This window comes from Motacilla alba, chromosome 2, assembly GCF_015832195.1.
Source record: "Motacilla alba alba isolate MOTALB_02 chromosome 2, Motacilla_alba_V1.0_pri, whole genome shotgun sequence".
NCBI classification, from domain to species: Eukaryota; Metazoa; Chordata; class Aves; order Passeriformes; family Motacillidae; genus Motacilla; species Motacilla alba.
In genome coordinates, this window is record NC_052017.1 from 15,360,491 (window position 1) to 15,432,579 (window position 72,089).

Below are 72,089 nucleotides of genomic sequence, written 5' to 3' on the forward strand. Positions count from 1 at the left end.
ACCTCCTGGAAAGCATGTCCTGTGCTGTTTTCCATGCAAAGTCTGAGGCAGCAACTATGCTCTGAGCCTGCCAGCTGGCTTACACACCACAAGCAAGGTACGGCAGGCAGGAAAAGGCTTATCTGCAACTCCCTGCATCCTGGTGATGTCTGGATCAGGGTGAGGTGCCAGGGGAATTGGAGATACTGTGGAGGCTTTCAGCCTCTACAGGACTGGACAAAGCTGAAAATTGTTTCTTTGGGATCTGACAGTTGAATTGAAACACTTGAGGTGGAACTGAGGTGTTCATAGTGAATTTAGCCTTTAACAAGCCCAAATCCTAGACCAGAGAAAATGCAGGTCAATGTAGCTTCTGACTGAAGTATCATCTGAAAATATGCAGAGTTTTGTTGTGATTCCATAAACAGTCTGTGACACCATGAGCACTTTTTGTCTGTCTTTTCCAATTAAACACTTAAGAGTTTCCCAAGGTAAATATTAATGCTTCAGAAAGGAAATACTAACATGCACAAAATCCTTTCCAACTTTTCTGCTTAAATAGCTATCATTTTTTAGTGAGGTCACAGCATCCAGTTTTCTATAATAAAAAATAAGCAGGATAAGTAGTTTTACTCCTGTCAAAACTTGAATGCAATTTTATGTTTTCCTTTGACTTACCCTATAAATATTTTTACTACAACATTCAAAGTTTATGAGATCTCTAAGACTTGTAAAGAGGTTGAGTAACTGGAAACCAAAGGCTAATACCTACCACAGGGACTTGGGGGTTTTTCTTAAGCAAGCTATTTATTAATGTTAACAAAGGGTATTTTACTGATGATCTGTTTACAAAACTGAGTATTATTTTACCTTTCCATTCCAGTGTAAACAAATCCATGAGGAGGGACAAAGACAGACCGACACCACAATGCCTGACAATGCTGATCTTTTCCCAGGTTACAATTTTCTGGCATTACCCTTTGAGCTGAGCTTCTGCGCAGAGTTGAATCTCTGCTGAGTCCAAGCGTAGCTTGGGAGCTGCAAAAGTCAGCCTCACTGAACCAGAGGAAAAAACAGAGTTAGCCACTGGTTGTGGATGCCTTTGACAAGCTGTGTCCTTTTCCCTGTTCATGAGTCACTCACCAGGAGACTTTATCTTCCCTAATGCATTTGCTATCCATAATTATGGTTGCAACAGTTATCCACCCTTATAGGAAAGCGTGGCCATGCCTGGACATGCCTAGGAGGAGCTGTGTCACAGGCCAGGAGGTGGGAGATGATCTGCCCATATCCACCATGGCCACAGGAGAACATGTGTGTTTCAGCTCATCTTCTGGCACAGCTGAGGAGAGCTCTGTGTCGCTGCTTACTTGCTGGTCACTATTTCTGCTCCTAAGCCATGATTTACTGACTGAAGTCCAAAAGGTTTGCACAAGCAGGCAACCCAGCCTTTTGTGCAAACATTTGTGTGTGGCCATTAAGCGGCTAAATTGAGTAGTACTTTGTTGAGCCCAACAAAGTAAGAAGTGAAAATATTCACAAACTTTGGCTAAGTCCAGAGCCTGCCAGATCCTGCCTCTGGCTGTCCTGCCTCCCAACCACCTTCAGCATCTTGGGAAGACACCATGCAGATGCACTCCTGAGGACAGCCCAGAACCACAGCTGCTCCAGACTGTTTTTAATCCTCCTTTTTTACGGATTAAGGAATCAAGACTTAATAGGGATTAAACCTTTCCCAGCCGTAAAGCCCAGCACTGGATTTGTCACACAGTTACAGCTCCCTGCCTACCTACGCAGCTCCTGGGTAGACGGGGAGCTAAACATGATCAAGCACTTAAAAAAGAAGATGAGGTTCTTAACTGACCAAAACCCAGAACTGCCTCTGTTTATATGTATATATGTGCAGTCAGCTCTTTTTGTAGGCATGTACCTTTGGGGTTTGTTATCATCCTCTGTTATGCATCTTCTCAGCTGAAGGTTTACTTCATCTGTATACAATACATGCATCTGAGAGCTCCACTTTCATGCACTGTTGCATGCTCAGTTTATGCTGTACAGGCCTAAATGATGTAGGTGGATATTTCCTCATCCGCACAGCCTCCCAGAAGAACACCACAAGTACCTTGCGTAGATGTGTTGGCCTTTAATGGACCACAGACCTCCAACTTAATCTGAAATCAGCTGTTTATCCTTCCTAAGGATCTCACTACCTGAGCTGCACAGCAATCATAACCAGGCTTTCTATTTTTCTGACTGGAGAGCCCTGCATTGCTTTGCAGATGCTCTTTGGAAAAAAAAAAGAATTGGAAGGGATTTCAAGAGGTAATTTGAAGGCTTGTGCAGTGCCCAGATCAAGTGAAAATGGATCTTCCATGACACACCTGGATTAAATCACTTTATAAAACTGCCCAGTACTGGGATTTTGCCCCTTGGAGACAGTCTTTTGCCACCCAGATTACAGGAAAGAGATTGAATTGTTCAATTCTTGGTTGCTAAAGCTTCTTGGGTCTTTTAATTAAGGATCATGTGAATCCAATCATGCAAATCAAAGGGCTGCCCTTTCAACCTTGGGAGCCTAGATATGAGATTGAAAATGGGCCCTGATATTCCAAAATTCAAGAGAAGATTAAAACTGTGTATTTTAATAGTCAAATATCATGGTATTTCAATTCACACTGGTTCTGTTTCAGTGAATGGCCAGTGGGAAAAGACAGCCAGAGCTACTTTAAAATGGTCTTTGTCACCAAGGAAAGTGTTTGGGACTCAGCCTTCATGCCATGCTCTGATTTGCTCAGTGCAAATGCCACAACTGTAATAAGGGTAATGATTAATAAGAGCACAGTGATGCCTGCATGTTTGTGGTCATGCAGCGGGTAGATTTTGGCAGCAGCTTCCTGGAGGTTTTGATTCCATGGCAAACAGGAGCCAGAGGAGGAAAGGCAGCAGACCTTGATCCAGAATGTTTTTTCTTAGTGTGGCTTCCCATCCCAAGAGGAGTCTTTAACAGGGATGAGATCCCGAGCCCTCTGCATGTGCCAGTCTTCCTCCAGAAGCTGTATAGTATAATAGCTCATAGTTTATAACAGCTGCTTGAAAATAGGTTTAGGAGTAAGAGAAAGTTATCCCAGCCAGTGATAAAATGCCGATTCCCTCCTTTCTTTTGGCTTGGTAGTTCTCCTTCTCTTCCGATGTTTGCTTCAGGACAGGAGAACACTTCAAAAACACTTCCCAATTTGTACAATCCTTGACAAGGGAGCAGAGCACTTTGTTGTTAGGTGGCAGCGTTCAGCCAGCAATTAATTGCCCTCACCACACTTGCCCTTCCTCAGCAAGCTGTCCTCTTGCTCTGGGTGGTGTGAGCCCAGTGCAGATCTTTGGCACACAAAGATGATTTGAACTCCAAAAGGCGATGATAAGGTGGGAGGAGGAGCTGTATTGCCACTGGGCTGGGTGGTGTGAGCTGAGGGTAAAAGGGCAGCCTCTGGTGAGCAGTCTTGCCCTCCGTGATCTGTGTCGAATAGGAGCGCTATCATTGCGTTACGTTTTCGTCTGGTATTTGAATCAGCATGAAAGCACATTATAATACTAATGTGATTCTGTGGTAATTGTTCTGCTACAATAAACATGCCTGACATGAAACACACTGAACTTTCTGGTTTCTCTGGTGCCCATTTCTTGAAGGGAATCATAACGAGGTGAGAGAGCAAAAATTGGGAAATAATTCCGGAAAGAAAATTATCAAGATGATCCGGGTGACTGATAATTATGGGATTTGATATCACAGGGAAATTAACATTATAAAGATTGGCCAAGCAGAAGAAAAAAAGCTCTCTGCTCTTTCCAAAATATGCAAGCATTTCAGTGCACACTACTCTCTGCATTTGGATGGCACTACTCTCTGCATTATTGGTGCTCCTGTTTGTAGGCTGCCTGGGGTTTGCATGCCTGCCCCCAGATTCCAAATACTTCCCCACCATGATCTTCCTCAATTCACAGTCAGCAGTGCCCTTTCCACTGACTGCCATAAGGTGTGCAGTATGATTTTGGTGACTTTCCTGCAGACAGGACTGAACATGCCAGTTTTGGGAGAGGGCAACCAACTCCAGGCTCTCAAAAAATGTCCATGTAGGGCTATTGCATCGGCTGTGAATTCACTGGTTTTTTCTGTGTTTGCCAAGGAGCCTGCCACCATTTAAACAGAGGTGACATCTGGTCACAATGACCAAGATGACCAGGTACAAAGAGAAGCTGACAGGTATGAAGCAATGTGGTGGGGCAAGAGTGGGAGACCTGCCAAAAGAAAAATGGCAAAGTGCCCATAAACTGAAAACAAATATGTTCCCTGTAAAGGGAAGCTACTCCTGGTCAGGAATAATTATTGTCTGCAAAGCAGGCCTTAAAAGAGGAGAGTTTGTTTTAGGGTATCTAAAATACTCCATCTTCCTATTATCCAGTGTAGTACTGCTGTCAGAATCTCCTTGTCTTTTGAACAGGGTCACTGAGTTTGTCCTGAACCTACTGACTTTCCTCTCTTATGATGTATTTTTAGAAGTCCAATATGTGCCTGTTTTTCTCTGCATTTTAAATCCAAAAGACTCAGATGATTTACCTCAAACATTCCAAAAGAAAAAATAAATCTCCTGTGGCTTCACATTACATATGAAGTGTTTCAAGCCCAACATAGATTTGGGGGTTTATGTTTGGTGGCAAAGTTAGAAAGTATTTCAGTTCAAATATAGAATACAGTGCTTCTGTAACCTCAACTCCAAACTCTGCTAATCCAAGTTTAGTTCCTGATGGACTCCATCCACAAAGTGAGCTAAATACCTAGCTGTTGCCTAAGTACTACTTTAGGTGCCAAAGTCCAAAGTTTGGAGTTTCAAAGCTCTCAATCTGCACATCACAAATATTGAAGAGCAAAGTGCTCTGCATGCATAAATATAATTTGTCTGGGCATGCATCCCTGAGCATCCCAGTTTCTGCTTCTCAGATTGTGTCCTTCATGTACAGCAAAGGAGATAACCTTGCCCTGAAGGAGGCTTTGGATGCCATGTTGCCCTCCCTTGACATCCATTCATGCCATTCTCTAGAGTCAAATACTGTCTTGCCTATTTAGTCTAAACCAGGTGTCTCTAAGAAAGGCCTACCCAGGAAATGTTTCTGAGCATTTTCACAAGAAGCGTCTGAAATGGGTTCAAGTCCCTTCAAGTTGGTTTGGAGTTTGAGCCAAGGTGTCTGGCACAGCTGACAAGTGCTGACACAACTGGGGAACCAGCACAGAGGATGCAGGGAGGAAGTGGGAGGTAATAGGATAAAGGAAGAGGATAAAGGAATAATTTCTCTCTTTTTTATATCATGCGTATTTTTATGGTAAAACACTGGCCTTTCAGCATCATTGTATCACATTCTGAGGTATCCTGCATTATAGATATTGTAATTTAATGAGGAAGAAATAAGCCAGATTCATCTGAAGGAGGATCTTCAATCTGGAGAGGAAGTGAAAACATGGATTCCTTTATACTCAGTAGAAGTGTTGAAACTCAGTGAGAGATCCAAGAAAAAGAAATTAGGGTAGACTTGTTTGTTATTTTGCCTACATCTGCATATTTCCTGTGCAACCAAAATAACAAAATTAATTTAATTTCATGGATTTTAGAGTTTCCTTGGATCCCTTTAACCTTCCTTGCCTGTGTTTGAGCAGCAGCTTCTGATTTCAGATTGTCCATAAGACTCGTGCTCCAGCAAAGGGGATGTTTAAGCTACTGTCTTTACCGGTGGGGAGAAGAGCAAAGCCAGTGTGTGGATGCATAGCTTTACAAGAGCTCTTTCTACCAGGCTGAGCATTATCTATATGCACAGGTGATCATGCACCCCCTGCTCACCAGGCAGCAGCTTTGCCTCCTCTCTGGCACATTTCCAAGTTGCAGGAAGTCTAGCGTTGGTTTGCAGAACTGACACTATTTTACCCCACTCTCTAAGGTCTCCAGGCCTCTCACTGACACTCACTGAGAATTTGACACCAGTTTGAAGAGTGAGTCAAAAAAGTTAGTGCTTGAATTGTAATAATATTCACTGAACTCCTGTCATAGTAAAAAAATAATCTATTAGGGTATATTCCTGCCAGGTTATTAGTATTCATATAACTCAGGCAAAGACTCCAACAGCAAATAGAATAATAATAATATCTAGAATATGAGTTTGGCTTCCATTTGCAATTGACATGCAATAAAAGTCAAGTCCTGCTTCCCCTGAACTCAATGTGAAAATCCTAATTAACTTCAGAAAAGAGTAAAATGGAACCCAAAGAGTTAACAGTTGTAGGATATAAACCAGAAATGAAATAAACTCTTAACCAAAACATTATGTCTTACAGCCAGAGAAACCTCTCTGGAGTTGTACAGTTCAAAATAGGAGCAGAATTTCAGCCTCTAACATTCACTGATACCGTTTCAGATGCAAATTTTGTGATCTCTTCAGTGCCAGACACAACACATTCCAGTATGCATAACATTTTAGTTACTTATCTTCTGTGAGTTGCAGGGCATAATATTTTTCACTGTTTAGAAATAACTCAGCTCTGAGTCACCACTGAAAAACCCTGTTCTAAATTGGATTTCCCCTACGAACCTGGACTGTCTCAATTTGAATAGTCCAAAGAAACCACAAAGCCTGCTTTACAGCCCATAGTTTGTGTCTACTGGGAGGAAAGAACAGATCAAGGCCGTGCAAAGGTGGGGGTATCCTGGGGTCCCCTGGCCTGGCAGAGAGAACTGCACTGCATGGGAAGTGGCTGGAAATACATCTGTGTTCTCAAAGCCATCACTGTCGTCCCTGCCTCCTGCTAAGCAGCAGTGCATTCCCAGACCAAGACCCTTGTCATTGATTTCAAGGCAGTCAGACTCCCACTGACTTCCAAAAAGCTCTTACTTTATCTCCCACCATGCCTGTGCTCAGCCCTGCAGCGTGACACCTTATCCAGCCGGCACCGACAAGAGCGAGAAGGTTTGGGATACAAACCTGTGTTTCCTGGGTGCTGCACAGCCTAGTCCTTCAGCTAAAGGACCCACACACAGGACTTATGCTAGCAAAGGACTTCACAGCTTTCTTTACTTACTTTCTCATTCTGAGGGGAGCATGCAGCAAAGCCTTGGCCACAAACCATCCTATTCATGTTCTTTTAAATGCAGAATATTTCTATCAGTATGAGTAATTTTCTCCATCTTAACTTTTGTGGCCACTAATCAAAAAATCCATGGGTTCAGATTTCACACCTTCACCACCACTTTCAAAACACTACCTTTGCAGGCAGACTGGAAAGAACTCAGGGAAGGCTTTCTACTGGTGCTGCCTTCTGTGATTCTTCAGGACGCTGGGCAGGTTGAGGCTGCACTTGCTAAGGCAGAACTGAGACCAGATTCCCATTAACACATGCATCATACAACTCCTGCAAAGCCTGGGAATAAATGAATCCTCCATGACACAGCCCTTTCCCTGCCTATCATTTTACTTCAACTCTCTTGAAGCAAAGAACTTCTTCCTAGTGTTCCTAATGAGGCTACCAGGCAGAGAATTGTAAATTCTTGATGTTCTACTGTGGGAAAAGAACAGCAAATGTATTTGAGGGGAAGCTAGGAGGGAAGAAAAGGAAAACATTCTTACTGATTTTCACCAAGGCAAACCAAATTCAATTTGACTGGTTTCAGAACTCAGCAGATTGTATAGCATAACCATAAATAATACACCAGTAGAATGATTAAAAGAGAAGTATCAGGTTATGTCCGCCCAACCTGAAATTTTTGTTTTTAATAAACATTGTCTAAAATTTCAAAATATATTTACAAATCTCATTTGGCAACTGAATAGGCTGTACTGTTACTGGCTAACTTAAGCAAGTAAAAGTGAAGGTCTGCTTTTCAGAATTAGAGATACATGATTGGACTGTTTCCATTTGGGTGGTGATTTACCATTATGCCATTGCTTCCTTCAGCACTCCATGAGTATTGCTTCTTTTGAGAAGACAGTCTTGCACAATAATAATTTAATACTTCACAGTTTTTTTCAGACTGTCAAGCCCTTTGAAATGAAATTTTAATGTTTTTAAAATTTTGAATTAATAATCCATACTTTCTCTTGAAAAAACATATATTCAATCCTGAAAAAACCCTTTATTGTGAGAATATTGCATAGTTTTTAGTAATTTTCAGCAGATCAAATAAGCAGTCCTGATTATTAAGAATGTAACTATGCTAACGACAGCTTGCACTGTTGGAAGTCCTAGCTTGGACTGAATTAAAACTTCTGAAAATTACATTCTGTTGAGCATTAACAGAAAGATTTTGTACAACTGTGCTGCAGAGCACAGCGAAAAAGCATTTAGTAAATCTGTACTACATCAAATTCTGTTCTTCCTCTAACTACCCCTACAGTAACAGGGTAGCAGTATTCCAGGTGGGGTTTCACCAGAGCAGAGTAGAGAGGGAGACTCACCTCTCGTGGCCTTGTGAATTGAATAACAATTCTTTTGATACAGCTGGATATTGTTGGCTTTCTGGGCTGCAAGGACACATTGATGGGACTTAGTGTTTTACCCACCAACACCCCCAAATCCTTCTCCACAGAGCTCCTTTCAATCCACTCATTGCCCTGCCTGTGTCCATGTTTAGGATTGTCCTGATTCAGGTTCCCATAAATACATTTCTCCAAGCTGTTAAGGTACACAAGCTCGGCTGTTCTGGAGGTGGGAGGAGATGAGCCTTGCAAGTTAACCACCTGTCCCAGACTCCTCGTCCTTACCTGTGTGCATATGTCAGTAGTGGACTCATCTCTGTCTTGTTTGTTTCTTTCAAGGCCTTTCCCCTCAGTCCACCCTTTTCCATTTTCCTTGCCATCCTGGCCTGCCACTTCTTTGTGAGTTGTCATCTCCCTTTTCTGTCATTCACTGTTTGAATGTCTCCTCAGGTGGGTCAGCCTATTGGCAAAGGTGTTTTTCCCTGCTTGGTCAGGTGGATCTCAACTCTTCCTAGCAGTCCTCAGTTCTCAGTCCCATGGCTGTGAAAGCCAAATCATTGTTCCCAATCTGTGCAACCAGGTGCTGACCTCCATGGTTTGCTAAGCCCTCCTCAAGCCCTTCACCCTCTGTGGCAGGATTAAGAAGAAACTCACCTGGTCCTTGGGCCCTTGGCCCTTACCCTAGTCACTCTTGTTATGCTTCACATAACCATTCAGGCCAAAAGAAAAAGGTGAAACAAATGAGTCTATTTTCTGAAGTTGTTCATATTTCAAAGGAGGTGAAAGGGAAACAGAGACAGGAACGTGGATTTCATTTTCTTTTCTGTACTCAAAGATTTGACATTTGAAGACTCTTCTATTAGGTTTGCAAATTTTCTGTTCTTGCAGCCCTCAAGGAAAAAAGAAAAAGAAATGTGAATCCACAATTTAAACAAAAAACATTCCCTGCCATTAGCATTTCTTTGATGGTCCTTTGGTTTATTGTTGTGCATTAACTTCTGTATAATCACATAATTGCTACAACATTCATATAAATAATGCATTTGGAAAATAAGGTAAAGAGAGTGTCACGTTCTATTCTCTAGTGATTTTAGTGAGACCTTCGGGCTTGATTTTAGTGCTAAAGCTGCTTTTGTCTCAGGATAGCTAAAGCTTGTTAACAAAGTATACAGGGAAAATAAAAGCACTTTCATTTTATCATGAGATAAATTGGATGGGTCAGCCATAAGCCTTTCAGCTGAATTTGCTCCATGGCGAAACTAATGTGTCTTTTCTGTATTGGTACCTCAGGAGAGCTGATGTGCATTGGCTATCATTATCAGGAAAGACAAACAGCATTTGTAGCTACCACTCCTTCCCCAGGTCCTCTTGGGTTTTCCTACTATAAAAGTTTCTGGTAAAAGCTTCTATGAAGTCACAGAACAGAATTGCCCATGTCTGCCAGCTGGTTTTTGCACTACCTGAAAATATTTCTTAAGTAAAATCCTCTCTTCTCTCTCCTTTACAAACAGGATAGTTACAGTTTTACTTACCATTTAAAAAAGCCAAACCCTTCAGCATTTGGCACCGTTTCAGCTACAAAATCTACAGCCAGTTTTGAAAACTGCAACTTATGATGAGCTAATTTAACAGTTAGAAAAAGGTTGTATCATTTTGAAAGAGACAGATACAGCTGGAAAGGAGACAACTGAATTGTGCTCTGTAAGCACTGGGATTTTGCCCATGTATTTGTGCCTGGATTTTACTGGGTTTTTGTAAACAGGAATTTCAAAGACTTTTCTTCCAGATTTGGTGTGTTTGGACATGTGTTCTGTTTTAGTCAGTTTTAGAGCATAAGCTCACAGAGACACATAGGAAGGAAGGTGTATAAAAGAGGACAAGATTTCAAGTCCATAGGTATGTGAGGTCTTTACTTTTTTTATTATCTTTGCACACCTATCAGTCCATTAGACACACAGGTAGCATCTCCCTTCACACCAGCTTTCCAGTGAATGCAAAAGGACAAAAAAGATTAACAAGATTAATAAGATTAGCCCTGGTAGAATTCATCCTCATTGAGAAATTCACTGTCTGGTGGCAAATTGAGTGACTTTTTAATGATATATTAGACAAGGTTTCCCAACAGAGAAGGATAAAGCTGTAACGAAACAGAGCAGCAAGCAACCCAGGAAGATCCTGAGAAAGGGAAGCATTTACCATGAGGAGTGTTGGGGGGAGAGCCAAATGGGCAGCAAGAGCTGAAGAGACCAGTGAAGCAGTTTGATGACTCATTTAAGCATCCTGCCCAGCCAGGGCTATTCAAAGGGGTAGAATTAGATGGCAGCAAAGGAAAGGCAGCTCTTGCATCTTCATGCTTCACCCCGCCTCCTCAGCTTATTCCTTTCACACATTCCAAATGAATCACAATCATTGAATCACTTCATTTCCAGCACATCATGTTTCACTGAGGTCCCTGGGCAGCAATGCTCTACATACCCCTGGTGAGCCTGGGGTGCTCAGAGGAGCTGCTTGGCTATGGGCTGATGGAAGTTTTTTGGTCCTCAGGCAATTCTATGCATCATGAGCACAGTAAAACATCTTTCTGTCTGCAGTCCAACACAGACCATACTCCCACATATCATACTGTACTGGGACACCAGTTCCTGAGAAACACCCTGAACATTCCAGAGCAAAAGAAAAATTCCCACTTTGAATGCAAAAAAAAAGGGCCCACTTTGCTCATTCCTGGTCTTAAATGCTCTTCTACTGCAATGAGACCAGAATCAATATGTTTTAATATCTAAGATTTCTTATTCTCTCAGCCTTCCTTTTTATAAATTCCAGCAACAGCTCCAGCTGTAACTGCCTGCAGAGAATCAGTTTCTATATTCCTCATGAGACTTGTCCTAGATGAGATTAGGAATGATTAGTGGTAAGATGTAGGCAGATACCTGGACTCCTCTCTACATTACTGCTTCCACCACTGTTATCAGTGGGTGGTTGAGAAAAACTTAACACAACTGCCTTATGTATAGAGAGATTGAGAAGGCATATGTATAAATGGAGTATCTAAAATTTTCAAGGCTTCTTCAGTTTTCTACCTATCTTTGTTGTCCAGCTCATGGTATCACTAGTCTTTCTGTTTTTGTGAAAGCACTGTTGTGTCTGTCATCAGCTTTGGGTGATAAGATCAGATTTTGAACTTGGATGCGAACCACATGGTAATTCCCTGCTCTATAAAGAAAGGAAAGACAATAACAAGCCTTCAGTACTGGATTTGTTTCCTCTGAGCCTCATTAGGCACTTAGCCAGTGACTAGTCAGGTACAAAGGGGCAAGGACTCAAAACAGGCCTCAGAGGTCCTGCCTTCCATCTGTGAGGGGTAAGTGTGAACCATAAGCCAAATTCATTTAGTTCCTTTTACATAATGTCAGCTTTACTCAAAGCAGTTTCTTCTCCTTGGTTGCAAGGGAAGACAGTCAACTGTTGTTCTATTCACATCGTCACATAAACCCATCTGACAGGCATGACAGCAACTGCTTGCTAATTACAGAGCAAAATTTGCAGCGCAAGGTTTGTTGTGCCAACGGTCCCCAGAACAATCCTGGGATTGTTTTATGAGAAGATTGGGCAGTCAGGGTTGAGCACTTTTGCTTCAATTATCCCCATGTGCTGTCAGGGCTTGGAGCTGTTCTAGTGGAATGAAGAGAAGAAAATAAATGAGCTCTGCTCCAAGCCTGGGAGCAGTTGCTGAACCCTGAAGAGCTCAGTCGGTTGTATCTTTGTTAGCTGCTATTACGGATATTATTGCCTGGCAGTGGCACTGAATCTGAGGGCCCATTAGCACTTCCATGCTAGGTCCAGGGATTTATAGTTCCAGAGACTTGCAGAGACTTACTCTGGAGTGAAACTCAGCATGTGGCCCCAGCTAAACCCATCCCTCTGACTTTATTATTCACTGCTTTGGGTGATCTAATAAAGTTCAGATATTGTTGGCATTGGATGTAGCTGGTTTGCTGGTTTTATCAAGAAAAGAAATTGACTTGTGAGTGAGAGGTGTCTAACAGAAAAGTCCACCTCACTGGGGTGGAATTAAAAAATACCGAAGAATTAATTGCTTAATGTAGGAATTTGAATGTTGTGCAGACACCTAAAGTGATTATTCCAAAGGAAGTATAACCAACTAGTCATAAACCAGAATTATCCTTTCCCGGAATATTCCAAAAGAAAACTAATTCCTACTGAAGTTATTGAGCTGCACCTTCTCAACTTCTTACATGACATAAGTTTACAAAGCACCTTCATGAGTCCCAGTTGGTTACATTATTCAAGAATTTCCTTTTTGTGACCCAAGTACATTTGTGTGTCTGTCATTTCCAGCAGAGCTTCAGTGATAAATTGAAAAAATAAAGCTTGGAGAGGGGCTATGTTTGTCTCTTGCAGCCAGTAAATTATTCTAGAATATGCCATCCCTTCACAAAAACCAACAGTCAAGGCCACTCCACAGACTTTGTCGGATACACAATCTCCATGTCTGCCTAACCCCAGAGTCAGTTCATCTGAGCCCTCTCTCACAACCACTCCTCCTCCCTCACCTTCTCCTGTTCCCCCTTTACCCTCTGCAGCACTGATTAGGTCACAGCAGGACCATTTCAGTTTACTATACCAGCAGAAAAATATTCCATCCCTCTGCTGAGCTGGTTTCCTAGCAGATGGCACATTGCATCAGCTCACCAGGCTGTCAGACAAGCCAGAACTGAAGGGCTCTCAACCAGGGGCAACAGTGTGAGCATGCCTTTTGTTGGGAGCAAGATATGAGATCTATCCCCTGAAACTTTTAACTACTTCCTCTTGTCTCTACAGATTTGAAGCATGGATTTGGGCTGCATGGAAGGACTTATGCCACAGGCTCACTAAAAGATTACCTACAGCCCTTCAGAGCAGTGGAGCAGCATAACTCTGCAAAAGCAAAAAATACTCCTCTCTGCCTTAGCCTGTACAAACTCCTGAAGGAGATATTCCTCTCCTTCTTGGATGTGAATCATGTGACATGGGTCACCTTATATGCAGGCAGGGGATTCTTCCCTGTCCCACAGAGATTATTGGTGTTCCCACTGGAAAGGTTTGGGGAAGATGGGAACAACTCTAGAAAATCTAAAGTTTCGAGAATTTTGAATTTCATAGCAGAACTCTCTTTCTACCCATCCCTAAACCACCATACCCACAGATACAGCATTTTCAGAAACATCTTCCAGAGGTCCGTGGTATTGATATAATACAGATGGGAGAACAGAAAAGAAATAAAGTCCTGTGAGGAACACAAGTCTGCCATCCTAGAGAGATCTTGATTGCCACTGGAAGGGACAGACCAGACCTTTACTCCCCTCTCCTCCCTGCTCCTCTGGGTCCTGCCCTCACCTCTGCCCTTTGTGCACTCTGTTATGAGTGAGCAGAGAACCAGTCTGGCTGAGGCACAATCCTGTTGGTGTCTTCAGATCAGTTCACTGCAAGACCTTCTACACCAGGGCCAAGGCACCACAGAACAGCCATCAGGCCTGAAGAACATGGAGCTCAGACTTGTGCTTGTCAGATTAAAGCAACCAGAGAAGGGCAGACCCGGTACTTACATGAGGTTAAAAGAAAGCAGTTAATTGTTCTTTAATCTGGACATCAGAAATACGATGAAAGGCGGTAGCCAGAATTTGGTTCAAGTTCAGGTTGAAAGTAGGATTAGGTTCACTGCGGTGATGGAGTGCTCTGCATCATGCAACTCCTTCTCTCCCAGTTAACCAGCTGTACTTTGTATGAAGTAGCTGAATATTAGGGGAATTCCTAGTACTTTCTGGCCTATGAATGCTTAACCAGAAAGAGTTACTGGAGCATCTGAAAATCCTGTGGTTAGGGCATATCTAAGAGATCATAACTCAAACCTCTACTCTAGGTGAGGTAGGAGAGGAGCTCCAGGCTGGTCTCCCACACTCACAATGGGGACATCAAAAAGGAAGGAAGAAGAAGGGTCTCTATGTTGTATGATCATGCATGTTACAATCAACTCCAGAGACAAGACAGGCAGGAAAACACATGGTACACAGACCTACCAGAGTCTGGACATAAGTCTGAACAGCCTGTTGCCTATGATATGAGGGCACATCTGTATGGACCTTCTCTACAAGTAAAAACTGTAAACATAGACAAGCTCGGGAAGCAATGGATCACTGCCCTGCAAGCACCAGCACTTGCAGGTTTTAAGAATGTAACTGGCACTTTGTAAACTGAAGTCTCCCACAGGAATCTGGCCAAAAATATATTTAGTGACTTTTGTTTTTAAACACACAAACACAGAAAGTGTACAGCTGAGTATTTCAACGACGTACCTACAGTGGATGTGGACTGTGTGGGCTGGGGGGTCTTAAAGCAAAAGCCTGGATTCCTTTCTGAAAGGCACATTCCAGTTCAGCCAGAGGTTATAGGCTTCATACAGAAATTCCTCAGCTAAGATCTGTGTTTTAATGCTTCAGGTCAAACACCCTCTTAACAGTACCTCTTGTCTTGTATAGATTATATGACATTTAAGAGGGGAAAGGGGGCATTCGAAGCTAAATCTCAGGGTACTACACCGTCTGATGCTCTACAGGCCTGGCAAATGGATTTAGATGCTCTTAACAAGGATACTTCAGTTTTCACTCAGCCTCTAACTGTTTTATTGCTGGTGTGAGGTAACTTCAGGGTTAGCTTTCCCCAAAAGCTGGCCCAAATAGGGTTTTCCCCCATACAATTTAAAACAATTTTTAACCTAGTCTAAACACATCCAGAGGTGCACACCGAGATGAACACATCATCACAGAAGACCACTGGGGTATTTCCCTAGAGAGTTTCCCAAGGAACTATTGGGGTAACGCAGCCCTCTCCCAACGCAGGGGCAGCTCTGCAGTGGGATGTTTAGGGGAACGTGCTGAAATGCAACAGCTGGAACAGGCAGAACTTGCTTAGCTCTAAGAGGAAGATGTCCTTGTCAACCTGCCAGTATGGGGCTTTCCCTTCAATGTCAGTGAGGAGGAAGGGTTTGAAGCAGGTGACAGGGAGATACTTTGTGGTTTTGCCAGGAAATCTCTGAGAGATCACCAGGGCGAGCAGGAGCATAGAGGAGGACCATGCATAAAAAGCATACAAGGAGAAAACATGGTAATGATGGTGTGGGATTTCAGGGTATGAAATGAGGGCTGAAAGCATAGGGCAAAACAATAGACAACCTTACAGGTGCAGACATGAAGTTTGCTTTGCTCTATCTCAGCTGGCATCTGCACCACCATGCAGAGATGTGGCTACTATTTCTGAAGACAGCTAAGTTTTCTTGGCCATACAATGCTTCTGCAAAATACTGCAGCAATGCAGAGCACAGCATGAGACCATGAGCTCAGCTGCCATCCTCAGGAAATGCTCCTGCATTTAGTTTGGCCCCCCTGTGCACATTGGTGGCTTCAAACTCAGGCGCATTAGTGGTGCACACACTAACACATGGTTTCCTCAAGAGGACAGGAGCAGTTAGATGGGAGAGAAAGAGCACTTCAGAAAACAGCAGCACAAGGCTGTCCCATTTTTTGTGTATGTTTGGAGCTGTCAAGGCCGCAAAGCTGGAGGCTGCAGTAACTAAAGCACAAAATGAAGCCTTGAGAAGAAGCTGAGTTGATACCATGTCATAAGGCCCTTTTTCTGAGTTGTTTGAACTGCTAACAGTTTTCCTGTAGTTATTGCTTATTCAAAGATGATTGTGGAATTATTTCCATGAGTAATTCTTGGCTGCTGTATGCTTTGCAAGCAGTTCAATGCAGTCAGTTGATAGCTGGAAGTCAAGACTGGTCAGTCCCTGTTCACATAGGTCACTTGTTCTCCTGCAGAGAAGAAATCGCTTCACAGCAGATCATGTCCCAGCGCTGCCAGTGTTTTATCTCCTCACTCCCCAGGGACTAGTGCTCACAGGCTGGAGCAGCAGGACAGGCCTGTTGCTCTTTGCTGGACACACAGGTGCCAGCATAGCATTTTACAAATGTGGGACAGAGTTTTCCTGCGTGCTTTAAGTAGCTTTTTCAAGCTCGCTCTTTCAGTTGTCCAAACAGTCAATGTGCTTTTAGCAAGGAAGACAAGCACCACAGGATTCCAACAGGATCCTGAGTCATGGCAGAACCCAGTGTCCCTGAGCAGGCTTAGGCACCACGGACAGGATAAGATGAGGTTCCAAACTGAAGTGAAAAATTACCTACACTGTTCAAGCAAAGATCTGACAGCTTCCCAGGCTCAGCAGAACAGACACATGCATGTGAGAGCTGCAAAATTTATCAAAGACAACAGAGCCTTAATGTGAAACAAAATAAATTAAGATCAATATGTCCAGATGGCAGATGCTGTTTTCAGGCTCCTTTCACAAAAAGCTGAATGTTGTAAATAATGCTTCAAATATACCTTTGTTGTTAATTGCAGCCTACATACTGTACAAGGAGACCTGTGAGTTTCAGAGCAAGGACATCAGGAGGAAGAATAAATTGATTCAGTGTGGAAAAGTGGAATTATTAGATGATATAAATAGTGTGTTTGTTTCTCCAGCAGCTTTTCCAGCTTCTGTACTTTGAAGTGTTTCATTTTGTAGTCTCAATTGCACCCTGAAACTCCAAAATTATATTAAAAAAAAAAAAAAAAAGCTCTTCCATCTTAATGAACTACAGGACTTAAAATCATAATTTTATTGCATTTCCTATCCTGGTGAGGTTAACTAGAGTTTGGAAAGTGCACACTGCCCATTAGGGATCATTAGGAAAGCATTTGGAAGTTACACAGCTTCCTTGGACTTTTATCATTAATAGTTCCCTTTGTGGCCGTCCAGAGGAAAAACACGTTTTCTTAAGCAAATATAAAAGTGTTTGAATAAATAAATCACCCATGACAACTCTACTAGAACTCTAAGGATTTCCGAACCCATCTCTTCCCTCTTCCTTCTTATAAGTCCTTGATAATTTTATATACACTATAATGTAGGCTGCTCATGGCTTCTTGGAAAGTAAGACCAAGACCAGTTGCATAAAAACATGGAAGAGACTAGCAGGCACCTGGGAAGACTGGAAATCTAGTTAACTTTGTCCTGTCATTCTGTCCCACCTGCCATTTCTTGCACTGCATCCACAGCCCATTCCTCTCCCAACAGTTGGCCTTGGGCTGGCTCCATGTCCCACACTTGCACTCTGCTCCGAGGGTGCTGAGTGACCCACTGTCACTGCCTGGCAGCCTCTGCCTGCTGAATTCAGCTCCTGTTGAGAGCTGCCTTGCCAAAACCCTTTCCACACTCTAATGGAAACCAAGTCAGAAATAACTCAGGAGTTGGCAAGATTTCTCAGAGCTTTCATTTTGTGCTTTGCTGCCAAGCTGTGTTATTCACATCTTCTCAGAGATCTGTAGGATGGGTTTTTTAATGCTTTTTCCTCTGAGGCGGGGGATGAGAGATATAAAGTCTAACACTTGTAAAATCTCTGTATTCCAATGTAGGAGTCAGCAAGGTAAGTACAGTGATTAGGAAGTGGAGCTGTCATCAATCATGTCATATTCAGGTATGTGGGATGAGCCTAACACTTCTGGCAATGTCATGTTCAGTGCTCCACTTTCTATGACTGTTGTGCCTGGTATTTTTAAGTACCTAGCAGGAACAAGGGTGCAGTTTGCTTGTTATCATACAAGGTGCAGCTTTGCTTAGATCAATACGAGACAAGGAGCCCAGGCTCCCAGTCTAGTCTCCATGCTGGTCAGGGAGCATGGGCAACATCCACATCTCCTTTGTCCTCTGTATCCTAGAAAGCAAATTCTGCAGCACAGGTTTCTGAAAGATCATAACCAGTGACAGGGAGAGCTAGAACCTACTGTGGGCCTTGCACAGCAGAACAAAGCACAGCCTAATTGGCCTCCATGAAGCTTTCAACAGCAAAGAATTGGCACATGAGAAGAAGGTGTCACCCAAAAGCAAGATCAAAAATCAGTCCATGATTACATGGTCAAAGACAAAGCTTTGTACAAAATACAGAGGGATTCCTTTCCTCAAAGAATGCTGGAGCCGAGTCACAGGAGAGCCTTCAGAAATGCTTCTGGATTTTGGGGGGAGATGCCACCACAGATAGCAATCAGGATGCCATCTATCCTTTTGTTCCATCAGTGCTGGCCTGAGAAATATGGACTGCTTCAGATCAGAAAGTAAAGCAGACAGTTGGAAACCTATTTTAAAAGTGCATATATAAAAATCTCTTCCACTGATTGTTTATCCATTAATCCCTGGCCAAAAAGCATTTTCAGCAAGAGGTTGTCAGATGTGGTGCTTAGGGACATGGTTTATGGGTGGATTTGACAGTGCTGGGTTAATGGTTGGACTCGATGATCTTAAAGGTCTTTTCCAACCTAAATGATTCTGTGATTCTATTTTATGAAAAGGTCATATAAAACTTGTTCTCACAGAAAGCTGAAAAATATGTGGGGAGGGGTGGGGAAGGAGGCAGGCAGGCTTGGAGATCTGGTCTGGTCTTCACAGTCTACAGCTATGTGTGGGCAGTGGAAAAATACTACTGAACAACTAATTACCAAAAGCAGTCGGTAACAAAATCCCGATTTAAATATTTGCAGGAGGTAGACAGAAAGGTGCCAGCCTGAAGCTTGTAATTACTTTTATTTCTGGCAAGAATCAGATAGACTTCTAATAATAACTATGGGCACAAAGAATTAGTCAGAAAAGCAGGGCATATTTATTCCCTGCTGGAGGGGAGAACAAAGTAGGTAGGAAATGTCCTGATGCGGGTGCACAAAGGTAAAAGGTAGTAACTGCAGGGATGGGACTTGTGCAATGCAGTGGCACTGCCAGAGCAGCCCTGCCCTCAATCCCAGGGCAGGGAAGGCTGCAGGGCACCTTTCTCCTCCTGGGTTTAGCAAGGCTGGCTAAAAACTTTCTTCAAGCAAGTTGACCATTTTCTTCCCTCTGACCTGAGCTTGCAGAGATTGTGATGTGAGGACAGAGATGCATCATCCCTGAAGGACCATGGGGCCAGTCTGCAGCTGCAGCAGTGCTGCCTGACTGTGGCTGGTGCCACCAGAGGGTGGGTAGACAGTCCCTTTGTTGTGGCAGAAGTCTTCTCTCTCCCTAGGGAGCTCTGATCTGGATAGTGTATTTCATTGCCGTGACTCTTCCCAACTCATCCCTCATACAGCCCTGACTTCCGGATCAAAAATTTTCTAAGTAGGCTCATGCAGAGACCAGGTGGACTCTGCTTTGTGGCAGAGTCTTACACCCCAGCTCAGCCTTCAATGAGCAGGGCAGTCTCTGAGTCCCCACTGCTGGCACTTCTGCTCAGAGATAACCCCGTGTCTCTGGGCTGTCCCTCTTGGGTATGGCTTTTTCCAGGCACTCTGCTGCGGCCACATGCAGCATCTCCAGCCTCCCTGGCTGCTCTGTCCCTTCTTAGTTGTTCTCCCAGTGATACTAATGACATTTGTTGTCATTTCATTTCTCCACCATAGCATTGTGCTGTCAGCTAATTAATATGGTAATTATACAAGGAGTACCTATCAAAGCAAAGCTGTCCTGCTACAGCAGTTTCCATATGCTGCTTACCCTGAGTGTCCACAGTCCTCCTATTCCACATCCCCAGTCCCTTTTATTCCTGCGGTGTCCAACACAGCCACCTTGTTTGTGCTCAGCACACTTCCACATGCCATCCATGACACTGTCACCTCAGCCACCATCAGCAGACCCCTACTTGATTGTTGAGGCATTAAATTTGTCCACTTGTACGGCATATAAAATCTGTGACCACATTGGCCACACTGTCAAGCTTAGGAAAATCCAAATTTAGTTATGGTGGGGAAACAAGTTCTGAGAAAAGAGTCAGAATTAACCAGCACACTCATAGACTTAGATTTGGTTTCCAGGGCACTCCCAGCCCACATCTCTATCCAAACTGCATATTTTTTTCAATTGGACTGTCTGTCCCTGCTCCTGCCAGCAGGCAGCCTCTGCAAGACATGAGGCTGGGTTGTCAGTGGATTTTAGGAGTATGACTGCTACAATCTCTTCCCCAGTCTACGTCTGGAGCACAAATTCAACCCAATCAACTTCCTTGGCTTCATCAGGACAAAGTAACTATTCTGCAGTTCTGCAGAAGACCCATCTTTGGCTACAGAGGTAGCCAAACCAAGGTATTTCACTCTTCTCCCACTCTTCCTTGTTTGGAAGTCTTGTACCAAGACTGAGCTTTTTCATGCCTTATTCAGTGAATGTATTTGGTGCCTACCAAAGACCCACCTTTACAACTCCAGCTAGCCACAGGCTGGAGTCACAAGTGGGTGAGTTACTGCATTGATATTTTTCCACATCCAGCTTCTCAGAATTAGTCTCATACCACACTGCTGCTGCCAAAGGGGTCCATATCTCACAGAAGAGAGGAAAAGAGGGAGCTGCTCTAGACCCTCCATAGCTTCCCTAGCTCCTTACCCCACTCCTGGGAAAGCACATTCCAGTTTTCCATATCTGGCTGCCATTGGGTCTCCTGGGCATGCAGTAGGTCCAGCCACCAGACTAGAATGAGCCTGGAAATTCTTTCAGAACCAGGCTGCTCTGAGCACCAGGTCCCAGCAGGTGAACCCTTTCCTGACCACAGCACCTGCTGGCTGGGCCTCACTGGTTATCAGAAAATGGCCCAGACATGGGAGGCAAGGTGTGAATCCATCAGCCTTGCACAAGTGCCATATGGAGCACAGGTATGGGTCAGTTGTAGAACAGGTAAATCTGTCAAAAGGCAGTGAGTCCCCCTTCCCAAAGTGCTGTGGACAGTTCTGGAATTCTGAACAACTTGCAGAGGGTCCCAGACTTCACTGTGGAAAACCCAACAGGCACCTTCGTTTTCCTCAGATATAAATATAGCCCCATGCATCAGAATCCAGCATACCTGGATTCCATCCTTCCATCCCCTTGCTGTTCTTCAAACACAAGCCATCTTCCACCATCATGCCAGACTGCACAGTTTGCAACCATCTCTGGTATTTTTGTTGTCCTCCGTCTACTATTAAAGGAAACAAACAGCAAAATCCATAGTCTAGTGCTCAGAGAGCCTCAGTATGAATGAAGTGAACTCACTGTTTGAGCTTTATGGTCCTTGCAATCAATAGCTTAACCTTAAAGTTATTCATTTACATGACTGCTGGCAAAAGTCTCATCAGCTCTCCAAAACCAGTCACAAATTAGATTCAGTCCTACACAAAGAGCACATAAAGGACAGAGGAGGAAGCGTAATTAAGAGAAGCACAAAATTTACAGTGCAATTAGATTATATAGCACAAAAGCCCTCTGCTTTCAAAGCTCAGCTAAAAAGCACAGGGACAGCAGTCTCTCCTTCACCTATATTTCAGCAGTCCTGGGTAAGACTTTGCAAACCTTTGACAATGACTACATTAGCGGTGAGTTTTTTTTTAATTTAGCACCCCTTAAGGGCAAAGTTGCCAGTGAGGTGCAAGAAGTTCTGCACACACTCGTGTGCTTGGGGAAGATCTCATTTCATCAGGTTACCTTGAAAAGGCCCCATTTAAAACAACTAACTTTTTCTAAAGGTAATCATCAGTATTTTTTCCTCTAATATCTTAACATCTGACATGTGTTTTATTTAACATCAGATTCATACCCACTCTGAATTCCTTAAAAATCTTTGAACGTATCTGCATTCACTTCATTTATTCCTTTGAAAGAACATATCACCTATCAAAAGGCTAAAACTAGCTGGCACAGCCCAGAGGGAAACTCTGCACAAGGGCAATAGCAGATATTATTTCAGGCTGCTTTCTGAGCTATGTTTCTGCAATTCAAAATGTTTAATGAGCTTATTTGATTGTATCCATGCCAACAAAGAGATATAAACAACTTTAATCACTGTTTCGCGTTGCTCTTGACCCCCTGCTTGGCTTCATTATTTTGCTTTTAGCCACATCAAGGCACAACACTCCAACTAAATCAGTAGACCACTTGCTGAAGACCTGTCCACATAATAAGATTTCTTTTTTATCATCTCATGTGGTTTTTTGCACTGCTGTTTAACAAGCAGCAGCCAAGCTGGGTGTTAGCTCAGAAGAAGCAGCTAGGTAAGGAATTAAGTCAATAGCTCTTGCTTGCTCCTTTATTTTCAGATAAATTTCGAAATTTGTTACCCTAAAGTGATTAATGCCCAAAGACAGGGAGCAGGTTACAGCTTCTGGTCTCCTGTTTTGTCACTAACGATGCTGGAGGAAGAACAGGACAGGCAAACAAAGAGAAAAGGAAGCGTTAACAGTTCAAGTCACAGTAAGTGTTGGCCTGCTTAAACTAATAATATCAGACAATTCTCTATAGTCTAAAACACCCAGAGTCCTCCTACAGAGCTCCAAGCACTCCATGATCAGTGAACCATGTTTTAATGATACATTCTCTTGCAGAGCTTAAAGGTTTGAAATATTAAATCTTTTCTCTCATGCATGCTGACAGCAAATGAATTTGATGCCCATCTATTAATGAAGTTTGTCTGTCTCTTGATCATTATAATGAGGGCATTAGCTAGCATTACTTCCCCCCCCACCACCACTTTTTTAAATATGGAAGAAAAAGAATGTCAAGGAGCACACCAAATGTAACACATAACTACAGGTTCAAAAGGTCATTGAGGATTGAGGTCAGATAGCATGGAGAAAATCTTGTGCCCTCCTAAAAAGTAGGTCATTTTTTTCAGCCCTGCATGGATACAGGAAAAATCCTGAGGCACATGTTCAACGTCTGTTCTGTAAAAGAAATAACTTCCAAGTTGTTTCCTTTTAAAAAATACCTTTTTTTTTTCTTTCCTTATTCTGAAGTGGTTCTTAATGGGTTATTGACACATTCTGGGAAAAGGATCACAGAGCCATAGTATGCCTAATTTTTTTGACATCTAGGTCTGTTGCCCGTTAAATACCATAAGTGTCAGTGACTTCTAGAATTTTCTAAGGCATATGTTTTTCTTTCTACTTCTTTCTTGGTTGATTTCATCAGAGTGATCTGGGAGTCCCAGCTGGTTTTTTGGACTATGCAATGAGAGCAGCATGGGACAGAGGCACCTGCTCAGTGCCACAAGACTTCCTCTCAAGCACTCTGTCCACCTTTGTACTTCAAGGCAGGAAAAACTGACACCTGACAGCCAGCCAGCTTCACCCTAGACATGGCTTGTGTGGCTTTGAAGAAGTTCTGCAGCATCTGTGCTGTCTCTTCCTTGCTGTAATTCAGATCTACTATATGTCTGATCCAGCACAGGCACAGAGAGCAGACTATTTCCTCTTCCCATTACCCAATTCTTCTCTTCTTGAGGCTCAATAACACTAATTGATTCAATCTTTCATTTAGCTAATTTTTTTGACTTCATGTCATTCTCCTTACTCTTTTCCAGATGTCCCACATTGGCACACAGAGCTGTAACTGAAGATTTATGGGTGCTGGGTGGAAATTTGTGGGTGTTTCAGGATATACACATCAATGCATATCCTATAGCAGCATCTTCTTTTTCCCCCACAGCAGCGCACTTCCAAGCTGAGGACCCTCAGTGACAATTGAGAGTTTCTTGCCTTAAAGACCCTCAGTGAGTGGAAAAGCAGTCCTGATTCCTGCCTGGCAGGTGAGACATAAATTTTTTCAACTTTTTAAGAACATACAAAGCTGCAAGATGCTACAGAAACTGATGATCACTATGTCTGTACTCATCACCTTCTGCTTCCTCAGACAAAATCTCTGTCAATATACAAAAGGTATTGTTCCCAATGAATAGACATGGGACCCCAGTTGCAGAGCAGATTCCTCAGCTTTCTGGGCACTGCACATTCAAAATACCATGGTCATTTAAGATAGTTTAAAAAAATACTTTGTAACAATGCTTTATTAGTACAGGTGAACTCCTCAATAGTTTTGCTGAGGGGATTAATAAGAAATGTTTTTCCCCCAGTCACAAGTCTTGTAGCTGTAGTTATGATGGGATTGTGCCTGCAAAAGCCCCATTGCTAGACCTAATCTGCTGTTAAACTGCTTAATCAAGAGATTATTAACATTTCTGATGAAATACTTAGCTAAAGTGCAAAATGTAATCTTGGGGCTTTGCTGTCTGGGCTTCTAGTTAACATCATGAGCACCACAAGCACACTAAATACCTCAGCAGTGTGCAGGGTTATTATCCTAATCCAATGTGAGAGCACACCACTCCCTCCCTGTGCTCCCTATACATTTCATCTTGATGAAAACATTGTAAGTGCTTTTGCAGTCCAGCAGCTAAAGTGGCACAATAAACGCTGCAGTTGAGAGGCTGTTTCAAGGCAGGGCCCTAATCCTGAGCAGTGCTGAGCAGCCATCCCTCCCTGCAGGCTGCAGTGCTGTGCACTCACCACCACTGAGGACCAGAGTTGATGGTCTTGGCCATGCTTCCAGAGAAAGTTGGTGGGAAAGGAGGGAAGAAGAGGAGATAACAGATAAATACTAAAGCAGACCGAAGAGTGAGGACAGAGCTGCCACTATTTCTAAACATTTGCAGCCTTGAAGACCCAAAGAAGTTGATGGATTTCTGCTATCTTCCATTTCCACAGAGAAAAGGAACCCTTTCCTCAATTAAGATGTTACCATTTTTCAACAAGTTTGAGCTGGCTCTGGCACCAGAAAGAGAACAAGTTCTCCCTGGATTGACTGTCACACCATGTCCATATAGCATCAACCGGGCCATCAAGAGTTTGCTATAGCAGGCACCTCATGTCAAAGTTTTATCTTATGTCTAGATTTTCAAAAATCTTAGACACTGACTTGCACAACCCCCTCCTGAAAAAAAGCAAATTATTCAGTTCTGTGTAAGTGAGACGCTTGTAGATTAAGGAAATACCTATTGGTCCTTACCTGACTAATTCAGTTATCACAGAATCATAGAATCACCCAATGGTTTGAGTTGGAAGAGACCTCAAAGATCATCTCATTCCAAACCCTCTGTCATGGGTAGAGATGCTACCCACTGGACCAGCTTGCTCACAGTCCCATGCAACCTGGCCTCAAACACTTCCAGGGATGAGGCATCCACAACTTCTCTGGACAACCTGATCCAGTTTATCCAGGCTTTGCCTCCAGCGAAGGAAACAGAAATCCTATGGAAAGCAGTTCGTTTTTGACAGGTCCCTATTCCAGGTGGGTGGGATTGCCTGCTCAGGTCCCTATTCCAGGTGGGTGGGATTGCCTTTCAAAGGTGCCAGACTCCCTAACCTGAACACAAAGACAGTCCAGAAAGGTAGTTTGGACTGTGCTTTTATGGCGCTAAATTAAGTTCCAATGAATCTCAGCTAACATATCCCAAAAATCCTGCTGAGACAAGGCACAAGCCATCTCACCCACAATTATACCATGCACGAGTGACAGTCAGCTTTGCATCCTGAGCCATTCTTTCCTGGATTTCACAAGGGTCAGAAGTAACCTTGGTGTCACAGACTCATCCCTTGTAGCATTCAATGGGGAGAGCTTTCTGCCTCTTCAGTTTAAAACTTCCCAACCACAAGAGATTTTCCTAGCCCAGAACAGTCATAACCCAACATTAGAAACAATGCAGCAGTGTTTCAAAATAAGCTCCAAGCATTCAAATTCAGACTAGAAGATACCTCCCAGAACAATGGTTTTGCTGAACCCAGCCTGTGTTTTTTTGAAAGCAGAGCTGCCTTTGAAATAATATAAAAATCAAAGTGCTATAGCTGGACTTTGGCTTTCCTCAAGTCATCATTTGATTTCTAACATGTCCAGCTTAATGAAGTCCTCTACCTCATCCTGTTTTAGTGTCACTTAATTATTATTCATCACAACCAATAAATAACTCTTCTTTCTGTGACTACAAATATATGGCAAAAACCAGCCTACCCCAGGCAAAGCAAGCAAAGTAAGCAGAGCCAAGTCAAACTGGAATGCCATGAGAGTATTAGCTAGATTAAACATTAACAATTACTTTTCTCCTTTTGATCACTGAAGTAGCAATGAAGGCAGTAGAAGGAAAGCCTAAGATGTTGACATATGTTTTTATTATCTTTAGTCTTCTTTTTTGAAGTCTTGGGAACTGGCTCCACAAATACTTCCCAGGTCAAAGACAGGGAATTATGCTATTTGTTTCAGCAGTGAGGAGGCTGGGCAATTTTATTAATAAATACAGCTTGATTTATTCTTTCAAAATTAGCAGGGAAACAATCATAAAAAACTGCAAGGAAAAAAATTAATTCCATTTTTAAAATTGCTAACTTAAGAGCTCGGCAGATTAAAGAGATTCAAACATAAGTAACACAACAATAGAAATCCAGCTAAGCTTTATTTCCCTTGCTTTTCTCATTTTCAGTCATTCCTGCCTATTTTGGTTTTTCCAGGACTGGGAACATCTTCCCTCTAGCTTGTAGTGAGAAGTGTTTGCTCCTGTCACTTGCCTGACCAAGGGATACACCAAACAAAACACAGCACAACATATCACAAGAACTCCATATCTTTGTGAGATTTCCAGCTGCAATTTCCAGGATATAAAGGATGCAGTTTTCTATGAAGCCCTGCATTTGTGAAATGGATATGAAGCATATCTGAACCCTTTCAGATTGGCCTGTAGTTAAGAAGGGGCTGGCATGGAAGAAAAAGACCTACATTGAGAAAAAGTAAAAGTAGTAAGTTTAAAAAGGGAATTTTTATTAAGGAAATGTAAAAATAACCCCAATATATCACTCATAGTTATTTTTCCTCACCTTTCCCCCCACTAGGATTTTTTGTACTTTGGGTGAATAATCTCTTTTTTATTTAATTGAAAACATTTCTACTCTCAATTTGCTTCTCTCTTGTTCCCTTGAGACATTGTTTTTTTTTCAAAACCCAAAGATTCTGTGATGACAAAGAAAGTAGATTGAAACGTTTTTTCAGTGAATATTTCTGGTTCACTGAAATACACCGTTCTAATAGGAAAGTTCACCTGTGGGTCTTTCAAGAGAGACTCAGGGCATCCACACCTTTCTTGTTTTGAGCTGCAAAAAAGGAAACAAGTAATTCCTACTCCAAAACAATTTGCTCTTACGGAATCTATATGCTGTAGAAAACACTGCAGTTCATGGAAGATGCTAATAAAGCTGCTTTTCACCCATCTTAAGAGTGTTTCTATTATCACTAACTTTACTTTAAAAAGCCCAGTTAGCAGCAAGGCTTGTATCAAGAAACACACCAATTTCTGCTTTTCTTTCCTTTTCCCCTCACATCCAAACCTGAATCCCACTGTGTGCCAATACAAACTGGTGTAAATGCCAGGCACGTAAAGATCCGAGGCATATCTGAAGACACCAGCTGACAGTTGTGGGCAGTGTATGATCCATGCTAGCAATTAAGTATCTATCTGGTTATGCTGGATCCAACCATTAGATTTTCAACGAACTCATTTCCCCTTTTTTCACACTTTCCAGTAATTTAGTGTATTACTATAGCCTTACACATTCCCTGCTTTCACCCCTCAGTGTGGGACATTGTCTCACTAGCAGTACTGTTGGGTAAAGCATGGACAGTTTTCAAGATGCTCAACTATATACACATATTTATATATGTTTTTCAGGATGAAAAGGAGGTGTTTTAAATTTATTTCAACCCATGGATCCAAACTTTTACAGAGTAACCACATACTGTAACACAACAAGTCTCTTAAAATCCCGTGTTCCTGAGACCAGTGTTAGGGGACTTGTCAAAAAGCAGCTGCAGCATCCCATGGCCAATGAATCTGGATGTCATTGACTCAAGGGTCATCTTGTCAGCATTACCAGATGACTCTGCCTTGTTAAGGTTTGCTGACAGCCAGACCAGCAGCAGCTCCCATAGCAGGACCAGTGGCCACAGTCATCCTGAGTCCCAGCGGGCCTCGTTCCAGGCAGCATTCCCAGAGGCTCTGAACTGAAGGCACACTCTTGAATGCTGTCTTGAGACATGAACTTAACACAAGCACTTGCTTCCTCAGCAGAGACCTGCAGCTTGTCTCAATACTAGGAGAGATTGAATCTGATTTATTAAGCTTTCTGAGTTCAGTCCACCCTTTAAATTTGTAAACTCACTGCTACTTCTTGAGTTACCAAGCTTGTTTCCTTTACGGACTTAGTAGAAATGTAGAAATGCTACACCAATCTGCTTATGATCTCCCTTGACAACACCATAAGTACCTTTGAACCAGCACACACAGCCTTGACATCTGGGTGCTCCCTGTGCTAAAGTGGAATTAGGTCTGCTGTGCAAGTGTGTGTCCTAGTGCTGAACCTCCGTAGGAGAACAAGGAAACACTGGGGTCTATTCAAGAGGGAAGAGTGTACCTACAAGCAGTTTAGGTAACTTTTGGGTGTTATGAGCTTAGCCACTGAACTTAGCTCCGGTTTCGAGAGGATCTCAGATGAGAGATCAGTCAAGAGATCAGTCTCCAGAGCTGCAATGGTCTTTTGCCTTGTCAGGCAGTAAAACTGTTTTGTTTTTTTGTCCCTCCCTTCCTTACAGAATTAACTCCTAACTGATACAAAAGCGAAAGGAAGCAAACTGTCCCTTTGAAAACTTTACTGTGAAAAAGCCTGCTTATATTTCCAAATGTGTTTTTATGCAAATTATGGGCTGATTTGCCATTGTAGTGATTTCACATTTGTTTCTGCTGTGCTCCCATCAGAAGGTTGTCCACAACACAGTGCTGCAAGAGATCAGAGGATAGTGTGTGATCTCTGCAATAGAGACAGGAGGGTGACCTGCAGCTGCAAGGCAAAGGCTCCATCCCTGCCTGGGCTGTTAGACACCACCTCAAAAACTGTGTCTCCTGGTGGTGACTGGACCCCTGCAGATCTCCTCTGCCAAGAAACGTCACTGAATGTCTCACAAAGCAGGTATACAGAGAAGACACAACTCAAATCACAGTAATGACTGTTGAGAGTCCTCATTCTTCCTCCTGGAAAGTGATAACTTTAAAGTTTAAGGTTTGGGGCTTGGGGTTCACCAGCAGTGTTCTCAATATGAGATTAAAATGAATCTGCTTAATGAAAGACACTAAAAATTAGATACAATAATTAGTTTGGCAAATCTTAATGATGGAAATATTAATGTACAAAAAAAGTCTGTGCAATTACTGGACTGACACATGGGTACAATTGTAAGTTCAGACCATCTCCAAAGCATTCATGTTTGTGGAAATAGATGTTCACAAAGGAATGGTGGGAAGAAAAAGAAATGCATTTGGTAGGATTTACCTAACCCCACATTTAAATTGCCAGGGTGAACTAAGTGCCAAGTGGTCATCTTATTAGTTTGATAAATGCTCTGCTATCATGAATAAGATGGTTTTTAATACAAGTAAGGCCTGCCCAACCCACATTTGAGATGCTATAATGAGATAATATAGACTGTTTTGTTACATGGTCGTATATGTGAGATGCAGATGCAAGCTCTGCAAGACAGCTCCTGAAATAAGTTTTTCAACCAGATGAATAATAACCCCTCAAATAAAGGGTATAGTACTTTAAATTCATGGCAAAATAAGAATTTTGAATCTCATTTTAGAATAGGGGATAATTTTCATTTTTAGATTCTCTTTATTTGGTTTTCATAATTTCAAGAGAATATGTTCAGAAACACTTTCAAAGGATTAATGTAAGGAAAGGAGCTGGCAATTTAATGTTCCTCTATAGATCTGTTCAATAATTTAGAGAAGTAAGAGGAAAATACCTCTTCAGGTGACAGTGAACTTGCAGAAAACAATCAAGGATCACAACACAGCCAGAAGGAGAAATATATATATAAATGGTCATCAGTTTGACTAAGTTAGAAAGAAATGGGATAACATGTTTATGTTTTCAAAAGAAGCATTTTTGCCTTCATAATTAGGTTAGAGTTATCTTCAATTTGATTTTCCTGTCTGACTTCCAGCAGCATTTTAACTGTACATGTCCTGAATAAAAACACTGTCAAAGGAAATATCTGGGGGTTTTTTTGTGAACAGAGAGTTGAATTTTTGGTTTGGGTTTTTTTTAAAGAATGGATATAAATGCTTCCATGTGTTGTCATGTCCCTGCTAGAAGTTAACTGTATCCCACAGCTTCACTGAGCACTGGAGGCTGGCTGGGAAGCTTTGCCATCCCCAAAATGAGCAGCTCAGTGAGGGGCTGTTGCCTGTTCACCTTGCCTCGGCAGATGTTCCTGCTCATCATCTCCACGTGTTTATGAATGCAGGAGTGCCAGAGCCAAACCCAAGCCAGCATGTTTCCAGTGAGTTCCAAAAGTTCAGACCACAAAGCGCTGGCAGCTCTGCTTGCTGGATGTCCCTCTGAGAGTTGATGAAACCAAGGAACAGCAGGGGGGAGAAAGAGAGAAAGAAGTGAGGAAAGAGAAAGGCTAGACAGAAAAGAGGGGATGTGATGCAATGCTCCCACGCTGGTGCCTGGGCCATGCCACCAGGCCTGGCCAGCGGCGTGGCTGGGGAAGGAGGTGACAGTGACCTCTTCTCCTGCTGCTGAACTCCTCCCAGGTGCCTGACCAGGGCTTTGATGGATGAACATCCACGGGTCAGGGCTGACCCTCCTGAAGGGTATGTGGTGAGCCCTTCCAGCCTGGCATTCCCATCATGACACATTCTGGGCCCAGAACACGCATGCTGTGGACTGAAAGAGAGCTCCCTGCATGACGCCAGACACCGGCTCTTTCATGTATCACCAAAGCTTCAGATTCAGCACAAAGGACACAGGAGGCACGATGACAACAATTCAAAACTCTTCTGTGCTTCTGCCTACAGTCTTCCTTGTGAGCTTCAAATTATCTGTATTTTTAAAGCTCAGTGCCTGAAATGCTGCATCCCAGAGGAGTCTTGACCCTTAATGATTATTGTGCCTTCTGGGTCCATATTGAATTAGAATCCTGTTAACACCAAAACACCCAAAGTTTCTGGGTGTTTTGAAGCTCTCACTGTTTTTCAAAAATAATCAGGGGCTTCTCCTTTCAACACTGCCTATTATGGTTCCTAATTGCCTGCTCTTCCCCACTGCATGTGGGATACAGCTTTTCCCTCTTGCTCTGAACAGCAGATTGGGACTCCAACTCCATCACAGGCTTACAGGACTAGAGACTTGAAGGACAAGACTAGGTAATTAAAATAGAGAAATTTGATTATGTTCTTCCCTGAGGACAAGGTTTATTGGTTTTGAGCTGCTGAGTTTCAGACAGCATTGGCAGCAAACTCAACTAATGATGGCATGTCCAAAGGGGTGCTGCCAAGTGCCTTCCTCAAGCAGCTCTAGCCATAGACCAGCATTGAAGGGACTGGATTTTTACAGGGAAAGCCCACATAGGAAGGCCCAGTGAAGGGATGTCCTGGGGTGGTAGGGACAGGAAGCCCTTAGGCCAGTCCTCTCCATGGCACAGGCCCAGTGTCTGGCCTCAGCAGGGCACAAACATTGCCTCTCTAATGCAGAAGCAGATCTGCCAGGGAGAGGCACAGGAGCTGTCTCAGTGGGAAACAGCAAAATTCAACAGCAACTATACAGAGAGAAAGTTTAGAAAGTGCAGAATCAACCCTGAGAAGGTTCCTAACAACTTCTAGTGATAGTAGGAGGAAAACAAAATCCTACCTCTAGAAAGAGATACACCAGGGAGCACAGTAACTCCCTCCTTGCCTGCTTACCCTCCTCACCAGTGGGCAGCTGCTTCCCTGACATGGGTGGGGAAGCCTGGCCATCAGGCTTCCCATGCCCATGATGAGGACTCAATCACCTCCTCTGCTTTCTTTCCCTCTTTGTTTCTCCCCTCACCTTGCTTTTTGTGATATACACTATCTCCTATTTGGGGGGGGTGGGGGGGGGGAGGTTTGTTGTTTTTATCAACATTTCCATATTCTGTTCTTTTTGTTTTCATCACTTGTCTCTTAATTCCTCCATAGCCTGGAAAAGCTAAAGGCACACAGTCAGTTCTGCCTCCAGTATGTACTTGAGGAGCCAAAAGTATGCAATGTAAATTAGCTTTAAAAGAAAATGTTATTTCATTAAGTAACAGGGCTGTCTGCCACTCAGAAATGTCCTCTTACAACATCCTGGTGATCTCACAGACATGTATGTATGCTACTCACTCTAAAGAACCACATGACATTTTTGAATAATTTTAAATATTTTTTAAAGAATAAGACACTTTAAACCATATTCTGTAACTTGAAACTCAACTCCAAAAAATAACCCTGATTTTAAATTACTTACAATGCAATTTCTTGCCAAAATGTGTGTATTTCCTTAGTTTTCTTCTATCCATTTCTTCTGTTTCAATATAAATTATTCAGTTGGGCATATTCAGTCTTAAAACAGTTTTTCTTCAAAAGCATGAAAAGTACAAAAGATATGGCACGTGTTTTTTCTGAGCCTGCAGCACACTTGAATATTCAATGGTAAGGGTACAGGAAGGACCAAACTGCCGGCGTGGGCTGTGACTGAGGGATGGCAACTGTTGCACAGAACTTCCATGCTGGTTATAATGAGCAGCTTCCTAGGAGCTGGAACAGGCTCCCCATGGACATCATCTTGGCATCAAGCTTATCAGTGTTCAGGAACTGTTTGGACAATGGTCTCAGGCACATGGGTGACTTTTGGGGTTGCCTTCTGCAGATCCAGGAGCTGGACTGGATCATCCTGATGGGTCACTTCCAACTCTGGATATTTTATGATTCTAGTTAAGCAAAGAAGAGATCAAGCAATAAAAAAGAGACTTTCTGGACGTTTTCTGTCCCTGTCGCAAGGTCTCACTGCTGAGGGCTATCAAAGGAGTTGACAGCTGGAACAAGAGAAGGGTTTCACACAGCAGCAGAGTGTAAAACCAGTGCATCATCCCAGGGCCTCCCTGCCGAGTCGTCCCTTGGAGAAAACATGTCCAGCTCTGCCCTGAGCACCAGCACTCCCTTGCTGTCCCACCTTCCCCACTGGCCCATGGCATCCTCCAGCTCCTGGTACAGCCACAGAGTTCCACACCTGCCCAAACCTCCAGCTGTGAGATGCAATACACATCCATGGAGGCTTTGTGTCTCCTGGAGCACAAGCTGAGTCCTTCTAGAGAGTCCTCCTTGTATGTGTCCTAAGCTGGCTCCAGCTGTGCCCCACAAGGTGACAGTCATCCCTGCACATCAAGAAGCAGGGAATATGCCTGTATCTGGGGATCTGTGCCTCTTGTCACAGAGGTTTCTCCTGAAGCCTTCCCATATGATTCAGAGAAACAAGCATCTTTATTTGTGATGATGTGATGTCTTTCTTATGTATAGTTAAAGGTCTGAGATATAAACTTCTTCATAGAAGTCAAAACAGAAAATATGGTGTTGACTCTGCTGCCCCACTTGAAAGATTTGTGTATAGTGGGAAATGTGCCCTTGTTATCACCATTTTTGGAACTACCTTTAATTTTCAATGAGCTAACTGCAAGCAAGCGATGAGCTTGCATCAACAGTCCTAAGATTAGTAGAAAGATTTAGCTGTGTCCTGGATTTGTTTTGGATGAGCCATAGCAATTCTCTGGATTATTTGTTAACTGCATCAACTGCTTACTTTTGGTGGTATGTGACTGCTGGTTGCAGACACACGATGCTGCCATTGAACCCCAGCCAGTGCCCAAGCAGGGTTCTTTCCAAGGACATGTGTGTACTTGCAGAAAGAGAGGGATGACAGATGAGAAGACTCTTGTGGTTTGTTTTTCCATGTAAACAAAAATGCTTTTTCATAAACACAACCAAGGATGCAGGGAGCTACACCAGGAAAACAATCTTAGGAAAACCACTCTTGGCTGCAAAGTTTAATCTCCTTCCCCAAAAACATTAATGAGTAAACATTAATGAGTTGATACTTAGCACTCAGCTGCATGCATGCCATTAGAACTGTACCAGAGTGGGATGTATTCAGAGATGCCTGGGTCACTTGTCACAGATATTCCAACCACCACCTGTAGACTTCTGATTAGAGCACAGGTTAAAAACCCTACATTTGAGATCCTGATTTCCCCTTAGAGTCTAACAGACTTGTGTTAGATGTCTGAAGTTCAATCACACAAACAGTCCTTCACCCACCCTCAAATTCACTTTGGACAGTTCTAGAGAAGAATTGTGCTTCACCCACAGCCAGGTTTTACCCACACAGGCAAATGCAGGCTGTGCATGGAAGTTTTGCAAAGCCAAAGAGCTGTAAAACCCAGAAACAGAACAGGGGACTCTGGGGCCTGGGGAAGAGAGAGAAACATTAAATTAAATTTTAAATGGGTGGTTCCTGAGGCCAGTTCCTGCAGTGCTGCAAAGCCCGAGTCCTTGCTCTCCAAGGCTATCTCCAGACACAACTACTGGGAAATATCATGTAAGAAAGGCGGAGAAAATCCTCTTCAGACTGTTTATCTTGAACAGGCAGAAAGATGCTGGAGACTGGGGGCTGCCCTCAGTAGTGGCAGAGATGGGGCTGGGGGCCAGGGGTGGGCATTGCTGTGCAGATGACCCCCTGTGTTTTCAGTGAGCATCTTTCAGCCCTTCTGCCCAACACAGGCTGCCCTCACTGGTCAGGTTAGTGACTCAATAGCCCATTATTGGGAACATGTGACAGACACTTACCACATACCCTAAATATTCTCAATAGCTGGCATTTCTGAGACTCAGGCTCCTTTTTAACACCCCAAAGCTCTTAGTAAAGGTTAGACCCCTATATCGGAAGTGAAGTTTTACACTTTCCACTAACATTTTATATAGTATTTTTATTGCTGATTGTAGCACAGCACTTGTGGTCTCATAGGTCCCCTTGCAGTTTGCAGCCTTAAAAATAGATATTTTTTGTTGAGGGAAGAAAATGCTTATTAGGACATTTAGGCACTTTAAGGAAAAAAAGCCCAGTGTTTGCAGCTGGCTCCATTTACCGATTAGAGTTTCATTAACCATGGTAATAGTATTCCTGCTAGTAAATACTTGCTGGAGTATTTATTTTACAATGCTAAAACATTGCTAGAAAACAATACTCTCCTCTGTTTTCTCATTCCAGTAAAGTTACCCTAAGATTACAGAGGAGTAATAGAGTCCAATGGAGGGCTACACACACACCCCTAGATTATCTCTATGCATTATCTTATTCACATGATTAGCAGCCATTATTTAGCCAACTTTCTTCTTGTTTTTATACAAACAGGAGGTCTGCCTATATAATCCAAACATTTTCTCCACACAGCAAGTATTCCCTTTTTCTGACTGGGAGAGTCAACATCTGACCCAGAACCAGAATCAACCATTTAAGTTTTAAAGAGTAATAAGGAGTAAAGATAGAAAGTTTTGAATGAGCAAAAAAAGTTCTGGGGAATAGGGATGAGGATCCTGGCAGGACAGGACAGGGACAGACAGAAGACAGTGGTTTCCAAGTCTCATTGTTCCCAGAAATTTTGTTTCTTTGTCCCATCCATCTCCTCATCTCCCCACACATCCATGGAGTACTCAAGCAAAGCCTGCTCTGCCATCATAACTCTGTTTTTTGTCAGTACCTTGTTATCTCAAAGCTGACTCCTTTTTCTCTTTAGTCCTTTTATTTTGTATCCCTGAGAAATTAATCTACGGTTAAAAGCCATCTGTCGTCTCCTACAGACTTTTTTCCCTTTTGTAATTCACCTGCAACTCTCCCATCCACTAGAGATTGAGCAGAAATTAAAAAAGGTCTGAATGTCTCAGAAGTTTGCCCTACAAGACGAGAAAATAATATAAAATCATAGTATGGTTTCACTGGAGCAAAAATTTGATCTGATTGTACATCTCTCTGGCTTTCTTACATCTCTTTCCAGGCTAAGCTTGTGTTTATCTGCACTTTGAAAGTAGTCCCTGCCCTGGAGACAGTATCCCCCACTCACTGAAAAGCACCAAAAAATTATTTAGAAAGATTACTTTTTACCAGAAAGTTACCTCTGCTTGACCCTACTTTTCCACAGATGGAGCCCTACTCAAACAATTTTGCATTGATAACTGTATTTGATATCCATCAAGGAGGTGTTTAAAATTTGCAATGCTATCAAGGATATCTGCAAGGATTGTTAAGTGTTTGGGGACTTAACAACACTGAGGCTTTCACTGACTGGAAAAAAAAAAAGTGTATCAATTTTAAAATATACCAACTTACAAAACAGTGCTTTGTTAGGGGTTGTTCTTTAAAAGTCTTGCTGAGGTCTGTACTGGCAATAAACATGCACTGATGGACTGAATTAATTTCCCTGTGTGATCAAAACACATGATGTGTTTGATAATGGAATTAGAGAACACTCTGCTCTCATTAGGAGCTGCTGCAATCAAATATTCTCTTCTGATTTGGCACAGCTGACATGTGAGCATGCACAGGACGGGAGGATAGGAGCAGGGTGAGATGCATTTGCCTTGGCATGGGAAGGGAAGCCAGTGAAGGAGGCAGCTGCAACCACGGCAGTGGAAGCTTGTAGGGCAAGGGTGGCTCAGTCAGATGAACAAATTCAGGGAACAGGGAAGAAGGAGAAGGGAGGTTTGGTGGGATTTGGCTGGCTGCACCAGCCTTGCTGCTGCCTTCACACCAGCAGCAACCCTTATTCTGAGCACAGGACAACAGGCACACAGGGGAGAAGTCCAGGTCTCATCCTCACTGAGATAAGATGCAGCATCTGGTACAAGCAATACAATTAAATGTAGCAACAGCAGCCTGTGTCTGTAGGTACTTAGTCAAGGTGTGCATGGTGACACGGAGCTGCAGCAGCTGGGCAGGAGCCAGGATCCCAGCAGGTCCTTGTGGGACATCCCCAAGGGAGGAGCTGCTGGCAGATGAGTGCTCCTGCACACCAATGTCCTTCTGGCCACACCCAAGGCAGTGAGCAAATCCATTCTGGCAAGCCAGGGCATGATCCAGTGCTGCCTGACTCAGAATAAAAAGAAATACCTTACACTGGCTGAGGTCCTGGTTTTGTCTTTCTCCTTCCATGTTCCCAGATGCAAGCTGAGCCACGGGTGCAACAGACAGAGGGGCAATTTGGCATCTTTGCCAGATGGACTCAGTGGCCATTGGTGACCCCAGAGTGAGTCCCAGAGGAGTCAGATCTGATTGTGACATTTGGTCATTGCAGCTGCAAGGCCAAGGAACAGGTAAAGCTGTTTGGCCAGCAGCAGGAGGAGCACCCAGCCTTGGGCACCACTGCAGTCCTCTGCCCCATGGCAACCTCTGTGCCCAGCCCCTTCCCCAGGAGCATCCCTTGGCCTCACAGCTTTGAGAGGCACTGTGGGACATTGATGTTTTCCTGTCAGATTTTATTGGTAAGGACAGACAAGCCCAAAAGCTTTCCACAACTTTTCAATTTACTGTTTTCAGGAAGCCCTGGCGCATGAAATTAACACACGAAAGCACCATCCTTTGGTATTACCCGCTGCAGCTGCATTCAAAGATTTTCCACTGTAAGACCAGTCAGTGACTTTCCTCTCCCACACATGGAGAAAAAGACATTTTCAAAAAAGCCCAAGGAATGGTGAGAACAAAATTTTTCAAAAACATCAGGAACATGTGGGATTTCCAGCCCTTTTCCATTTTATCAAGGTACATTGTCATGGGGACTGTGACAGGGACAGATGGTAAGGGGTTTTTTCTTTGAATTTTATAGCCTTCATTTACCAAGCTGAGCCAACATTGAAATGTGTATTCATCTTCCATTTATTGCACTGTGCATCACCACCTTGGGTCATTATGCTATTTTTGTCCATTTACTATTTTTGAAAGGAGGCAGACACACACATTTTAAAAGCCTCCTTCTCATTTAATCTCAGACACTGACATGCCTTTGAAGATTTGGTTTTGAAGGGATGTGGTATCAGTGATCTTGACAAACATTTCAGTTTGCCCACTGCCAGCCAGGGACTGTGCACACAAGTTTGCTTTTACTAACTGCAGAAATACAAGCAGAACAGACTTACAGTAGGTATATAAACAAGAAGGTCACAAGGTTAATGTTTGACTCTAATCCTAATGACTTTTTTTGAGCCATGCACAAAGCATGACACCAGAAAGAATCCACTAACAAAGTAAAGATAAACAAGTACAAGAGCACAACTCTCCTTTGTACACCAGCTTCAGAAGTTGCACAAAGGTATTTAAAGAACAAATAAAAATACCCTGGTTTTATAATAGACGTAACTTTATCCATTCCTTTCCATTATATGTGCAATAAATTGCTCCAAGGTGCCAATAAATATCAGAGGAACTTGGTGGTTTATAAATATTTTTAAAAAATAGAAACTATTGCTTAAATAATCACTGTATGGAGAAAATACTCTCCCACAAAATCTATTAAACAGGTTTAACGAACTAGCAAGAAAAAGTTTCAAACCTATTTCTCCAACTTCTAATTCAGAACAATTCTTTCAAGCTGAGTTTCAGACAAAACTAATGAGGAAAGTTTCTGAATATGGTCTGAGTCAACATAAATTGAGTCAACTGTTTACAGAAATGTTTGCAAGCTGAGACAAATACATTCTGGATTGTTTAGTTGTGTGCAAGGTGATTTGAAATACAGCAACTATATTATGGCTGTTAGAAAAGCTTTGTCAAAATAAAGCAATATTGCTAAGGGCTCTTGAGACACAGATAGCAGACCCAGACCAGTAAACAAACCCTAAAAGAAGTGCACATAATTTACAAAAAATACAAATGCCTCCAGCAAATCTATTCATGTTTCTTTTCAGAGAAAAATGTAAAACCTTATCAGAAGACTGCTTCTGTGCCCAGAATATTTGTTCTGTTTTGGGACAGTTTACTTTGGCAACTTACTCAGCTTTGCATCTGTAATTAAATGATGAAGATGAGACAACGTGACTCTGGAGAGATCATAGGAAACTGCATCTTATCTGTTTGCCTTTTATTTACAGAGCTCTTCATGTTTTGGCCTCCCTAATGCATTTTTCATTAAAGGAGAGCAAGCTTGACACACAACCTTCTCACTCAGTGCACGCAGGAACTGTGATTCAGAGGCAAAGTCAGGCAGTTTCTACCGCTCCAGCTTCTACCCATTAGCAGTTTTTAGGTGATTTCTCCTGCTTTGGATGACAGACATGTGTCCCAGCGCTGCCTTGCTCCGTGGTAGGAAAGAAGTTCAAGCCCACTTCTGGTTCTGCAGCAGTCAGACCCCAGAGAGTCTCTTAGCTAGAATTCAAGTCACATCTAATTCACGATGAGCATGTATTGTTTCCAACAGGGCAGTACCCTGGTGCTCGACATTGCCCCATTGAGGAAGACCCTGCAGACCCCCGACAGTGTTCTACTGCCATGAGAGACATCTCTGCTAATCCCCAGCTGAAATATCTGCCCAGAGCAACAGATGAAATCCCGTGGAGGGGCATTTGAAATCCCACAGCAGCTGGAGATTTGGAGAGCTGGATGGCTCTAAAATGCTGATCAAAGGATAGACTATGAACCTCACACTGATGGTGGCACTGCCTTCTCCAGGGCACCCTTAGGCCCAGCCCAGCTGGCATGGGCCATGCTACTGCAGGGCAGCAGCAGTATCCTTCAGTTCCATCTGCAGATGGAGTGGGATTGAGCTCATCCACCTCTGCGGATGATAGTGTAAGGGAGGACTCCCAGACAGTGGAGTAACCTTCCATTTGTGTCACCAGCCTCCCTCCCCTGGAATGCATGGATAACTAGCTCCAGATTAGCTGGGACTCGGTCACAGAGTGGATGTCTGTTTCTGGATGTGCAGCACTGAGCTCCTTCCACATGCTTTCTTCCATCCAAAATGCCTCTCTAGAAGGACCCATTTCTCCAGTGAATGATAAAGACAATCTGGGGTACCTAAATCAGCTGTAAAGTCCAACATGGCACTTGCTAAAACTAAATAAAGTGTATTCCACAATAATTGATCTGCTACTCAGGTGTTCTGGGGAAACCACCACTCAGTGCCTCTGCACAGCTACCATGAGGAGGGGGTCATGATCCTGCACCAGAGGGAAAGAATTGCAACCATCTTGTCCAAAGGCTGCTGTGGAGGTGACTGTGAGAAGACAGGAGACCATGATGGCTCTCAAGCCACAACCATTTTTGAATTAACCACTCGGGCACATATAAGTGAGTAGTTTGGACTTCATCCAGTTTATTGGCATCAATGGAGGTTGATGTGAAGGCTTGGGCTATGAAGAGAGGAGTGGTTTGATTTCTTATCCACCAAAATCAGCTCATGGTTGTGCACAACACTTTATAACAGCAGTTCTGTAAATTACCTTCCAGCCAGGAGTCTTTGGCCAGAAGGCTCTTTTTTTTTTTTCCTGTCACTATTTCAGCATTCCCACTGCTGTTATTCTGATAAGGAGATTTAGAAACATTCATATTTTCTGATCAGCAGCCTGAAAATTTCTCAACATAAAATGCAACTTTCACAAGAGGAAACACCATCCCAAGTTGCAGAGAGATATGAGGTACCCCTGCTGGGATGCAGTGGTGGGAAATCTGTTAGCAGACAACAACCGCAACAGCAGGCCCATAAAACATGCTTACCAGAGCCAGGATTCCCTGAAACACCAACAGCCACCCACTGACGGATGTGCATTTCAGAGAATCAATGATCTTTACAAAGACGCCCCTGTTTGTGGTGCCCCTTGGTGAGGGGATGAGCGTGGGGCAGAGGCCTAGGTTTACCTGGGAAATTTAAAGAGCTGTTGCACTTTTCTCCCCACCCACCCCTGCCCACCCCAGCTACCAGCACAGTGCAGGCAGCACGCTCCCAGCAGCCTGCCCTGCTCAGGGCGTGGTGGCTGTCAGCAGTCTTGGTGAGCTACAGCGAGGGGCATCAATCTGGGCAATACCAATAGTTCCTCTACACAAACTGCACTTTGAGTGCCTCCAAATGCCCGGTGAGCAAAACCCCTTCCCACCCTGGGAGATTTGCTCTTACAGGATCAGCAGGGCACTCTGACAGGAAAACATTAACACAAATCCCAGAGTAAAAACAACATAGAAAAGTAACAAAAAGAACATAATTTCTGTTCTTCTGCACACACATTTTTCAAAATTCCTGAGTATCAATGGTCTGAGACAGGCAGAGATATGTTTGAAAACTAACTCCTCATTAGGGATGGGAATTGAACAGCTCAAACATTCTTGTGACAAGGCAAAACAAAACAAAACAAAACAAAAAAAAGCAAGAAAAAAAGCAAGAGTTTGTTTCCTTGCCATCATCAGCTAGGATGTGTCAAGAATTTGCTTCCACAATGAAGAAAATTTGGCTGAAGCATTTTGAACCTGTAGAATAAATTAATTAGTTTTAAAACAATATATAAACTTGTAGCAAAACTGACAGACAAGCTATGTCAGAGTGGCTTCAATTTAAAACTGAGCAAGTATCACCAGTATTCCCTCTGGATTCAAAGTGATACTGCTTCAGTCATATTCTTGGCTGTTTCTGTCCTCCTGTGAGTTCCCTCCACCACACAACTATGGAAATCTGATTTTAAACTCATGCACTCAGCTTTTTCCGAGTATGATAAATTTTGTATGAAATGAGAAACTCCTAGAGGTGCCAGGAGATGGTGTTTCGAGGCTCTTTAGCAAGAGGCAACCAAGTAAGACAGGATAGGTCTCTGCACATTGGGGGAAAAAAAACAGACCAAGAGACAAGATTTTCTAATGTGTCTCTCAAATGATGAAGTGCAATGTAAACTTTATAGCCAGCCAATATATCTCATAACTGCCTAAAAATTTCTGAGAGTACAAAAATATCTGTAGGTAGGCTAGAAATGCAGATTTTAAACATTTGCTATGACTTCAATCCTCTTGAGTTGTTACTCTGTTTCTCTCTAAATAGTTATCTTTCCCTGTCTGCTTGCAGTCCTCAGCAGCATCTTTCCACTAGCCTAGGAGCTGGATAAAGGACTCTACTGTATCAGCAAATACAACACAGAATAAGAGACAGGACAGCATGTAGATCAACTCAATGAATGTGCTGTTATTCAGACACATAAACCAGAAAGGTCCTTGCCACTACTTATGTTGTGACACAGAGGCTCTAGTTTGAATTTTAGTGGAATAAGTGGCTGGAAAAGCCCAGGCAGTGGTGTGGCCAAAGTCTTGGCACCTTGTGTAGGCTGGAACAGACCTAGTGATGTCCTGAAAAGAGCACCTCCTGGTTATAGCAGGCTCAAAAGCCTCTAAGAAGAATTTCTCTAAACAAACCATCTGGTTAGCCCCAAACGCCCACTTATTTTGCCCAATTTTAGACAGATTCAAATTGACAAACATTTTCCAGAGCTCTGACCTTTCCCAGCCTGCCCATCTCTGGCTTCTCCTGTAATTAACAAGTGTTTTCTCCAGAAAGATCTATTACACATCTATTCTAAGCAAAAACTAAACATACAGAGGCTGTTCCCATCCAGAGTCCACTGCAGGGAGGGACCCGTGAGATCTCTGATGATAAACAGCAACCTGCAATCTGCTCCCATTTTCCCAAGGTCATCAGCAAAACAGAGAGTTTGCTCCCCTTGTAAATTCTGCACATGCTGCCAGGGCAGAACATACACCTCAGTATCCAGACCAACAGCCCCAGAGAGACAGAAACAAAAATGCAAAGAGAGGATTCATTTTCTCCCAATGATGTCAAGAAGCCTTTGTATCCTGCTTCATGATGTAGCCAGGAATGTTGGAAGCTCCTAAGAGAATGAAGACTTGTTCTTCATCTTAGAAGAGGCACTGCAGATCAGCTTGTCACAGGCTCTGGGCTCCTGATTTAAAACACGCAGCAAAGTCAGCTTTTGGTGCTTTTCTGAATGTAATGTCCATTCCCATGTCTCATTCCTACTCTGGTCTGTATTGAACAGGCCCTGACTCTATGCCAACACAATTTTTCTATGGTAAGATCAAATACAGATTAAGAATATAACCCATCTTTAAAAATATTGGATTTTTTTTTTTAATCTGTATTTACTTTCAAACGGATTCACAGTGTGTAGCCTCCAAAGGATACTGCGAGCCAGCAGCATGGATGGGTGGGGAGTTGCCCCAGGCAGGACTGGGTGTAAAGAGGAGAGCAAGAGGTAGAAACAGTGCAGAGAGCATTTCCACCCAGCATCGGTTACAGTGAAACCAAAGCATCCCCACAACGCAGCCTGGGTATGGCGAGTGCAGGGGTGTCGGCACTGTCAGGAGCTCCCTGTTGTGTGGCTGGGCTTGCTGAGCACCAGCTGGCAGTGAAGTGACAAATACAGCATGGAAATGCATGGAAATGGAAAAAGGCTCCCGACCTGCAGGAAGTTCCATCACCCACTCCTTAGCCAGGCTTTCAAAGATGACACTGGACTGTCCTCAGCCCCTGTGCTCCTGTGGGACCATCTAGATGCACCACAGCAGAGTGGAGCCATGATGAGTGGGGTGGGATCAGTTCCGGGACAAGATGCTGAGAGCAGGAGGCTACATGGAGATTGGACGTGACTTCAGTCTTTTTCTGCAGTTCAAATTTACCAGTGGATAGTCAGAAAAGGGACCCAAAGCATAAAACTGTGTGAAGCTCAAGATCAGGGCACACAAAGAAAGGCACACAGCAGCGAATGTGTCCCATGGGTGGTGGTGATCTGAGCACAGTGCTAGCAGAGCAACCAGGAGTTAGTTATCAGAGCAATGGATACTCCAGATACTGTCAACAAAAGGATTCAGCCTGAAAGCCAGTGGGACCATTATTCATGTTAAGCTATTTCACAAAGCATGGTGTGCCCAGAAAACCTGATACAGAGCAAAGCAGATAAGAAGGTAAAGAAGGTTTCCAGAGGTGATGCAAGAAAGCATGTGAAAAATGTCTGCGTGGAAAAAAAGCACATGGGAAAGGGCACAGTTTGTAACAGCACTGGGGGAAGAAAATACAATGGTAAAGTGGTTTTATGAGCTACAAGCTTCAACTTTGCAAGCTACATACAAGCTACAAGGATATGTGCTGGCTGCAGATACAGCCCCACAAGCATTAACAGCTGCCTGCCAAAGCACCTCCTAAATGTCATGATCTGACAGAAAAAGTCCTGTCAGCTCACAGACAAAATGCATCAGGATTCCCATGCAACTGCCGTGCAGGAGATGCTGTGGAAAATGTCTGCAGCCATTTTCATGGCCAAGCCAGCATATTCCTAAGCTCTGCCAGGAAAGCCAGGCAAAGCCAGTGCTAAGTGGGTTTTGTTTGATGGCATGGTGACCACATCCCCAATAGAGAGCAGCACTTTGCAGAGGGTACAGGGAAGCCAGACAGTGATTTAAATACTTCAGAAGAGAGCTATCACTGAAAAACTCTTATCCTGATGCAGTGGAATCAGGGAAGACACTAAATTTTACTGCAGACACCAAAAAAGTGTGGGCCAAGTCAGGCCCATGTGAATGACTCAAAGAAATTTTTCATCTAGAGCAATGGACACAGAAAGAAAATTAAATGTTTGTTGCTGTCCTGAGCTGTCTGTGCTAACAGAAGCTACATTTAAACAGAGTATTATGAATATCCTACTTCTCTTCACTTAGTATACATGCCAGAGAAGAAAACACCAGTCAGTGAAGTGGATCCAGACCATTTCTGATAAGTTTGTTTCATTCCAGAGGAAGAAATAGCTATGTCACTTTAATTCCCAACTTAAATGAACCAAATACATAAACAAAGCTTTTTCTGGTAGCTTCCAAGAGCAGGTCTCAACATTTCTTACAAGCACTGCTCAATCCCATAGTCCCTTTGTGATGTATTGCATATGTGGAAACAAAGCTCCAGAAGGGCAAATGAATTGCATAAAGCCTGTGGCAGTATTGGGAAACGAGACGAGATACGATTTCAGTGTCCTACTTAATAAAAAGGAAGTCATCTGTCTTATTTAATTGAAGTGTCCAGTTTCCTTTTCCAATCTATATATCAATAGATGCTTATTCTCTCTAGAGATTCCAGATTTTACCTATTGTGGCATGTTAAAGGAATAGTTTGGGTTTTTATAGCTGTTTTTATGGAATGCTTGAGCATACCACATAAATTACTTCATAAACATCACAATATCACAATGTAAACTGCATTAAGCTTTAGTAGAAGTTGTCAGCTAAATACATGATTAAGAAAATTGGCAACCAACTTACTTCTTGGCTCTCATGATTTAGAATTTGATTACTATAAATGCATACAATTCCAGGCATGGCCAAATATTGTACTTCAATATTTGTCCATAAAATGGATTTGAAATGCATGCAGGATGGTACAGCTTTTGTCAGAGGAAGTTATTATCTCTGATAAAAGCAACTGTTGACATTACAAATGCAAACTGGACTATTCAGAAGGGAAATTTAATAAAAACAAAGCAAATGTAGATAGGAAAAGGGAGGTTAGCAGTATGGCAAAGCAAAGCCAGATGTAGCAGTAAATATCTGCCCAGAGGCAAACCTGTGCTGCTGCCTATCAGAGTGGCAGCACAGCTGGTTTGTTTTTTACACTGGACATGGTGGGTAGGCAGACAACAGACATGTATGCACTTAAGTTCAGAAAGTCAGGCTAACCTTACATTTCATCCTGATGTGTATTATCTTAAAAATGAGAAGGGCCATTTTATCAGGGATCAATTGGGGTTTCGGTTTGTGTTTAAAACAAATGCAATTACCTACGTTTCATCTTAGCAATTGTCTCAGCTGCACAGGTGAGTAAGAAATCAAATGAGTCAGGAGCACCAAGTCAGTGTAGGATTCTCTCCAAGGCCCAGTGGGCCACAGGAGATGCACCAAAGCTGTGCAACCCCTGCCCCTGGACCACCTCTGCCTGTGCAGGGCTGGAGAACTACCCCCAAGTGAAGCGTCCTTCTCTGCCTCCTCTCCCAGAATGCAGCACATGCAAAACACAAAAAAAACTTGCTTTGAAAACTGCAGAACAAGGCAGTCTGTGCCCCTAGCTCAAGCACACTTCCTCAGAATGAGCAGGTTTAAAGCCAAGGAGCATTTCCCTGGTGAAACTCACACTGAGAGCCAGTCACTCCACTTGAAAAAACACCAAACTTTGAATAAATTAACTGTACTGTATAATTTTTTTTTTTCAATTGAGAATGTCAGGAAGAGGATGTTACAAAAGAATACAGACTCAGAACAAGCTGGCTCACATTACTATCTTCTGGCTCTTTTATTTTCTTATTTGGTCTTGTATTCTAGAGTTATATCGCTCCACAGTAACAACCTGCTGAGTGAGAAGGGGATTTACAGCACTTTTCTCTAGTTCTTGAAGTATTTTTGTCACTTAGCTGCCATTTAAGAGTTAAAGGAAAACTAACTACACATTATGGACTGTAGTTGTGTTGACCCTAGTTTTCTTCCCCCTATCTTAAAGAAAGTTTTTTCAGTGACAAATGTGACAGAAAGTATATTGTGTTGTGGGAGGGGAACAGTGCTTATTATTCCAGAGGTACATCTGAACTAAATAATCATTCTGTAAAGTTTGAACTGATTTTTTTAGTTAACAAACTGTTTTACCACGTTCCTTTAACTATTGGAGAAGCAAATCATCTGTCAGTGTTTCTGTACCAAGAGTTTATACTGATCATCAGCCTAAGTGCAAACCGGGCTGGGTAGAGAGGCACCAGAGCCTACAACTGGGAGCTGTGTCCACACCTCTGAAGTCAAAGTGGGGAGGAATTCTTGTTCAAAACTGCTACCCACAAAGAATAAACATGTTAACCTCCACAGAGGATTCTGTTCCTGTGCATACACGTGCATGCTGCCCCTGGAGCTCTCTCTGCAACAGAAGTTGCCACGTTCAGGATTTAAACCAATTTTCAGCAGATCCATGTGGAAATCCCTAGCCTGGTCACAAAGGCATGAATTGGGGGTGCACTGGGAACTCACAGCCAGGCCCGGCCCTGGCATGGGTCAGGGGTCTGTTCTGCAGCATGGACATGCCCCTGCCACAGAGAAACTAGGATGGTCAAGGCTAACAGGGACTGAACACCCAGGGAAGACCTGGCAGGGACGGGGGTGAAGGGTGGGACTGGAGGGTACCAAGGTGGCTGCAGGCAAAGGGATCCACACACATTCACAGTAATAACTTGGGAGACACTGCTCTTCTCATCCTGTGTAATTGGTGTCAGGAGCAAGGCACCATCTACCAGAGGTGGGTGGGGACATGGGATGTAAAGGCACTGGTGTGAGGCAGGTGTGGCACCTTCCCTTATGCTAACCAAATGCTCAGTGACAAAGAAAGGAGAGAAGGAGCAGCAGGGAAGTGGAGATGCGTGTGGCCATAGCATGGAATCCATGTCCTAGCACCCAGGGAACGGACAAAGAGCCATTTGGTGACACCATGCACAGCTTGACTGCAGGAAACTGCTTCCAGTGTAAGCCCTGAAACCCCATTGCAGGAATGTTTTGAGTCACAACCAATAGGCTTTTTAAGCTCTCTATGAGTTCAGTTTCTCATGGTGATGATATCCTTCCTGGCTCCCTGAACTTTTATGTGGCAGCAGGACTGGGCTTGTGAGCCACAGCCAAGACTTCTGAGTGTACAGAAAAGAAGAGGTAGCTGGAAAGTAAAGATAGAAATAAATTTATGATGGTACTTTCCTTCATAAGAAATCAGGACAATCTATTTTCTCCACAGATTTTGTTGCTTAAAGTATTGAGCAACTCAGCTTGTACCAAAAAGAAAAATTAACAGAAAAAAAAATGAAACAAGGTCCTCCAGGCTGGTGCAACTAGCTCTTCCAGAGAGGACTGGCCCAGCAGAGGCACGTAGCCCTCTCACCTGTTCCACTCTGATTCCTGTGTGTAGGCAGTTTTGTGCATTATATTCCCAGGTCTGATCCTAGGTCTGTGATCTAGACAGTCTGGAGATACTGGAAACTCATCTACAGGAAACATCTGCAGGAGCTGTTTGCCATCATATCACTGGGAGCTGAAATAAAGCTCCTTGTCAACAGAGCAATCCCCCCAGCTGGACCCAGTGCTCACCCTCATCCTTGAGGAGCAGAGGGTGGACAGAGTGAAGTGACAGGGGTTGGCTGACAGGGTCACTCACTAAAGAAGCTGAGAAGTTATCTCATGACTTGTGAATGCTGATCCTGTGCCCTTTACACAACTCAATGGGACCCTAAATTATATGCTGAAGAAAATCAAGTCCATAAATAAAAAGGAGGGCTCCTCAGATAATGGCATTCCAGTAAGCTTACATATATGTGTCACTTGGGGACATATCACATTACAATTTTGGACTTGCCAAATTACCTTCTGTTCTATATATTACCAGCAGCCTTATATCACACTCATATTTTAAGTTCTTAATTTGTGCAACTTTTGTTCTACCTCAAAAAAATATGGTTTTTCTTTAGCCCTTCATTTCAATTCTCTTGCCACACAATGATCAGAATTGACCAAGGACATCAGGAAGATCCCTGACATACCCTGACATTTCCCAGCTGCCCAGTTGAGGAATCACTAATAGTGCAACCTCACAATCAGCCCCAAAGCAAGGGAATCACCTTTGCTGGCACGGTCCAGCCTCAGACTCATGCTTCCGAGGTCAACTTTAGGCCTGAGGAAAGCACTGGCCAAACAAGTGAGAAGTTTCACATCAAGGAATTACAAGAATTACAGGGCACCAATACAGTGAAACAGATGCATTCTGATGGCACATGTAGAATGGTTTGAACTATGCAGCACAAGTAGGCCAACCCAGCTCTGTAGAAGTGCTCTGAGGTCCTGCTCAGGATTTCAGACATGCATTATGAGAAGCAGCTGCTGCTCCAGGACACTTTTCAGTCCGGGCATGATGAAGTCCTGAGAGCTTCCAGTGCATGTTTCAAAGAAATCAGCTTCAGCCTTAGGTACCCAAGTTGGCAGTTGTAAATATTTATTCATTAAAGAAAGTTCTTGTTTGCTCCTGGTGCAGCTTCATAGCCTTCTAAAGACTCACAAACAATGGAAATGTATGGGCAGAGAAGAGAGGGAAGAATTTCTTCCCTTTCCTTATAAGCTAAAAAAAATTACAAAACCAGCTTGCCTTGTGGAACATAAACTTGTCCAGTTTTGAATACATGTGTTTACCGTACAAACTTTCAGTGACTCAGATGTGAAATGTGCCTCAGGTTTGTTATGTGTTTTGTTTAGTTTTCTAACTATTCCTGAGAAAATACGGGCCACAGTTCAGGCTGATGTCTGTACCATGCAGTAGATCGCAGGGGATGCACAATAAAAGCCCAGTCCTGTGAGTGTTTGTGCATGCATGAATAGACCTGCATTCACTGGGCTTTTTCATGCATGCAATCATCCGCAGGATCAGGGCCTCAGGCACAGTGCAGAACTTGTGTTCCTACATTTACTTGGGGCTGGAATTTGTTGCATTATTTTGACATAAACTGTTCATTTCATTTCAGATCTCACTACTGCATTCACACCAGTATTCAACTGGGCAGGACTAATTTTAAGCAAGCTTGAAGAGACCGCTGATCTCCTTTTCCTTTCCTGTCTGATTGATCTCCGTCACTTCCAATGTGCCTCCTTTTTCATCATCTTGCTTCTCCCGCAGCTCTCTGATTAGGTCACATTTCAATTTGTGCCCGCAGAGCTGCTCCCATGTTAGTGGCTGGCAACATTACAAACACAGTTTCTCGGCATTCCTGATTGAGTGAAAGACCCCCAGGTAACTACAGACACTTGGAAACTATTTCATGGGTTTGAGCTACTTCTGCTTCCCTGTGATGCATGAAGAGGAGCTACGATGTGGCTGATAAAGAGCATTTGATTTGTTTGGAACTACTGGGAACTACTTTCTCATTTTGCTTGCCTGGAAAAATTTATAGTGACTTCAGATGCCTTAATTGAGGGCCTGAGGGTGTTGATCTTCAGCAGCAGTCCCATCTATTCCCCACATCCATCAATCACTGAGGTTAAACAGCGTGTAGTACTAAAAAAACTCTCAGCATTTGGTAGTCCACAGTCCCTTGGATCATGAAATTGATTTCATTCATTCAGTATCTAGCAGGGGGTAGGGAGAAAGGAGCCCTCTGAACCTACCTCCTGTTGGTCTGGGAAGTTGGGTTGGCCCCAGAAAACACAGGTAAGCAGCAGCAGTCAGTTTGGGAGTTAAGCCTTGACTTGGACTCCAATTGCATTTTTAGGCTTCTGACCTTTTTTCTGCTTGTGATGAGATTCCCCCTCAGTGAAATAACTTCTCGCCTCAAGTTAGCTCATGGTCATTTGAGTGAGGCTGGCAAAGACAGGGTGGTTTTCTGGAGATGGCAATGCCAAATGGAGCAGGGAAGACCTGCCTCAGGAGCAGTGATTTGACCTCCAGATGTCAGAGGGAATTGTAGACCCATTTAGGTTGGAAAAGATCTTGATGGTGACTCAACCATCTCATTGGACAGCATGTTCCAGTGCTTGACAACCCTTTCGGTGAAGAAATTTTTCCTAACATCCAATCTAAACCTCCCCTGGTGCAGCTTGAGGCCATTTAGTCTGGTCCTGTCACTTGTTACCTGAGAAAAGAGACTGACTCCACCTCACTACAACTCCCCTTCAGGTGGTTGTAGGGAGCAATAAGCTCTTCCCTGACCCTCTTTTATCCAGACCAAACACCTCCAGTTTCCTCAGCCACTGCTCATCAGTCTTGTGATCCAGACCTTTCACCAGATTCATTGCCCTTCTTTGGACACAGGAAAAAACACACAGGAGTTTAGTTCCAACTTAATAGGGCCAGCAGGGAAATTACAAATGCCAAAGCCTGGAATGTGGAGAGGGGATCTCTCTGAAAGGTGTAAGGTTATGTTAGGGCCCCCATTCCCTGCCAGGCACAGGAACTGCAGAGATAACCAACATCTCCAGGCAAAGGCCCGAGCAACACTTCTGCACACAAACATTTCAGTTACTTGTCTGTTTGTAAAACAATCCAGTTTCACAGGCTCTTGGTAGCATGCTGTTTATTGTTCCCGGAGGAACAATAAGGATTCTTAAAAGCAGATGGGCTCAGACACTCTGGTGATTTGCTGTAGAGGCAAAACAATGGGCCAGATTTTTTAAAAATAGAAAATGCATCCATTGCACAAGTAAATCCTACTCTCCTCTATGCACAAAGTGGGACAGGATGGACAATGTTTTGCAGCACTTTTGCAAAAAGTGAATAAAGGGTTTTCCTGACACAGTGATCATAGAAAAATTGAACAAGAACAAGGGCTTAAAATTTAATATAAGCACAGGATCACAGGATGTTTGAGGTTGGATGGGACCTCTGGAGGTCATCTGGTCCACAACCCTTGCTCAAACAGGGCTACCTACAGCCAGCTACCCAGGACTTTGTCTCCAAGGATGAAGACTCCACCACCTCCCTGGGAAATCTGTGCTGGTACTCAGTCATCTTTGATGTGGAAAAATGTTTCCTGATATCCAGAGGGAACCTCTGGTGTTTCAGTAAGTGCCCATTCCCTCTGAACTTGTCAATGAGCACCACTGGAAAGAGTCCGGCTCCATCTTCTTTGCACCCTCCTTTCAGGGGAGGGTTGGTAAGATTACACACATACCCGCCCCTCTCAGCTATCTCCAGATTAAACAGTTCCAGGTCCCGCATCCTTTCCTCAGAGATTAAAAGCTCTGGTCCCTTAATAATTTTTGTGGACTTTCATTGGACTCTCTCCAATCTGTCCATGTATTTGTTGTACTGGGGAACACAGAACTGGACACAGCTCTTCAGATGTGGACTCACCAGTGCAGAGCAGAGTGGAAGGATCAGCCTCTCGGCCTGCTGGCAGTGCTGTCTCCTACAGCTGAGGACACCATTGGCCTGTTCTGCTGCAAAAACACATTGCTCACCCAAATTCAGCTTGGTATCTGCCAGGACCACCAGGTCCTTTCCTGCCATGCTGCTTTCCAGCAAGGTGACCCTCAGTATGCACTGGCACCTGGGATTTTTTCTCCCCAAGTGAGGGATTTGGTGCTTATCCACGTAGAATTTTATGAGGTTTCTTTCAGCATATTTCCCCAGTCTATTGTGGTCCCTCTGGATGGCAGCACTACCCTCTGCAATATCAATCACTCCTCCCAGGTCTGTGTCATTAGCAAATTTTCTGAGGGTGCATTCTGGCCCATCATGCAGATCATTAGAGAAAATGTGAAACAGGATCAGATTCAGTGTTGTCTCCTGGATATAGTGCCAGTTATTGGCCTCCAACTAGACTTCATGCCACTAATCACCCTCTGGACCCAGCCAGTTCTCAATCCAGCTTTTCCACTTATTCAGCCCATACATCAACAGGGCCTGAAGCCCAGGAAGATAGCAGCCATTGCTCTCCTCTCATTTACCAGGCCAGTCATTTCACTGTGGAAGTCATTAAAATTGGCCAAACATGACTTCCCCTTGAAGCCATGCAGTCTGCTTCTGATGATTTTCTTCTCCCAAATGTGCCTGGAAATCTTTTCCAGCATGAGCTGCTCCACCACCTTCCCAGGGATCAAGGAGAAGCTGACTGGCCAGCTGTTCTCTGGGTCCTTCTTGCCATATTCTTGAAGACAGGCATGACATCTGCTTTCCTCCAGTCTTTGAGTATTTCTCCAGTTGCCATGATCAAAGATTATCAAGAGTACCCTTGCAATGACCTTTGCCAGCTCCCTCAGCTTCCATGGGAGCCATCTGAGGCAAGAGGCACTCAGTACTTCAGCCTTTTCCATACCCTGTGTAACCAGGTCCCCCACCTCATTCAGCAGTGGCCCCACCTTTTCTGTAGGCTACCTTTTGTCACCCACATACCTAGAGGAGCTTTTCTTGTATTTTAGCATCCCTGGCCAGAGTCAATTCCATTTGGGCTTTGGCTTTCCTAACTTCTCTCCTCGATGTCTCTGCATCCTCCCAGGTCACCCATTCCTTTGTAATGCAGCAAAAAGACAGTGCAATAAACAATAGTCCCTTTACTCCATGGAATAGTCACGGTCAAATATTAACCTGAATAAACTCAAGTCTTTACCAAGATGGAGAAAATACAAAATCTGTGAAGAATTTTTGCAAGCAAAGCACCCATCTTACTTCTTCATACATCCAGAGAAGGCTAAAAGAGAACTTCAGGTGGCCCAACCCAACCTCCTGTAGGTCAGCATTACACCTGGATTGAAACCAGTGTATATGCATATACACACATCAAACACATGTATATACACATCAAACTCCATCACTGAAACCAAACTATATAATATAAATATCAGGTATTATATACCATGTATAATAAGGCTTCTCTTTTAAAGCTAGTGGGCCCTTTGCTTTGATGAGTTAACATATTCACACACAGAGGGTGTGTATCTGATTCATGATTAAAGCTTATGTATTTCTAGCACCAGAAGAAATTAAACTAATTTGCTGATCCTGTAGGTAGGCTGGTGTTAAAAAGAAATGTTGTTTCTTTTTACATGGTAAACTCAGTAACCATAGGTGGAGGGGAATTAACCCACATCAAAAAAAAAAATAACCAGTTTTCCTAAATGAAATTTTGTAATGTGAAAGAAATACTTTAAAGAAACTAATGAAGTCTAAATATTGCATCATAATTTGTCCTATTAATGTTGGTATCATTACTTTAAAATACATGTTACTATAGATATTATAATTTTCAGACATCTAAAGTAGGGTAAAAGGAGAGTGCCATGAAAAATGGACAGGTTTATGTCAGGGTGTATTTTCAGCTGCAAAATTTCCTTGTGTAAACCTCAGGTTTACAATTATATGTTATACATATAGTGCAAGTTCTGTGTTTGAAGCTGTCCAACACTTTCAAGAAAACTAATACCACTTTGATTTTCATGAACTTCAGAACACAGAAGATCAAATGTGCTCAAGATGTATCTCTCAGGCCTGCCAGTGCTCACGTTTGGAGCAGCAGGAGCAGGTCAGCAAAGTGCCTTGAGTACTGATAAACCAGCAAGATTTCTAAAACCATGAGCAGGAGAAACCTGCAGTCTCCTGCATATGCATAAATAAAACTAAAGGCCCAGCACCACTCACCTTCCGTGGGAATTTCACTATTTGCACAGACTTTTAGGTCATCTCACTTACAAAGGTACACATCTGACTATGGGGAACAAAAATAAGCAGCCAGTTTTCAAAGAGAGCTTTTGCAAGTAAAACTTGTTAGCCAGGGTGATGATTTCTCATCCACTTAGAGCATTTTTGAAAAGAGGAAAAGGCCCATCTTCCCTGGGTGCTGCCTCCTTAGAAATCTGCCCTGGCAGTTACGATCTGCCTCTCAAACACTCGGTGTTTTGAATCCCAGCAAAAGCTTTGGCAGCTGTAAACTTAGCACGGTCTCATTTTAAATGATGAGAGGAAACAGGCTGACAGTGAGCTGATTAGAAAGCTCTTAGAGCTCTCGGCTGAGTGGGGAAAACAGGACAACTTTCTTCATGTGTTGCCAGAGAGGGACAGAGGGGCTGCCAGAGCCTGGCTTGCTGTCCTCACAAGATCGTGAGGATGTGGGAAAAGTCCGTTTTGGGGAGGCTGAGCTGCCCTCGCCAGCCTGCCCCTTCCTGGCAGCCTCTGCTCTGAAGATAACGAGGGAGGAAATAGCAAAACACTATGCTAGAGACTAGATGAATTTGCAGAGACAACTGCAAGCTGTTTCCTGGCCCCAGCCTTATCTGAAGTCCCAGAAAATAACCCTTTCTCTGTGGCCAATAAATAATCCATTATGATTGGGGTGAAGTATCTGGTTAAATTTCTGCTGCTGAGGATAGCAAGATGTGCTTTCCACAAAGAGCAAGACCAACTGTATTTGTAGCCATGCTTTGGATCAGAAAGGAAAAGCTCTGCAGAATCCTCTCCCCAGGGGCATGTGGGTTAAGTCAATGTTGTTTAAGCACATTGTAAAAAATGAAGACTCAGAGACAGGATGGGAAGAACGGGTTAAAACAATGCACTCGAAAAGCACTGCAGAGGTTACTGAATGGACAAAGCAGCGAGCATTAAAAATAATTCAGCCAAAAATAAAAATAAATACAGAAGGAAATTACTTCATCACAGCCCACACTGCGTTATCAGTATGAAAGCTCTGAGAGCTGCTTTGCTTTTCAAAATGGCAGCTGACAGCTGATCTAAACATAAGGTCATGAGGACAGGGAGAGGACAGGAGGGAGGCTCAGGAAGGGGCTGGACAGAAGATGCACCAGACCAGCAAGGGTTTAAGGCCACAGGCAAGCACACACAGCACCAAACACATGGACAGGTAGCCCTTTTCAGCACTCTGCCATGAGCTCCTAACATCTATCTGAGCTGAAGAAGATGTATTCTACCTCATATGTCATCTCTATCCTGTTGTCCAGCAGTGCCTCTGCTTATCACATGTCAAACTTGGTGGTCTAGCCCCCACATTTTACCAGAAAAACTACCACGTGCTGTTCTGCCCCAACAGCCCCACCACAGGGCGAGGGCAGCAGCTCCCCATGGCAGTTCCCCAAGGCTGTGTTTGCACAAACAGGTCAGCAGAGACTTGGTTCTCACTGAAAATTTCACACAATTTGGGTTGTTCTTTCATTTTCATTACAGTTTTTATCTAGCTGTAAGAATACAGTGCAACTTGTGGGGGTGTCCACCACGTTAGATCCATACCTGGCTTAAAGGACCACCCCTAGGGTATCCTCAAATTTACTAGCTACAGCTCCACTCTGCATCTGCAAGAAAATACCTCTGTGAAGCAATCAAATTTTTTCTGGTCCCCTGAGCAGACAAGAAGGCAATTTACACTGCAGTTCATTTCTGCTACCTTCAGAAAGAAAAGAAAAAAAAAAAGAAAAAAAAAAAGAGAAGGGAAAAAACACTGCTCAGTGAGGCAAAATGCAGTTCAGCCATATGGTGGTGCCTATAAACCAACCATCTTAGACATAAATTTGGTTTGGGGTTGAGATTTTTTTCCTTTATAGTAAAATAACTGGGCATACTAGTCATAAATTCTTTCCTTGAATTTCCTGGGGTCTGAAAGAGGATTACAGGAGGAATACATTGTGCTGTAGCTGTGTGTGAAGGAGCCTCGGTTTATGGCTCCATCTGTAACTGCTGCAGTTCCCCTGAAGCAGACACTGAAACTGTCCCTGGAGTTGAGCTGATGTCACAGCACAGCAGCCAAACTCCATGCTGGGACAGGCCATGGTCTGCTTTACCTTTCCCTCCCTTTGAACAAGCCCACTTTAGCATTCTCTAACCCAGTGGGATGCCAGCCCAAATCCCCTCTGTCACCTCCATGGGACATGACCGGTGGCTCAGTCGCACTCAGGAGCAAGGGTGCTGCTACCAGAGCAGTGAGCTGCCCTTCCCAAGACAAGAAGAAGCAGTGCCACCAGTCCCTGCTGGAAACTGTGACAGAGAGGGAGAGTAAAGAGGACACAGCAACACAGCTGTGCCTTCTAGCAGTGATGTGCTTTCTTATCCCTTCTCCTAATTTGGCTCTTTCCATGTTGCAGCCTTATCATGCTATCAGAGAAACCTTATCATAATTTTGTTGAAAAACAGTCCTAAATCAAGCAGGGTTCCTTGAAAAACTGAAGAAGAGGAGAAGGATTCATCAGCACAGGCAGATACATTTTTGCAGAGGCAGATAGCCTGTTCTCCACAAAGTGTCCAGAGCTTTCCCAGTATTCCAAACCAGCCTACATGCCTCCAGCTGACTTCCCATAAAAATGCTGAAGGGTCTTTGATCTCAGGATACATGTCCTTATGAGGAGGAGAGGGGTAAAATCACAGGGGTCAGGCAAACACTTGACAGTAGTTACTGCAACTCCTCAGACCCCAGCCAGCCTTTGTGGTCTGTGCCAGAGATTGCAGATTTGGTTTGATCAGTCATGAGTTGAAAAGGCAGAGCAGAGCTGCTCAGGTCAATTCAGATGTTTAACTCTGCTTCCCTTAGTGATGGGTGGGGAAGTTCAGGAAAAATTAGGATCATAAGAAAGAACAACAGCAAAAAATGTGACAAATGGGAAAGGACATACTGAAAGCATCAACCTCCCTGCAACACATCATCTGAGCTTGGATATCAATTAATGGTTCAGCCAGTTTCCCAACTCAGCCCCCTCAAATTCTCCCGAAGTAGTAAAACATTTAGAAGCTAAGTGTTTCCTTGGAATACACTATATCCCCAACTTTGTAGCCAACACATATAGCACAGATTTTGCATGTTACAATCTATTATTTTTTCAGATGCTAGAACAGAGCTCTCACCCTGGTGGGTATAAAACTAGTTCAAGGGATAGCAGTTTAAATGTCATTAAAACTAAAAAAATGTTCAGATAGATATTCTTTACTTACGTCTCTGTCAGAAATTCCTCTCTGAGGAAAGAATTTCAGGCTGTAACAGAGCAGTCAAATCTGTAGTGGTTCCTGTCTTCTCACTCACTCAATGCTGACAGAGTACACATATAATGGTTTTTCCCCTGAGAAATCACATTTATCCTAAAATGCCATGGAATTAAAGGGATGGACTCCCCTCCTGCTTACCTCTGCCAGAACACCCTTCACGTTAACAGCTTTGTACAGCAAAAGTTAAACAAACTGTCCACTATCATCCTGACTGTATGAAAGAGAAAGAGCTCTTATGTGCATTGGGTCTTGTTGCTATCTAAAGCATGGCAGTTATTCTGGAAAAAGAAATCAGCCATTGAGAATCTAAGCTAAGGCCTGAATAAATAATTTGAGTCTGATATAAAGGCAGGGCATGTAAACTGAGAAATGTATAGCTGAAAAAGCAGTGGTTTGGTTCCCCTCCACCAACCCACCCCTGGGGAAGGGCTGCGTGCCAAAATACTGACACCAGGTACTTAGGAGCAAAAGGAGCATGCTGCAAATGGAAACCTGTAGGCAGCAGACAGTGCACAGTAGACTTTATTGTCTATTAGCTAGGAGCCAGAAGAACAAAATATATAAACAGAAGCAATAACCTGGTGATGGGCAACACCCCAGAAGTTCAGTCAAGAGACAATATCCCAGTTTATTTGAAAAATCTTCCCTGGATGTGGGGTGATAATGTCTTCTGAGCAAATATTTCTAGTAAACACAGACCTTCCTGGGCCAGACCTGCAGTAGCCCTGCCAAGGAGGAGACTCCTGTGTGCCTCAATGCATCTCCTTCCACCAGGAATGAGGTCCAGGCACTGATGTACAGCTCTCTGCAGAGCCCAACTCATGTGGAGACGATTCACTGTGTGACTAACTGGTAGCTCAGATGAATATGGAAGACAGGAAAGTGATACTGAATCCCAATAAACAGATTAATTTGCAGAAAGGAAAAATAACTATTGACCCCTTTGCTTGAAAGGAGAAAAGAAGTGGAAAGCTGGAGCAGCTGGGAGCTGGGATGAAAAGGGTGCAAGAGACAATTGCTAAGGATTATATTCCCAGGTGTCTCTGGTTTATGTGTCCCTGTGTTGTGAGTGTGGAAATCCTGGGAGCATTTGCATGGCAGGTGGAAGAAGAGGCAAATAGAAAGTGACCATGTTTGCTAGGAGGTGTATTTCAAAACCAGTTTGTCAAATATGCTCTGCATATACATCTAGCCACTGAAAAAAGGAAGTTATTCATTCACCAATTCCTGTAGTGAAAATTACTTCAATATTTTTTCCATGCCCATGTGCCGAGCACACTCCTGATAGAAACCCTGCAGTTGCACACCCATACACATTCACGGGCACACATGCCCCCACACGTGGAGGCATCTCATCAGTAACACTAAATAACTTATTAAAATGGTTAGTTATGTTTCATCTGGAACAAAACTAAATCTGGATGGGAAAAGACAATCAAAAAAAGCCATAATGTTGAGACTCTAGAAATAGGAAACATCTGTCAGGGGAGGAGGCATGGCCTGCCCTGACACTGAGCCATGCTGCAAGGAGGTGTGTGCCCAAACCATGGCTCTCTGCAGAGGGATGGGCACATGTGATCCCACTTGACTTATTTTCTCATAGTTATCATCCCACAATACTATACATGCATGACTATTTGTACAGTGCTTTGCATACTCCACCAGGACCACCATGCCCAACAGAAACAGAAAGACAGCTGATAATAAAAAGGCTCAAGGCAGTTATTTTGGAGGTCGAATCATTATTTTAATAAAATTGTTTAATAAAAATCATTATTTGATAAAGTTATTCAGCATGGAAGTGGTTATGGTGGTGACACATTTGAGCTGGGCCTTTCAGGTAGGCTTCAAAGAAACCTGGTCAACAATGAATGCATCTTCAGTTTGTCATAGACGATGGGAGAAATGATTCATCTGAAATCCATAAGGTTTGGAAGATCCTCAGCTGAAACCAAGGCTTGTCAGAGTCTATTTTCCAGAGATTAAAAGAACATAAAACAAACAAGTAAACAAACAAAGACACACACAGAATAAGCAAAGGAACAAGAACATGATAGAAAGCAGAGGGGAAAGCTTGTGCTGAAGAAAAGGGGGAAGTTGTGTTTTTGGCTGTATGTTTCATTGTAGAAAGCAAACACAGCATAATGGACACACTAGTGCTCCAAAAACCACATCTCAGAGATACCATTAGCTCAGGACGTTCACAGCATATATAAACTGAAAAAGACAAATATATACTTTGTGTAATCACAGTCCAAGTAAAGACTGCAGAGACCATTACCACACCAGAAGGATAACCCAGCCAACCACAGTCTCATAGGTTATAAAAAACTGCATTCAAGAAAGTCAAATAGGCTCCACAGAGCTCTTGAAATGACAGAAATGGCAGGAAAGCAAGAGCATTTCTGAACGGAAGGGACAAACCCAGCCCCACCAGTCACACAGCACAGTGTGAGCTGTGCATAATTATCTGAGGACAGAGACATAAAGAACAAGAAAATAATTCTCTTTAAAGCCAATAATTGTTTCCTATGGTTTCACAAAGCTGTGCTGAATAAAATGCATTTGTTACATTGTGACCATGGGTCACAGAAACCACAGTAAGAGAGGAAAAGGCAGGAAGATTATATGTTGCAAGGAGACATAGCTGCACTAAAGATGAACATAAAAAGCAAAACTGAATAGAGATCTAGAATTTCTAAATTACCCTTGGCCCAAATATCTGGCTTACCACTGAAATAGTATAATTATAAAGCTGGCATAAAAAACAGGACACGGATCTAGTTACTAATTTCTTACTAGCAATAGCAGAAAAACAGTTTCTGCCAGTAGCGGCTCTCTTGACAAAAACCTTGTGTCTTCTACATGATATGACCTATAGGGAAAACTGGTTTTAATCAGGCAGATCTATAAATGGTATGCAGTTGTGGTTGGCCCTCTCAGATGTCAAAAGGAACAGAGGAGAAAGTGGGGGAAAGGGAGAGGGGATATTCACTGTAAATTCTGGTTTAACACTTCACTTTCTCTGAAATATACACTGGAATTTTGTACGTTTAGGAGGCTGCCTTTTTCATGCAGGCCAGTGATGGCAAGTGTCACCTCAGAAGCTAGGTGAAAAAAGTCAATTAAAAAAAAAAACCAACCTCTTCCTAGTGGTATTGTTTTATCCCTGTGTTCCACTTCAGCTTTGACTGCAAAAACAGGGGGCTTTTCATTGCTGCAGTTCTGAACTCAGTCAGTCTAATCTCTTGTTTTCCAGCACACACTTAAGCCCAAGCACATGAGCTACACCACTAAGTCAATGGCATTGCTCCAGTGCCAAGAAGTTAAGCATGTGTTCAGGTGTCTCACTGGGCCTGTCCAAAGAGCTTGGAGAGAAAGTAATTCTAAATAGTTTTCTTTCTGTGTGGTAGGTGTCCATGAAACAGCAATCAGCAGAGTGGTGTCAGTGAAATACCAACATTTAAATGTGTTACACCAGCCCATACATAGTGCAAGGCTGTGTGGAGATTTTTGTCTAGCCTTTTTACCAGTGAAAAATTGTTTTCAACAAAACTGGACCTTTTTTTTTGCCATGTTTCTGCTTTTTACTGAGGTGTTTGAGCCCTTGACAAAAACCTGAACTCCTGAAAACCTAATAGCTTGGCTGCACTGAAAAATGCAGTTTATGGTAAAGAAAACCTTTTAATCTTCTGATGGAAAGACAAAATTTTGCGCAGAGCCAAATCCAAGTCATTCGGCTATTGAGCTGAAAGCATTTTCTCAGGCAACACATGGCAATTAGATTAATATTAGGCATAGCCCCTCTCACATCAACCATCTGAGTTCTAACCCCAGCTTTGAAAATCTGTGATCTACACTTGGTATTTTAAATGTTGTTTATTTGTGTTGTGTGCATATTGTGTACATATAATTCCCTGTTATTTTGCCTTGAGTATGTTGAGGGCCTTCCAATGCCCGAGAGCTGCCAGGGTACTAAAGCATTTATGACCTGTGAATCAGAGTGGGTCTGAAGGTCATTAAAGGCTGGGTGAGGAAGCGGGTTCATGCGACAGCCAGTTTACCATGGTTGATTCCTGTGCTGTAAAATATTATGAAACCTCCCCATTAACTCTTTTTCCCTGCAGAGGGCCTACAAGCAGTGGTGAAACCCATGGGGAGCAGCTGTGTCAGGGTACAGGACAGGCAGCATTTGTCCCTTCAGCTTTTCCAAATGGTTTTTCTGAGTATCGTCACAACACTGATGCAATGTTGAAAAAAAAGGTCACCAAGGCTGGAAAATAATGATTTTCAAAAGCAAACAAAACCTATGAGTTGGAGAAATGCTTTTGCTCTTAAAAAAGTCCACATGCACCTCCCCAGGCAGGCAATAAAAGGGTTCATTGAACTGTGCTATGCTAGATGATGTTATCTTGCCAGGCTCACGGACAAAGGTGATCCAGGAGTTCCTCCTCCCACCTGCAGGGAACAAAACAGACACAGCAGCATTGCAGAGGTTTAGTAATGATCACCCATGCTGCCTGCATGTCTCATCCCACTCTGGATATAGAGTTATAATTTTCTCAGGACAGATTTTTCCTTTCCTTCCAGGTATTATTAGCAGAGCCTTGCTGCAGTGGTGTCCGTGTGCCCACAGCTTGGGACTATCTTTTTATGCTGCACCAAGGCCACAGCCCACTCCATATCATCCTTTCTTCCAAAAAAAAACCTGAGCCTGTAAGAGACATGCATCAAACATCATCAAACAGCAAAAACAAAAAAGCAGGTATCTCCCAGCACTCAACACAACTGAGAGCCACTTGCTTCCATGCCTCAGCTCATGTTCAGACATAGTGTCCCCAGCAATAAGACCTTACACATAACCTATTGCTCATGCGTATTCTTATCATAAGACCAGACATGCACTGTATTGATGAGACAATAAACACAGCTGTTTGCATGACCAAAAAAAAGGAGGAAGGACAAAAAGCTCTAGCATAAGTCTTTTCCCAAAGAGAAAGCCCTGATCAGCCGTTCCTCTCTCACATCTACACCAAAATAGAAAAAATAGGCAACTCCACATTAACTCCCAAACTAGAGCACAAGCAGCAGCTCAAGTACTGGTTTTCTTTATGCATCATTGATCCCTTAATTCTTACTACAATGTTCTGTCACTAAATCCTACCACACACCTGCAGAGCAGCAACCTAACTCTTGCCTTGTCCCACTGCAATTTATGCTCCACTATCAGGCATAGGTCCAAAGGAATGAGAAGGATCACCCAAAGAGCAAGACCATTTGTGAATAAAAGCAGCAGAATCCAATCTTTAATACAAAGCCCCCAGATGTCATCTGCTCCCTTCCATGATCTCAGTTCTCAAGTTTGCAGTCTGTATAAAAGAAGTGTCTTGTTTGCCCAGAGATGTCATTCACATCATCTCAAAGACCAGGCTGTGAGTCTTCAAAGGAAAAGGTTTGTTTAAGCAATAAGACATCTTTTTTTGTCCCATGCTTTCAGATAAGGTGATTGATATTTTTGGCTTCTGCTTAAAGTGGAACTTCAAATCGGGGGAAAATATCATAGAAAACTAACTCCTAACAGTCAGTTTCTAAACGGTCATCTTTTTATTTATAAAACAAAAGTAACTTTTTACTTTTACCAAAACCTAGTATGGAATCATTCTGTTCACCAGTAAAACCAATCAGACAAAAAATACTTTTTCTGACAAAGCTGGAAAGTAAATTCAGCTCAAGAAATGTTTGTTTCCACAGGCTTTGAGCCTTTTATAAGTTACATTTAACCATCCCTCTCCAATTATTATAGACATAAATTACAAGGTGAGCTAAAAGATGTAGTCCTTTTTTAGAGCAAAATGCTGGGGTTAGTTCTCTTGGTTTCTCTGAAGAATAAATTGTATCATTATAGCCTCTTCTGGGTCTTGTTATTCTGACTTTTTGACTCTCGCTAGCTGCAGTCTATACAATGCACAACTGTATTTGTTCACAAGGAATGCTTTCGTTCCTTTTGACTTTTTCTTTTCCACTTCCTAATGGTTTACATCTAGCAGCAGAGCTTTTGAAAAATTGCCTAACACATACTATGTTTAATGAGTACATTTAAACATACTTTAGCTACAAATCTTATCAGCTGATTATTTAACCTTTGTGAATAGGCTAAATATTTTCTTCAACGCTTAAATAAATATGATACATGGTTCCCGTGGAAAGCCTAATGAGAAGGAAGTTGTTTTTAAACTTAAGTCAAGACTTCTCCTTTAATTTATTTTATCAGTATTTTTTTCCAAGTGATCAAAGCAAGCAGTTTGTACGGCAGGCCTAAATTGCTAAAAGAAAAATTAAGTACTAAAATATTAATGCTGCTGGACTTTATTTGGGGGATGGTAGTTGCATGCCATCTGGAAGGACAGTTAAGAGTTTTCTGCACACTACGAAGCACATGGTATGAGGTGAGAAGTCAAAATCCTGCTGTCTGTCAAGGTGAATTTAAAGAATTAAAATCAAGATGTGTGCTATTCTTTCACATTTCAGTATAGCATGTCTATAAAATGCCTGGCTCCCCTGAATGCCTTATGAACCACGGCTGTCTCAAGAGCCCCAGTCTCCTTGCAGCAGCCCTAGTGACTGGGAGTGGGCACCCAGTCTGTTGGGGCCACGTAAGAGACACGTGTGAACCTGTGGTCACTCGACAGACGTGGTGCAGCAGGGAACCAGAGCATCCTTCCTGGTCTTCTGTCCCAGCCCGCAGCAGGGCACTGGTGCTCCACAGACTCATGAGATGCAAGTGCTGCAAGGCAAGGGGCTGCCTCAGAGCTTTCCCTGCCCCACATCTGAGACCTAAAGGTGTATGACAAATATGTTCACATGCGTACAACACCACATATGGCGGTGGATATCCACACAGTGGATGTAGGATGGCACTGGCTGCTGCAGGAGAGGGGTGGCTCAGGGCTAACCAGAGCAGGAGGCTCCTTTGGGGCACCAGCCCTCCAGTGGGGGTTCCCAGCCCTGCTCCCCAGTGCCTCTGCATGAACTATAAAAGCCATCCATGACACGGACCTCCTTTCCTTCTTGAAACCGAAACAGGACACGCACACAGGAAATCACTCAGAATGCACGCAGGAGAAAACTTGGGCTTTATTCTGGGACTCACTGAAAGAGAATGTGAAAATGCACTGACGTCATGAAAGAAAGAAGTTGAATAGGTCAAGAAGCAGAGATGTGAGCTTAAGGAAATGGCAAGGCACACAAGAAAAGATAAGGGAGATTGTATAAATAAATAAGCACACAGAAAGGAGCTGAGAGCTCTGTGAACAAAGCCTTACTCTTGAGCTAGAGTTCACAGTCCCTTTTCAGCCTGAGAGCCCCTAAAATGTTTTAGAAGAGGAGCAGAACCTTTCAGAAATTTCACAGAAGGACATCACTGTGTAGCACCCACAAACTTGTTTTCTTTTGTAGCCTTTTTAGATTGAGCAGGAGGGACCTGCAGGCATCTCCACTCTCTCCCCAGGTTCAGAGACCCTTGGCTGGAAGGAGTCCTGCTTTCATAATTAAAAATGAAAAGAAGCAAGACAGCAAAGGGAAAATAAACAGTACAAGGGAAACTGGCTTAGCACGCCTTTTGTACACTGATCTCTTCAGAAGAGAGAAAACAGAGAGGTAACTGAAGTAGTATTAGTTTAGTCATTATTGGCAGCACGTCTCCTCAGCTCAGAAACTGAAAAATAATGAGCACACTTACAGAGTTTTAATTAGTGTTCATAACTCCTGAGTGTAAACTTCATCTACCCACAGGGAATCTTTTCTTCATTGCTGGAGATGCATGTAATAATCATGGAATAGGTTGCATCTTTTCCACTGTGGTTGCTTTAATTTGCAGTGACATTTGTTAGATCACATTTTTTGAACCACAATAATTTTTATGCCCTTCATGCCAAAAGCAGATAGACACATTGTCCCTGAAAGTGGGACGGTGGGGCAGGCAGACATCTCCCACCAAACCCATATACTCCCTGTGCTTTGTCACTAAACTGAGCTTGATCTAAAGAAATAAATTAGAAGCCAGTTCATGGTTACTTCTGCTGATCATCTGAAAGATGTGCCCGTAGAAAAGGTGCCACTTGTTCTACAAACTCACCAGTGTCAGGTTGTGTTGGTGGCTTGCTGGCACATGTGTGTGCCTCCCCATCTCCCTGCATTAGCTGAGGTCTGCTCCATGGACAGTCCAAGAGAAAATACAAATATGGACAGTCCAATTTGCTCTGCCTAACTTAGAAAGTATACTGAGGTGTGGAAGTGATTAGTGAGTGATATTCTGGGCCTCCCATCACTAATTCTTGATGTTCACTCACAGAACAACAAGCTCTTCGTGTGTCCCTGGGAAGGATTGTCAAGCTGGAAACACATACCAAAATTCATTCTGCAATGAGCTTGCAAGTGGAATAGAAGCAATGAGATTTGTTATGGCTGTATGGAAATCAATATCCTGGAATTAGTAGTGCTGGGGTGTGAATTGAGCAGATTTTCATTGCCTCTAATTTGAGACAATCTGGGTTGAAAAGCTGTCCTCTCACAGGCAAAAATAACAGGTAATGTATGCTGTAAATATATTCCTGACTCTATGGAGTTAATCCCTGGCTTGGAATTTTTTTGAGGGAAGGAACTTAAAACATAGAAACAAACTAAAACTGGAAGAAAATGCAACATAACCCTAACAAAGGCAGCTTCTGCCTGTCTACCATAATGCTCTTATCTGATTTTACAGACAAAGGAACTATGGGAAGATGTCATTTATATGGGCTAGAACAAAGCACTTGGTACACTGCCAGATGGAAACTATTAGTTCAAGTAGAAAAAGTGAGGATTAAGATAAGAATTTGCAAAGTAGTTAAGGAATTGGCTAAAAGGGAGGTGACAATGGGTTGAGCTGAAAAGCAGAAAATCACAAGCAGAGTTTCTAGAGAGTTAGTATCAATCCTTTTTGTATCTTTAACAATTTTGACACAAAAGAGTGCCTAATGAAACTTCCTGATGACTGAGGTTGGGCATCCTTGTCCATACTGACAAGCAGCAGAATTTTACCTGACAAGAGCTAAAGAGTCTCCAGAAATGATAGACATGGAGGGAAATTTTACTATTCAAGGCAAAAAAGGTGTGCACTTAAGACATCAGGAGCAGGAACTTGTGCTAGCCATGCATCCAGCAATGTGGCCTGACCACTTGAAAAGGTAAATGTCACCTAGAATTAAATATTCCCACTACAGAATGGAAAGTATTCCCAAAATCAATAAATGCCAGGCACTGGCTGGACCTCAGCAAAGAAGACGTTGACCAGTTTTGGTCATCAAGGCTCTGTGTGTGCTACTAAAAGAAGACATGCTGGGGGCGTCCCCCAGGCTTGTAGGACATGCAGCATGGCACAGAGCTTGTCTAAACCTTTAAACCCTCCCACCTTGTGAAAAGAGCCAAGCTCAAACAGCCTTTTAGGAATGGTCCCCAGCCTTTGCTGGTTCCAAAACCAAGTCCAAGTATTGCCTGGGAGAGTGATAATTAATACAGACAAAAGCCATGAGGACAGGAAATCATGTGTGGGTATCTTTGGCATAATCCCTCGCTCTGTTTAATCCTCTGGGTTGGCCTTAGCCCAGTGTGCCCAGGACTTGGGCTAGAGTACTGGAGGAAGTAATCTAAAACTGGAGGAAGTAATCTAAACTGGAGGAGGAAGACTACTAGAATGAGGGGAAAACTGGAGAACATCTTACAAGAGGGGATGAGAAGCACTTGTACCATCTAGCAACACAAAGGCTGAGAAAGATGAGTGGCATAAGTAAGAACCAGGGAAAAAATGCTTTAATCAAAAGACAGCACTTGTCATGAGTAAATTAAGAGAGGCATGACAAGCATCTTCATTCATTCAGCAAAGCAGGGTTCATATTCCAAATGTGTTCTGTCTCTTCAGCTTCTTCTCTGATGAGAAACTATGTACATAAATCCAGCATGGAATGGAAACACCTTCTGGTTTTGTTTTCGGTTTGTTTTTTGGTTTTTTTTTCCCAGAAAAATCACAGCATATTCCCATTAAAATAAAAATGTTAAAAAAAATATCCAACTAAAAACATCATCTAGCTGCTGGAGCTTTTCCATTGATCTATAAAACCCATCAGGAAAAAGAACTTGCTATTTGACATTTAAGTAAGAACTCTTTCCTTGTGATGCACTGTGGTACAGTACAAGGGTGTAGTCAGACATTTGCTAAGCAGGCAGTAGTTCTAATTTTTAATTTCCTAGAGGCAACATTCCCCTTCACCTCCCCCAAACCCAAGTCTCCTATATGGCAGTGTCATGGGCTGTTGCCATGCCACCAGCCAGCCACTGATGTTTTTTGAGAACAAATATGTACTTATTATGAAGATTAAACTGGTGACACAATTTATCCACATGCCAGACACTAAGGGTATAGCATCCCCATGCTGCTTTTGAATTACATTAATCTGACCTCGCCTGACCACACTCTTCACAACAGCACAGTTTCTCCTTGGCCAGAAGCAAAACTCAAATCAATTGCACTTTATTCACTATAAAGCCCTGACCCTTCCTCTCTCAGCGCAGAACTTTCTGAATATTTCCTCTAAGTTTACTAAACATCTATTTGTTTTCAAGGCACAAAGAATTTGCTGGGGAGTGAGAAGGGGAGTGAGGGAAGCCCTGTGGCAACAACCTTCATCACTCTTGTAAGGATGATTTCTCAATGCTCCATAAATCTGAAAAAAAATGTTTTCCATCTGGGAGGTCTTCCTCAAGACAATGGATTTTGTACCTGCACCTCAGAATATTAACTGTGGAAGAGGAAAACATTGTTTGGCTGGCAGAAACAAGTGAAGCACTGGAAGTGCTCTAACAACATCAGAAAAACATCACCCATAGGAGACCTCAGGAGCAGTCTGTGTGATGGAGCAGCAATGGTTTTGAGCAGTTGGTACTCAGGATGAAGTCTTGGGGGGGAGAAACTGCATTTGGAAGAGATAAAGCACACCAAATCTGACAATTTTCAGTAATCTTTCCTGTTCATGTTCAGCCCTGCTGTCAGGTGTGCCAGCTTCCTGCACCTGAATGGTAGGCACAAAATCAGAAATAGCATTTTGCTCTCTTCCCTGTCTTCCTCCTGGCTCCTCCCCAGAATCCAGCATGTTTCTCCTTGCTGGCACAGATTTCACTGGCACAACCTGCACTGGCCTCAGTGGCCTTTTTCTCCTTTGTTAGAAGAGTTCCCAGTCATGCCATCTCTTTCTCATCTGCTTTTACTGCAGCCCAAGGGAGATGGAGCAAGAGTAAAAGGGAAGAGGTGACAAGCCAAGTTTTGTAATGCTTAGATGCTGTTTCACATCCAGGAAATGTGAGATCCTCCAGCTACAGGGCTGACAGCATTACAACAGAAGCCACACATCCTAATACAAATGTTAAACAATGTGCTTCTCTGACCTAACTTTCCTTCAGTCTTCCCACAAAACCACAAAAAGTAGGAGGGAAGAGTTAACACATTCTCTTACGGTTTTTTTTTTAACAAATGTGACAGCCTGTCACTGAAGGATAGGCAATTAAAAGTGTGATGGATTGGTTCAAGAAAGGCAAGCCCTGCATCTGTCCTGTCTGTCTAGGTCCAACAGGCCCTCTCCTATACTAAAGCTGTATGGAGAAGCATTATCTGCCACAGCATCAATCAGGATCCGGCTGGGTGAATTGGACCTAAAGCAGCAACAGCATCCCCAAAGCTGATACTCCATGTCTGCACGAGAAATCATGAGCTGGTTCCTCCTGCCACCAGAGTGGAAGGGAAGAGGAGATGTCTATCAAAGCCCTGCAGAGAGGAACAATGCACTCCCTTGGCTGCCCTCCACTGCCCACGCCTCTCTGGAGAGGCACTCTCGCTGCCATCCGCACCAGACACTGAGAGAAGGGACAAGCCAGTCCACGAGGTCCAGCCTTGCGTGCAGTATCAACCCCAGGAGTTATTTATTGTCTCTCAGGAAGTGCCAGGGCATGTGGATGTGAATGGGAGGGATATTCAGACCAGATGTCTGTGGGCCCTTTCCTAGGAAGCCCACATAAATGTGCAGGACAGCTCCCCATCGGAGCTGCGTTGTGTCAAACCACTGTGGTTACCCAAGGACCAGTGTGATAGCGTCCAGCCGGAGCAGGGGGAAGGATTGCTGCTCGCTAATTGAACAGAGCCAGCAGAACAGCAGAACCCAGCAGAACAATGTGTGCTGCTGGGGCGGCGGGGCTGCATTGTGGCCGCTGCTGCCAGGAGCGGCCGCTGCTGCCAGGCGCATTGTTCCGCGCCGTCTCCGCCTGCTCGCCGGCCAGAGCTCCTCACCCTCGCCCAGGCCAGACACACATCTGCACCCCAGAGCTCCACCACCCACCTCTGCCGAGGCCAAGGGGGCCTCACCTGCAGCCCTGCTGGACCTGGCTGCTGATGGAGATAGAGAGCTCCTTCGAGCACGGGATGTGCTTCTGGTGTTTTCAACATTGCCAGCGAACCCCAAGCTCTTACCACAGCCTTATTGTTGCAGTTACAATGAGACCAAGTCCACAATAACTGCATTTTTCCGATGATGGTTCAACAGATGCACTTTAGCAGCAAGGGGTTTTGTTTAAAAAAAAAAAAAAGAGAAAACCAGCTTTGCATGTGTTAGCTTTTGCTCAATGGAATTAGAGGGAGGTCCTCAGATGTTGAAATCAGAGAAATGCCATTGAAGTCAACAGAGTTCACACTGTTGACTTCACACTCTATGCAGCTGAGCCCTGGACTATAGTTTCACCAATGGGTGGCTGATGAATATACCGTTAAACCAATCCCAAACTCAAGACCAGGAGACCGTTCCTTCTTAACTAATGCCAACAAAAAGGAGAAGCAAAAATTAAAACAGGGAAACTTGAGGGAGCCAAAGGAAGGAAAAGAAGAAGCTTGGTGAAATAGGAGAGCCTGAAATTACTTTCCCAAAACAACCCACAAACAATGCTAAAGAAACTCGCCTGACATGCACCTCTATCACTAAATTCTCTGGATTTTTCAGTAAATCCTTATCCCTGAGCAGCTTCAGCTGTTGAGCATGGGCTCCTTGGCTGCCTGGGATGGCATGACGTGAGGCACTGGATGAAGAACAATTGCTCATCTGAGCTGGCTCAAGACAATGAAGGACTTTCTGCACCATTCAGTTACACAAAGCCAGGATCCTGGAGCCTTTTTAAAGACATGGCATTTTGCCCATCTGTCACAGTTTCAGGACCTACTGGAAAGCTCAGCACCACAATGAGAGACTCTTAAGATAAAATAAGACATTTAGAAAAAAAAATAAGACATTCAGAAAAACTGAAGTGAAAATTCAATAGAATAGGAAATGTTGCAGAGGTTTGGAAAGTTCCATCTACTTCATGGTCTTTCCTAAATTTTCATGCAGCTCTGCACTGCCCCATTAACCAGATTAAGAAGCAGAAAAACCTCCTCAGAAAGGATGGCTATTTACCTCCCAAAGAAATCTGTTACTTACCAGCCAGTTCCAGGTAGTAAAATTTAATTTCTAAATTTAGTTACAAATTCATCTAAATTTATTGCAAGCTAAGCCTAGTTTTGCTTCCCCTTTGAACAAAATTATTTCCTTCCTCTGGAGTTGCACTTGCCAGTACCCAGGATGGGGCAGACAGTCCTTTTTCCTGACTGCCTATTCCAGCAGCTGCAAACCAAAACTGGAAAGGAGCACTCTCCAGGCACTGAGCTTCAGCCTAATGCAGAGATGTCACACACCTGAATCATTGCTCCAGGCAGCTCTTGCAGCCTCCTGGGGAACAAAAGGAGTAGGGCTGGGGCAGGATGGCCCATTCCACACCATCTTGTCATTTGGGGACAGCTGGTGGAGATGAACGGGCACCATACATTAAAAAATGCTGTAAGGGGAACATTTCGTCCCAGATTCCTGTTTACTCATGGTTTGCTTCAATCTTTTTTCAGCATTATCTCTCTTTTACCCAGCAGATCAGATAATAAATTGATCTTTCCTGTGTGTAGCCCCATCAGCTCAGTACACAGCATATTCCCCAGTTATGTTTATCCAACTTTCCCTTCCAGTCCCATTTGTACTGATACTTTCATTCTTGGAATAACAATTATTAAACCACTTGGTGCCTTTCATGGTTAATTATTTCCTTTCCTTAACATTGTCTGCCTCCAACTGTAGGCTAGGTCTTGAACACACCTCAGCATTCG

At 43.2% G+C, this 72,089-nt stretch overlaps 1 long non-coding RNA gene across 1 annotated transcript; it reads right to left on the minus strand.

The window, feature by feature from the left end:
* Nucleotides 1-8,389: 8,389 nt before the first annotated feature.
* Nucleotides 8,390-21,785, minus strand: LOC119698310. Its single transcript, XR_005256104.1, has 3 exons — nucleotides 21,432-21,785; nucleotides 9,142-9,377; nucleotides 8,390-8,532 (listed from the first exon to the last, which is right to left on the minus strand). It is a non-coding gene; the product is annotated as an uncharacterized LOC119698310 (long non-coding RNA).
* Between the last annotated feature and the right edge of the window lie 50,304 nt (nucleotides 21,786-72,089).